The sequence below is a fragment of the Lactuca sativa genome, chromosome 4 (genome assembly GCF_002870075.4).
Source record: "Lactuca sativa cultivar Salinas chromosome 4, Lsat_Salinas_v11, whole genome shotgun sequence".
Classification (NCBI taxonomy): domain Eukaryota; kingdom Viridiplantae; phylum Streptophyta; class Magnoliopsida; order Asterales; family Asteraceae; genus Lactuca; species Lactuca sativa.
The window spans coordinates 405,188,674-405,246,151 of NC_056626.2; the positions used below are offsets into that span (position 1 = coordinate 405,188,674).

Sequence of the window (57,478 nt, forward strand, 5' to 3'; positions counted from 1 at the left end):
GTAAATAGTAAAAAAATATAAAGTGGTAAAAAAAATCAAGGGAAGGTAGGATCGGATCGGATCCTGATCCTACGATCCTACCCTAAATACGATTCGTTTATGATCCGATTCGTTTTTCACACCTAGGATCGTACGATACTACGACCAGGATCGTGATTTTGACAACCATGATTTCATCCGACATCGGGGCTATATGCATGAAACATACAAAAATTGCATTGGTTATTCAGGGGCTATATGTATGAAATATACACAAATTGCACATATTTGGAAACATTTAAAAAGTATGAGGGTTTGATATGTAATTTCCCTCGGCCTATTTTCTATATCCACATCATGCCTTTCCTGCGTCCTAGGGAGAGAAAGTGCAGAACATAAGAGAGGTTACAACGAGAGAAAGCGATATATACATACATGTAAAACACACAACTAAAACGTGTGCTCCGCCATTTTTGAGACGAAAAGGAGCTCGAATGAAAAATATATGATATCTAGAAACGCAGAAGCGCAACCCTAATTGCGGAATTCTATTGACCGAGGTTATTTTCTTCCATCGTCTAGTAATCTCCTGTGTTTTTTGTCGTGTTGTGTAATTATTGATTGATGTTTCATGTTGAACTATGTGCGGTCTATTAATTGGTCCAATTTAATGCTATTTTCAAAATTGCTGCATGTGAGACTTTTGTTGTTCGATAATGTCTTTGTGGTTTAGGTTTGGAGGTTTATAATATGAAAATTTCAAAGTTTTTAGAGGGGTGGTTTACATTTGACTTGCTTAATTAAGACTGAATTCGTTTGTCTATGATCATTCGACATCTCCGTTTGAGATGTATAATGTCTGCTAAACCTTGGGGCATGTGAAATGCATTCGATTATGCAGTTCAATTTCAAGTTCTATGACAATCGATTAGTAGACTCCATTTTACGTTTAGTTTTTGAAAAATAATTAAGATCCCTTTTGTGAACTTTTGTTTGAGGTTAATGATCAGCCTTTTGCATCTGAACATTGATTGGAGGATAAGAAACCCTTTTAAGGACAAGTAATATGATAGAAATTTTCAAGTCAAGCTGTAAAGTTGAAGTTGTCTCTAAAGTTCCTTGTGAAGATGCTAAGAGTATCTACAATGATTCACATACTTTCCCGAAGTAGTTCTGATAGGTTACTTGATGTTCACTATAGTATTGTAATAGGTTTATTCACGTGTAAATTATATGAAGATATTTACAATCCGATTCTTGAAGTTGTCTCTAAAGTTCCTTGTGAAGATGCTAAGAGTATCTACAATGATTCACATACTTTCCCGAAGTAGTTCTGATAGGTTACTTGATGTTCACTATAGTATTGTAATAGGTTTATTCACGTGTAAATTATATGAAGATATTTACAATCCGATTCTTGAAGCGAACAATATTGAATTGTTGATGAATCAGGGTCAGTAAATTTGATCATATGGTCTATGGCACAGTTTTTTGAGACTGGGAAGATTATGTACTATATCAAGATTTGCTACCATATTTGTGTGATAATGACTCTATTTTGGGCTTCTCAATGCAATAGATATACAATCTATTCTTCTCTCTTGACTTTATGTACTCTTTTCCTTTTTGATTTTGTGTTTCTTCTAAACTTAGAAATTTGCATTACTCGCTTTAATGATTTAAAACATTTCAAAGAAGAATCAAGTTCGGATCTCTTTTATCGACGATATTTTTGCTTTCCTCAACCTTTATATCTTTCTGCAGTATTTCAGGTTGATCCAGTGGCCTTATTTATCTTGTACAAACCTCTGGAACTTGTAAGGTGTGTAAAAGTCTTATCGGTTGTCTTTATTCAGAATCAATCAATGGAGCTTAGGGTTTCAGCTCAAGATAAAGAAATCAGTGATGATGATGATGATCGAAACCATAAGCATCGTAGAAGAGATGATACAAGGTTACATTCATTAGATGATGATGATGATGATGATGATGATGATGTATTTACAAAGCCATACAAAAGAGGAAGTAAACATTCTCAAAATGGTTCTCACTCCAATGAAACATGGAAAAAGTACAGTTATAACCCTTTGGAGAAAGATAAAGGCTTTTCTCATTTTTCGCGAGGACCTTCAGATTTGAACCAGAAACTTAGGGTAAACCAACAATTTTGTGTTGACCATGGTAGTGTTTGGAGTCAAAGTCAACCATTTTCTGTAGACCCTCATGGTCTTTTTGCAGGGAGGGGTTCAAATTCATGGGGTCCATTTGGATTGGATATGAATATGAATATGATCCATCATCCTGTTGGATTACAAGCAACATTCAGACCACCTTCTTTAAACATGGGACTTACAAGACAACGATGTAGGGACTTTGAGGAACAAGGTTTTTGTCTACGAGGTGACATGTGTCCAATGGAACATGGCATGAATCGTATTGTTGTAGAAGATGTTCAGGTATTGTTTTACCTTTTGGAAATCCAGTTTACTTTACATGGGTTGTTGATGTATGTTAGAAACATTTAATAATGAGTTGGATTATTTTTCTTCATACAGAGCCTCTCACAGTTCAATCTCTCTGTATCACTTCCTAGTGCAAATCTATCTATAGCGCCAGCTGGCATAGGACCTTCACCTCCAACTATCACCACAACAAACAGCAAAAGTTCACATGGTAAAAATATCAAACATGTTGTTGACTTTTCTGGTGCTGCTGCTGCTGCTGACTTTTATGATCCTGATCAGCCTCTATGGGGTAATGCTTCTCATATGCCAGCTGGACCTCAACCAAATGATTCTTTGTTGTTGGATGCTAGTCCATCTGATAACCCTGATCATGAACTCTTTGTAAGCACGGGTACAAGATCTTATGCACAGGGTACAAGTAGAATCAAAACGGAAGAGAATATGCAAAAAAACGAGAGTGGAAATGGGCGTAAGCCTTCACAAAAGGCACAACGGACATTATTTTTGAGTGGCATTCCACATCAAAGTAACAAAAGGGAAACCCTAATTTCCCATTTTAAAAGATTTGGGGAAGTTATTGATATTTATGTTCCGTTAAATAGCGAACGAGCTTTTGTTCAGTTTTCCAAAAGAGAAGAAGCAGAAGCTGCTTTAATGTCTCCTGATGCTGTAATGGGAAATCGCTTTATTAAGCTATGGTGGGCTAATCGTGACAACATACCATTCAAAAGAAAAGATGATTCCCTGCATAATGACGTAAATGCCCCTGTCCCTGTCTCTGTGTCTGATTCTGATCATCCTCCAAAGCCTGTGGCTGTGGTTGCTAATGGCACTAAAGAACCTTCTCCACCTTTGCAAAAGAAGCTGGAGAATTTAGAGGTTTTGAAGGAGGAATTAAGGAAAAAACAAGAAATGCTTGATCAGAAAAGGAATGACTTCAGGCGCAAGCTTGATAAACTTGCGAAACAAGTATGTGCTCATTTCCTCTCGTTTTGGTCTCTCTGCTTTATTTATTTATTTATTTTTTAATTATGTGTAATATTTCTTCAAATAGGTGTATAATATTTCTATAAATGAACGGTGTAGTATTTATTTAACTGTGTTATAAACGTAATTATTTTATTTGATTAAAACGTTTTTTTATGATGTAACAATTAATTCGAATTGATTGCATACAAGTTATTAATTTTTGGTTATATTTGTTTGATAATATAATTTATTTAGTAATTGTAACAAAATTTTTTTTTAGGGTTGGAGAAGGTCTTAATAAAATGATTTTATATATATAAGAATTTCCATCTTGTGGATTTCTTAAACCATATTATGATCTGATATTTACGAGCGTATATTCGTCTTTTTCTGCAGACTACATTTCTAAAAGGTGAAGTGGCACCTGAACAGGCTGCTAAAAAACAAAAATCGGGAGGTTTAGCTGAGTCTACAAAGGCTGCAAGCAGTGATCGTGATACCATTCTACCATCACCTCCTGATGACGTGGCAGCTAATACTAATAGCAGCAAATCTGTGGGTCCCACTCAGCCACAAAATTACAAAACAACCCCTCTTGGATTATCAGCATTGAAAGAATCTCCAAAGTTGAACTTGAAATTACAATCATCTGTTGCTGTGACTGTGAGAAATCATCGGTTTAAGCTGGACAATCGTCCAACCGCATTTAAGATCATTCCACCTCTGCCAGATGGCCTTGCTCATGTAAGCGCTTCTATTCTATTCCCAATTCCTTTACTTTGAAAAATGCTTTAAGGTCATACAGTATTTCTTTTCTTTTAAAGCTTATATATACATGACCTCTTTAGAAGCATTTTTGCAAATACTTGAAGAATCCATGGTAATATACAAAGTTACCTCATATTTTATAAGACAAAACCTCATAAATGGTCCCTGTGGTTTCCCGAAATCTGGGAGATAGTCCCTAAGTTTAAAAAACGTCATGGATAGTCCCTGTGGTTTCAATTTTGTTTTGTTACAAATTTGATCTAAAATTACAATTTTACCCTTTCTTTTTTCTTTTCCATTTTCTTTATTAAAAGCCTTAATAACCCTCTCCCTTACAAACCTCACCATAACCGTTTTTTAATGTAACCACCACTGTAACTGTTCACCAAATTCCTCCTTTCAAGCCACGATAAAATAAAACAACAATCACAAACTGAGTATCTATGATTCAAAACCTAACCTTCATCTTGGCTTCAGCAACATTGATCTTAGTTTGATTTGGGATTGTAGATCAACAATCCAAACTGATTAAGTTCCAATTGAACCTTATCAAACACCTTCTTAAAATCCCAACTGAAAGCACGTCCAAAGCTAATCATAGATTCAATTATTTATTATGAATAAAGCTATTTAGACCTTGATAAAAGTTACTCCATCTTTCATGTTCAAGTAAATGACTTATATGAATCAACAAACTTTTTAGTAGAAACATGTGATGTGATGTGATTTTCTTTTTTTAATCATAGTATTTGGGGTGTGCATACAGGTTTCTGTTTTGAAGGAACATTTTTCAGCATACGGTGATTTTTCAAAGGTGCAGTTAGATTTAGATGATGACATAATCAAAACTTGTGCCACAATATATTTCACAAGCCGACATGCAGCCGAAAAGGCGTTTTTAAATGGTAAAAAATGGAAAGCTCACAACCTACACTTCACATGGCTAATAAATTCCAATTCCAATTCCACCACTTGTAAACACCACAACTCAGATTCTTCTTCTAACCAACCAACATCTGTGGTGCTTGAAATTCCAAAAACTGATTATCCCCAAAAACCTTTGTTGTCATCATCATCTGGAGATGGAGAATTGGATAAAAGGGAAATTGTCAAGGAACCAGAACAACAACAACAAGAAGAAAGTAATCAATCAGTCTAATTTCAGTAAAGTAAACCCTAGTCTGGTTTGGTTGGGTTAGGTGTACAGTCAGTCAGTCAGGTAAATGGTATACCAAAGTAGTACTTTTTTAGTGTTAAGTTTTAGACTTAGCAATTAATTGCTCAATTTTGTAGCGTCTCCTCTCTCCACTCGTCTGTCTCGTGCTCGCAGTTAAGTTTAGTTTGTAAAGGGAATTCTTAACTGCTCTCTCTCTCTCTCTCTCTCTCTGCTGGTTTGGGAAAAACTTGTCCAGTTGGTACCAAGGATTATAATTAAGATTCATTTTAATAAATAATTCGGACATAACTTTGATATGCTGTCATTAACATCTCTATAGTCTGCTAAGGCTAATGGATGTATCCTCTCACTTTTTCCCTGCCACTGATAGGAAATAGTCACCTCTCACTCCCCTCAAAATATACAGTATAATAATGTCAAGCATGGAAAAAGAGTGTGCAGTGCTGGGGAACTAACCACACTTGATGATATTTTTCATAACTGTTATTTTTCAAAAAATTGGTGATATGTTTGTTTTTAGAAAATGAGCGAGATCATATGTTCAGTCTAGTTTTAAGAAAATGAGAATATAAATATGAAAATGACTGTCTTATAATGACGCATCAACCAAACCCAAATCCCAAATGAATTAGATAAGGGGCCTCATAAATTACAATGTAGAGAGTTAAGGCCAGGGTGAACAAAATGCTTCCGTAAATGAGCATCATATGAGACAAGGAAGAATAAATAGAGGTATTGGAAAAGAATATTATATATATATATATATATATATATATATATATATATATATATATATATATATATATATACACACACACACACACACACAAGCAATAAAGAAAAAGATGGAGAAGGTAATAAGATAAATATTCTATCAATTCTTTTATCCAAAGGCAATGGGTTAATCATTAAAATATAGACTTGATTTTAGTAATTTGTCAGACTCCACTATCTATATATTCAATGCAGCACATCAGATTGAAGTAGATTTTACATTTACCCTATCGTAAAATTAACAGAGAGAAACAGAAACAGGGGCAAATTAGGGAACAGTCATGTTAGCAAGCAAAAGCTGTTTATCCGGAGGCAGATGGTGTTTCAAAGCAACACAAGTATGATGCGTCAGTTTCAACAGAAACACATCATTAGTATTAGCATTTGCATTTGTAACCCAAGAATCATAAATACGGTTGGTCAAAGTCCACATCAGCAAAACCAGGGGTTCAGCCACTACCCCCCAGTTACCACCATCATCGTCATCATGTAAGAGTAGAGAAGTGAGGGTTAAGGGTAGGTCACTCAATACAGTGTGAGGGTTCACTATAAGAAGAGGCATATACTTGGACACACTACCACACAGCAAACCCATAAACTGCATACCCTGCATATCAAATACCCAACTTTTCAATATGTAATTTTTTTTTTTTTTTTTTTTTTTTGTGTAATCGAAGTAGGGAATTTGTAAGTTACAGTTATAGGGTAATCTGTGACACAGCTAATTTCTGCTGCATCAACAAGCCACTGTCGTTTCACACTTCCTTCAGCATGTTGCAAAGCCATTACAACTTCCATTAGAACATCCCATATCCCTGACCAAATTTATACAAATCTTATTTTTGTCAACACACATTGTAAATTTTAAATATTGAGAAACTAACCATCAGATCTGGTGTTGAATATATAAGGTTTGAGTTTTGAAAGTTCAATCAATGGAATACAACCAATCTTCACTAGCCTTGCTTTAGCTATCATCTTTTTCTTTGCTTCAAGAAATCCAATGTTTTCTTTTTGACTCAAACTCAAACTCAAACTCATCTCTGCAGGAATCTGTTGTACATGGTTAAACTTAGGGGGGTGTTTGGGAATAAGCACTCTAGTCTCTATATAAGCAAATCGCAGACACCCCCTTAATCTGGTAAAACTTATAGTATATAATATGGGTGTTTCTTTTTGACTTAATATAGAAAGTCATGGAAATGAAGCTTTCCCTATTACGTCCTAACTTTGTATAAAACTTACCCTCGTTTATTTTTGGGTTAATATCATAAAAGACCCTATATTTTGGTTTTGTTTTTTTTTTTTTCTAGATTAAACCTCAATTTTTTTTGTTTCTTAAAAAAGACCTTGCATTTTTTCCAATTATTCTGATTTGGCCCTTTTAGCAGGCCTACAGTGTTCTTCCGATTTTAGACATTTTTTTCCGGAAAAACCCTCACATTTGACAAATTTTCGGATAAAAAATTGGAGAGTTTTTTGGGGAAAACGTGATGAAAACCGAAAGATTACCTAGCTCGTAAACCTGCTAAAAAAGGCCAAATCGGAATAAATGGAAAAATGCAAGGTCTTTTTAAGAAACAAATAAAGTTGAGGTTTTATGATATTAACCTTTTATTTTTCCTTTTACTTTCTCAAATAATAATTACTAGTATTAATTATTACCTCCAAACAATGTGACAACCACTCCCCACGAGCCTTCCCCAAACATTTTACTGCCTCAGACCACTCCTCCCATTCATAAGTCAACACCGAGCTTTGTGGCAACAAAGAAAACAAGACCTCCATGCAATCCTCAAACTCAACCATGAGTTTTTCAGAATCAAGAGAAGCTTCTTCAAAACACACACGAATTCCCTTCCAGAAGGATTTTCTCAACAGGCTTTTCTGTTCTGGATTATTATTACTATTATAACTTTGATCAGAGGAAAATGGTGATTGTATGAAGTTGGTGAGATCATTGAGTAGCTTTTCAAGCCGAGATCCTGAGAATATTTTTAGTGTATGTGGGAGGTGAGAAAGGATACACATCTGAAGGTTCATTTCAAGCATTTTGAACCTTGAAAAGTCACACAGTTCATCAAGGAAGGTGAGTAAAGCATTGAAGTTGCTTCCATGAAACAAAGAGAATACTAAACATTCTTCCCTTAGTTTTTCTTTATAGTCAACAGAATCTGATTCGTATCTCATGCATCTTCTGATGAGTGGGCCCCAATCGAGCTGTGGTAGTCTTGGTGCGTGTGTGAGACATCGCAAAACAGTTGCAATTGTGTTAAGAGGTAGACTTGTGGTGGTCTGATGTGATGATATGATGCAAACAAAAAAGTGAAATGTTGATTAGAAGGTGTTAATTTATCTGTTTTTACATGGTTAATGCAACAAATAGCAATGTACTTTCGTTTATTTGTGTGTGTGTGTGTGTGTTGTAGCATATCCTACTTTAATTTCTGTCTGTTACAAACAGCATAGTAATAGTATTTGACAATTTTCAATCTTTTTTCTTTCTTATTAAGGGATTATACTTTTGAAAAATATATGCAATCATATAGCATTCTACCTAAGTTTTTTCATAGTAAGACTTTATACTTTGAAAAGCTACACAATTATAGGAGTAAAAAATATTTTTTATTTACTTTGGTAGATCTTTCTACTATTTTCAATCTTTTACTTATTAAGGCATTATACTTTGAAAAATATACCCAACAATAGCCCTGTAATTTTTTTCTTATCTAGACACTATACTTTGAAATATCTACCAATTATAGTAGTAAAAACTGAAATTTACTTTGTATTTGAATGGGATTGTTATAATTGGGTATATTTTTTAAAGAAAAATGTTGTATTAGGAAAAAAAAAAATGAAAGTACATTGCTATTTCTTGTGTTTAACCCAATCCTTAAAAAAGGACAATGAGCAAGGTAACATGATAATGGATAATTAATGAAAGGAAAAGTAAAATGTCAATCAGTCAATCAGAAGGCGTTAGTTAACTGTTGAAACTAATGTTATCAGCATAGGTATATTATATGCCAAGTAACTAGCAGATCCTTTTAGGGCTAAATGCAAGAAATAGCAATGTACCTTTATTTATTTGTATATTATAGCATCCTACTTTAATTTCTTTTCGTTACAGCATCATACTTACAGTAATTTTTCTTATTAAGATATTGTACTTTGAAAGAATACACCAGTTATAGTATTGCAGTCTTTTATTTTATTTTTCTAATTATTCCATTATACTTTGAAAAATCTACCCTATTATAGTAGTGAAAAATGAACATTAATTTGTATTTAGATGACATTGCTATAATCGGGTAGCTTTTTTAAGTAGAATGAAAGTAATATATACTATAATAAACAAATCAACAAAAGTATGTTGCTAGTTCTTGCACTTAACATGATTCTTAAATAGGTAGACAGTGAGAATAATGTTGATAAAGGTAATTAATTCACTAACATCAGTATTCATTAATAGCAGTCATGATAATTAATATAAAAGTAGGTTATGGTTATGCACCTGAGAGTAGTTTAGATTCATCAGCCACAGGCTGAGTTTCAAGACTATGCTATCATCTGGGAAGCTTTGGGATGCGGATGCAGAAGCAGAATTAGGTTTTGCATTGTGAAGATCACTGGACCATATGTAATGTCTAACAAATGAAACTGACCAAGCTGCATACTGCTGCAGTTGTTGGTCATCGGAATTTTGACCAACAAGAAATATATCTTGTATTAATGATGTCAAATGGAGCTCCATAACAGTGTTTGACAACAGAGGACCACTCATATAACAAGATTCCTGTTGCGATTCATTGGGAAACAAGTTAAAAAAAAATATAATTCAATTATAACTATAAGGCTGGCATTTGTCACACGCTACTGGAAAAACCTTCTAAGGCTATTTTTTTAGAGTTGATGAGAAGGGCATTTCGTCTTTTGCACAGACAAGAGATCTAGAGCGAGTCCTTGTCCCACCTTTTAGCTGGGATAAAATTTTCTTGCAATTTTTGTCTGATTTACATCAGTCGGAGTCTCAGTCTAACACATGCCAAACACAGTGTTCATCCTATCGTGTCCTATCCTGCGTAACAAACATTACATGACAAGATGGCATTGTACTGTGTTTGGCATGCATTTGACTCGGACCGATGTCAATCAGACAAAAATTGCAATTTTTTTTATCCCGCCTAAAAAGGTGTGACAAGGACTCACTCTAGATCTCTTGTCTGTGCAAAAGACGAAAATGCCCTTCTCATCATCTCTAAAAAAATAGCCCTAGAAATCTTCTCCAGTCATCCTATGTAACAAAAGAAGCCAAACGAAACTAGAAAAATCAACTCATACACTAACCAATGTAAGTACTGAATTAATTACCTTGTGTTCAGAAACAGATGGCGAAAACGGTAAGGGGCAGTTTAGGAAAAGTGTCCCAGCCCCTGCTCCTAACGCATTCACAACCCCAAGCATTGCACCCAAATGCATAAGAGGAGGTTGGCGATTAGAGTAGATTTTTTTAAACATATCTAGTAAATCCTTAACACATTTAGCATCCAACGAATGAATCCCTTCATTCAAAACACAGCCAACAAAATTTCCTGCTCCAACACACGCTGCCATCAACAAACTCTGGCGAAAAGCCTCGGAATTTTTTGTAGAAAGCAGTTCATTGATAAGATCTCTATACCCACTCGCAAAATATTCAATTTCAGCACCCTCAATCAGTTCTACTTTCTGTGAAAAAGATACTACAAATGGAAGTGCAAGACAAGCCCCCATGGATAAAACTAGTTCCAAATTCTCACTCATACTCATGTTGTGAAGAGGAATCCATGATATAATTAAATCTTTTATCTTTTTAACCACATCAATACGCCCGGATCTGTATATTGCAGGAATAGAACCTCCTAAACCAATCACAAGTCCTGAAACACCCCATATATCTTCCTCTAAGTAATCAGAAGTTTTTTCAGAAAAGGTTTGAGCAATATCTGGATCTATGGTATTTGATGGGAAGTATTCAGATAGGGTTTGGAGATCTCTACTTGAAGATTGAGCATATTGATTTATCAATCCACATAAAGTTCTAACTATTTTTCCAAGTAAATCGGATTCTTGCAACTCCTTATCCAAATGGGAGTCGGATTCTACTTGAATACGTGTAAGAAGATCTTGACATGAATAACCTAAAGCAGCCCCACAAGCCCCTCTTACAAGAGTGCTTTTGCTCGTACTTGCAGCCTTTTAAAAAATGGGTCAGAAATGTAGTCAATAACATTTTATCCTTCAAAATTATTTTATACAATTTCTTATAAATATAAATGGATGTGAGTATTTGTACCTCAACAAGTGCATTGATGTTTTGGAATTTTTGTTTGTGATCAGTGACATGCAAGCAACTTGAAATGACTCCAAGAGAAATAGCAGCTGACCATTGGCGATATTCATGTTCATGTTGAAATAACCAACTCAGCAGAAATTTTGAGGCACTTGCTTTTGTAGCATGAGCAGAAGGGGGAAGGATCTGGAAAGTCATAATACTGAATATGACTAGCAGTAACCCTAACCCAACCTATTTAACTAAACGGGTCGATTGGGTTGACCCGTTTAATTAAACGGGCTGAAAGTTTGAAAAAGAAAAAAAGACAAAAGCGGCATCTCCATTTTTGAGCAAAGGATGATAATATTTACCAAACAAAGTGCACCCATAGCTAGCCCAATATTCTCAGCAGACCTAGGGATAGATTTCTCAGCCATTTGTCTCATACACTGCATAAAGAATTGTCACAACTGGAATTATTAATACCATTTAAAATTAGGGCAAAATCAAATGAAACACAAACATAGAAGAGACACCAAACCTTCAGAATATCATCAGCTGCTTTTGAAGCTGTATCCAACACATTGGAGGGCTTCTTAACATCCAGTAACATTACACAAGCCCGCATCCAATGTTGCAAGAAGGGTTTCCAGGATTGAAGTGAAACAAGTGCAACAATAATATTCCTTGAGAGCTGTAGTGATGCAGCTATCTCCATTAATGCATTCTCATATCTGGAATGTAAATCGTGCATAACCTGAAAATTAAATATTGGATATGTTATATCTTATAGTATATAACAGCTTTGTAAAGCTCTAACGGTTGACCATACTACATGTTTTACCTTTGACCCTCTTTGGGTATTTTCGTCTTTTGTGCCGAAGGAAAGATGAAAGAGGGCTGCACCTGGCAGTTCTCGTGCTTTATTATTAGTTCCTGAAAATGGAATGATAATAAGTTCGAGCATAAAAGCTGCATGCATACACACCTAAACAGTATGTCTTTTATTTAGCACATACTAACAAAAAAAAATGTAAATAAATACTGGACAAAATTACAGATATGGTCCCTATGCTTTCTAAGCAAAATTGTACCAATTTTTAGTGTATGTCCTTATTTCAAGGTTTCGTATCAATTTTGGTCCCTGGTAGAGATTTTCTGATTTTGGTCCTATTTTCAAGGTTTCATATTGATTTTTAGTCCAAGGTTTCATATCAATTTAGTCCTTATTTTGAGGTTTCATTTTCATATAAATTTTGTTCCTTATTTCAAGGACGTTTTAGGGACCAAAATCAAAAAGAAACCTTGAAGGAAGAACCAAACTGTAATAGGTTTCAACTTTGGGCTGAACATGGTAAAAATTAGAAAGCACAAGGACCAATTGTGTAATTAACTCTATCATTTATATTCTTTCGGATATTTCACAAGTAAACAACATATTAATAGTGAATCTTGTCTTATGGACTCTCCAAGATGCATGAACACATGAAACTTGGACAGTGTAAGGAATATAGACCAAATATTTACATCAATAGTAAACTACATTTTTGGTATAGCTAACTTTTTCAATTATGGTCCTAATTTAGTCCTTATTTGAGTCTTGAGATTCTTGTAACATCTTTAGTCCCTGTTTCAAGTAACATTACTTTTTTGGTTCCCGACTTTGTGCAATCTTGGTTCCAAAACTACAGTCATTTTACTTGGAACAGGACCAAAAACAAATAAGGACCAAAATTGCAAAAGAAAACTTTTTAGGACTAAAACTGAAAAAATCAGCTATACCGAGGGACCAAAAATGTAATTACTCTTTACTTGGAACAGTCATTTTGCTTGATTGTACCTGAAATGCCAATAACCCGAGGAAAGACATCTAGTAATTTCTCAATCTTGTTGGCAGGTAATCTTTTCTCCTTCACTACTCTTCGCCTTGTGCTGAAAATAAATCATAAACATGACATATAGTCAGTCACAAACACTCAAATTTAAAAAAGAGAAGCTAAAATGAAAACGTTTCTTAACATGTGTTGGTGTGTTATGATCTTCGCTTCAAATCTCTCCATGGCTCCAAGAACTTTGGGGTCAATCTCAGAAACAAGCACTTGTATGTTCTTTTCCCTGAAATCTGGAATGAATTGTTGGAGATGATGTACCTAAAAAAAGATCCCACATGACATGGTTCAGAGAAAAAGAAGAATCTAGAATATTAAATTAATAAGATTGAATAAAAATTATAACCTCATACTGAGTTAATGCCTCAAAAGCAGATTCTCTGGCATTGGCCCATAGAGACCCATGAGAAGGATTTCTTGATGTGGCTATTTCCCATAAAATCTGCAAAACACTTGTTGCATTTTCTGGATATGCTTCTGCATCCATTGCACCCCATCTTAAAAGCAGGCATATGCTGCCCAAGATTAATATTGACAAAGATTAGAGAAGTTTTTATTAGAGCAAAATAAATATGTTCACCCTTTTATCAATCTAGCCACTTAACTATTTTTCTGTAGTGATTAAATCATTATACTCTTTTTGGCTGTTTAAAACAAGTTTTTTTCCAGTTTCCTGGTTTTGACAGAAAAGCACAATGTAATTTTACCATTTTATTGATTTAGCCACTGAACTATTATTCTATAACAGGTAACCAAAAAAATGATTTTTTAAATGGACAAAAAAGTATAGTGGTTTGTTAAATCACCACAGAAAACAGTTTAAGTGGTAAATCTACAAAGTGATGATAGTACAAGTGCTTTTCTATATTTGCCTATAATATTACAAGGGTAGTTGTACTATAAATTTCTGTGACAGGTGAAAAAAAAAAACAGATAACTTTATGAATCGTTATAGTTGCCTCAGCTCATGCCATAATCAACCAAAAAAGAGCAATTTGGTAATGTCCCTTATAACAGGAATGCATGTTTTTTAACATATTTTGTAATACATGTTTATGAGAGGAACAACTATGACTAATCAACTTTTCCATACCCAAAAATAAAATTTTCTAGCACTTTTGAAGATGTTATTACAAAGCCAATAATTGGAAAAAAAAAAAAAAAAAAAAAAGTTTCTAGAACACGCGTATACAAACAAAGTTAATTGGACTTACCTATTTGCAACAACCGGGTCATTCAAGTAGCTCACGACATACTTTTTTATAACACCCCAAGCAGTATAAAAATCTGGACAACGTTTCAACATAATTTTCAACAAATCAATTGAGTAATAATAATCATATATCTACAAATCAATAACACATGCGATTTGATTAATGAATCAAGTAGGTCTTACCAATCACATCAGCTTCACAAAGAAGGGCAAGGCTCTGGATACCAAGAGCTTGAATCATAGCATCTGTGCTCTCAATGCATGCCTGAAGGTTATTAAATGATAAGATATTCTTTTTGGAAAAAAAAAATCAGGAGAAATTAGTTACAAACAATCCCTACCTCAACAGACAAGATAATGTCTACACCCCTGTCAGGATTCTTTTTGCAAACATCCCGAACAGTAACAGCCATGCTTATACAAATACTTCTCTCGTGTTTGAACTGTGTGAATGCTTCTGGAAGTAATAAACCCTTACAAGAAGACATAAATAAGTAAAACCCACATCATAAATAAGTAAAAGTTACAAGAAAATTCTTACCTGTAAACTTCCAAAAATACGATCATTGATCTCCCAAGTCTTACAAAGTAGACGCAAAGCAGTAGCGTATAGCACTCTAGAACACAGTAAACACTTATTAAAACAGGAAACAATCATAAATGATGTCATGAGAATAGATTATAGTAAAGACAACATACGGATTTGCATCCTTCTGAAGCATTGGTAAGATTGACTGGACTACAAGTGGTATCATAGCAGGATGTGACACAAGCGAAGGGAGCATTCTTAAAATTTTTAGCTGCAGAAATTTGGCATTTATAAAAGCAACCTTTGGCTTTGAGGTAAAGTAAAAAAAGGGTAAAAATTAGTGGCTTACCAAAATGTCATGGAGGTCCATTTCTTCAGATTTACCAGAAAATATATTTTGGTAAAATAAAATTACTAGAAATAACGGAACACCAAGTTTCGGATCCATATTGCCAGTAACTGCCAGCAGATCTACTGCAGAGTTCCCGAGTGTAGGATGCACAATAACAACACTGGCAATTGCACCAAGTAAAGCTGGAATTTCTACAGTTGATGAAACCTAATTGTTACTTGGTAGAAGCAACAGCAACAGCAACAACAACAACAACAACAACAATTGCTTACCACGTGGAAGTATCTCCTGAGACTGAGACTTAGGAAGGGATGATTTTTGTATTTCAACCATATTTTGACAATACTCAGTTATTGAAGCTGTCCAACTCCAACTTTTAAACAGATTCTGCTTTTCTTCAACAAATTTTTCGCTATCTAATACCAAATTTAGATAAAAGGAACCAGAAGAAGAGGTTTGATCCTGAAAAAATACAAGTCTATGGTCACATACTCGCATGATAGTATGGCAAATTAAGTTGACATGATTGAAGAAAGAAAAATGACCACATGACCCCTAAAAAGTATGACTGGAAAGAGGGAATAATTTTCACCTGAAACCACAAATGACGGAATACCCTAAATATGATGTCTTCCAATCTGCTGATACGTGGAAATTTATCTTCTTCCATAAGCACTTCATTTATGGGAGCAACCAGGAAGTTCACAGAGAGCTCTTTTAAGATAATAAGCAACTCAGATGCTGCTTCTTTAATATATCTGGAAGGAGATGACATGAGGTTGATGGCAGGAAAAACAAATAAAATCTCTTCATGCGTATCATTAATGGTATCTGCAGGTGTACAAGGAGGAGGTATGGAAATTACAATATGATGCAAGGGTGGGTGAAAACTAAAAGTAAAAAAAGAGAGTTGACCAGATTTACCATTTCCGCTTTTCCACTTTATAAGATCCAGAACCAGTTTTAATATTGATAGCTGTATGTGTTCAATCTCTGAGTGAATGAGGTTAACAAACAATGATAACATCACAGATGATGCTTCAGGTATGAATTTCAAACCAAGCTCTGCCTGCACACCTATTAACCTCCTTGACATGTCAAAGATGCCTTCTTCTCCACCAGAATATTTGAGAATATCTGTATACAGTGAAAACACCATCTCTAAAAGTTCTGCTCCGCATAATTGTGCATCATGAATCAGCTGGTGATCAAAGATTAAGTCAAACAAAAAATAACTATAGCTTTTCCATGGACATTCATATTCAATAATCTCTCTTGTGTAATAACGCCACTGTAACTTATTCCAATCAAACGTCATTGACATACCACACCATTAGCAGCCAAGTGGCTCAAAACACCAACAAAAGCATCCACAATAGCCTCCATGAGATAAGAAACATTGGTGACATCCTAGAAAAAATATTATTATTGGAGAAGTAAGTATGTGCAACAATGTTGGTATAAATAGGCTGAAAAAAAAGGAATTTTTCTATAGAGCTTCCATGTTCACTCACTTCTGTGTTGTTGCACTGCACATATTTACAGCATCCCATCAACAGCTTGAAAACAGGAATTGCATCTTGAGGAAATGAACAGCATAGTGATGCAATGGAGGATAAAAGGTTCCTTGCTAATGAAGACATTGTTGCTGAAGATGACATTTGTATGACCAGAAGGTTTAAGAATGGTTTTAAGAATTCACAAACTCCCTCCATTCCCAGATGCCTATTCTGACTAATAAACATAAGCACCTGTCGCACTAGCTCAGATTGAACCTCTATTCGGCAAGAAATAATCTAGCAACCATCAACATCGACACATAATGAGTTTACAACTTATAAGCAATTGTGTTTAGAATCAGCTTATCATAATGTATTCAAAAGTCACCTTAACGAAAGGATGAGCTTCCGAAGACTGGAATCGAAAGCAAAGATGATCATTTCTGAACCCTAACTGTACGAGAAAACCTATAGCTTTGACAAACACGTTAACAAAGCGCGAATCAGAGCCGTCGAGTGCTGACTGGAGTTCCATTAACCCCCGAGAAAGTTTCAATTTGGAGTCCTTTACAAGAAGACATAGCTCTCGGACTGATTGATCAACAACAGCCGGAGAATTTGAGTTCAGGCATTGAGTAACGGCGTGTATTCCAGGGTCGGACTCGGGTCCAGTGAGTGTACTGGGTGATCGGAGCTTCTCGAATATGGAGATAACCGCGAGTTTTTGGAGTGAGGGTTGAGGTAGCCGAGTTCTCTCAAGGAGAGGATAAAAGGAGTCCATTTTTCTCGAGGGAGAGTCGCCGGCGAAACGTGTGCGTCGTTACCGGAAGACGATGGTACACATTTTGGGTTTATGAGGAAAGGCTCAAAACCAGTAAATTTCATTATTCGTCCACAAAGGTACAGTCATGAATATTTTTCGTCCTTTTACTATTTTATCTTTTATTATGTATCTAGAATGCAAAGGATACAAAGTGTACATTTAATATAGAGTGGAGGGCAAATTTGAAATTTTCACAAAATGGTGTAATGTTCGAACTGGCCCCACCAACTCTAAGATAATGTACCTGCAAATTTGTATTTTGCAAACCCAAATCATTCCAATAAAGTGAATATTGAAATTGAACGGCAAAATGAATTTATGTTACATTAGGCCGTCTGATATGCCCAAGACCAACCGGCTCGTGGTCTACATGACCATGATCATTATTTCGGCCATTTGTTGTTGGGCGTTTTCATTGTGGATCGTTGTGTCGAACACGAGAGACAACGCCTAATCATGGCTTCTTCTTCTCTTAATTTTTCTTCTTCTCTCTTCATTCTTCGTTCTTTGTTCGTTGTCGTGACCGGTACACCAACAATGGTTTGTGGTTAGTGATGGCACTCGTGGTTTGTTGTCCGTCATCGATATTACGGATGGTCTTAGGACACCAAAATACTCACAATATCTTCTTTCCAAGCGCCACTTGGATTCTTATTCTCAATATGGTCCATACAACCTTGTAACTTGGAAACTGTTATAGAGATGATCTTCATACGAGGTATCTAACAATCTTATCGGTCCTAATGGGTTTATAAGGTTCGGTTTCATGATATTGGGTTTCAACTCTTGACCAAATTTATTTTTATATTGGTTTATTTCAACGATATGATTTTGACATGTGTTGAAATATACATGACATAAATGTTGATCTTCATAGCGTAATTATGATATAGTGATCGAATGGAAGATATTTTCTCAAATAAATGATGAAAATGATAATGAACTCACAAAAGCTTGAATGATGCTTTTTATGTATATGCAATGTCTCTATTTGTATATAGTTATAAAATAATAATAATAACAATAAAATGAAAGCTTGAATATGATAGATTGGACAAGACAATGAGATAAAATAACATAAAATTCTTGAAAATTTTAACAAGAATCTTAAAAGTTGTAAGAACTTTATACAAAATTGACAAAAAGTTGAAAAGTTTTATCATTGGACAAGATAATGCAATGACCAATATTTTGTTTATAATTTTGACGGTTCAAATCAGTTCAACCAAAATAAATAAAAAATCTTGAAAATTAACGTGATGAAATCAATCTCCACTATAAACTTGGTCAAAACATGTAATTAACCATTCAACTACTCAAACACTCTTGACTATAAAACATGGGTGATAATTCATGAACAAATTATGAGTCTTTTGATAAATTATGCATGCATGCAACACTACAAGTCATTTCCCGGAACAATTATCTCCTTCGTTAAATCTAAGATGATCGTAAATCAAAAACCTAGACATATTGTTATTAGTCATGATCGAGAAAATGTCCTTAGAAAACCTATTGAGGAGATTTTCAACGGTGATTTCAAAATGAGTTGTAGTTATTTAAATGTATTGTTGATATTGTAGTAATGCATGAAAACTATCTCCTTCCTTAACACGAGGATAGAGCAGGCAAACTTGGGTAATATACTTTAGTAGAATTTTTACTAAACTTTGAATAAGCATATCTCATTCATATCAAGTTTAATTAGTTAGATTCTTTTTGCTATGTGTTCTTTGTTGTATTGGCTACAAATCAGGACAACGAATCAACTAATTTATACATAAAGAATATGTAGCATTACCAAATATTAGATTCAATAGTTTCCTAAAATAGTTTCCTAACATAATAATGACTTGAAGGCTAAGCTATGTACAATTGAGTGTATCACCTAACACAAATTAATTGTTTGTCTTGCGCTTTATTGTAACGATCAGCTTTCGTGGTATTGATTAACTAATTCTCATTAATTTATGGTTGGGCCAAGTATAGACAAAAAGGAATTTTGGATTGGACTAAAGCATTTGGTCCAAGGATTTGGCTGCCCATAAGACGTACGTTGGGCGTAGCCTGGGTGTACGCGGGGCGTAGTGGCCTGCACCGGATTCGGGGGATGCGCACACGTACGCGCAGCGTACCAGGAGTACGCGCAGCATACGTGAGCAGATAGAAAACCCTAATTTTTAGGGTTTAAGTCATATAAATACCCCATTATAGCCACACCCTTGGCTTCTTACCAGTCCTCACACCCTCAGAAAACCCTAATTGTGCCCCATACTCCATTGTTGTGTGTGTTTGACCTTTGTGAGCTCATTTTGGTGAAGGAAGCTTTGGAGAAGAAAATGAGAGGTTGGAGGAGAAGCCTTTGAGTGCCTTAAGCTCAAAGATATGGATTAAGCTCATCTTTTGGCATTTATAGAAGGTATAAAGCTCTTAACTTTCTTCCTCAAAGTCTAGATCTATAGTTTGGAAGATTTGGACCTTTTAGGTCCAAATTTTGGATCTTGATCATGCAACTTCGAATTTGAGCTTAGGGTTGCCACTCTTGAAGCTCAATGAGTCCCTTTGGAAGTAAAGTTACAAGCTTTGAGACTCTTATGAAGCCATGCAAGAGATCTAGCCTTTTCTTTGGAAGTTCATTGTCATTTTTAGTGTTGGGCTCATTTGATGGATTGCAAGCCACCAAGTGACCAACTTTATGGGCTAGGACGAAGTATTGGACCCATATCTATAGTATGGACATAGTGTCTTAAGGATTTAAGTCATTTTGGAAGATATGGCTTAACAGGAGCGTACGTTGGGCGTACACGCCAGTACGCGCAGCGTACAAACCATTCAAGTAGTACGCACAGCGTACAAATGGGTACGCTCAGCGTACGCCCAGTCAGTGGGTTCTAAGTTATTGGGCCTTGGTTTGGGCCTACCTTTGGCCATAGCAGAAGTTAGGCCGTATTGGGCCTTCAAAAGTCAGTAAAGGGCCCAATAATTGGTTTGGGCTTGGGAGGAAAGCCCATTTAGAGAGTTGGTCCCAATATAGAAAATTGGGCCATTTGGGGACTTATTGGGCCTTAGTGAGGATGAGAGAGGAGTGGGCCTAGGTCATGGCCCAAATTAAAACAAAAGGGTAAAATAGTCATTTTACCCATAGAAGAGCCATCAGTTTCTGACTAAATATTTATTTGGTCATTATAGTCGCGGAGTAGTGAAGCAGTCGACGGTGTCACCTTTGCACGAGCTATTCTGCGGTCAGTTGAGAGGGGAGTTTTCCTCTAGTAGGAATGGGTCTACGGCCACAATGGCGGCCTGTTTAGATGACAGTAGTTTCGGACTTCGGTCCGATGCCGAGGTTAGCCCGATGCAGTCTACATGTTTCCGGACTTCGGTCCGATGTCGGGGCGATCCCGAGAAGTAGTTATGTATGCTTGATGTCTTTGTGATTCATGCATGTTTATGTGTTATGTGTTATGTGTTCCGGGGAAAGCCCGATGTCGGGGTAAGCCCGATGTATGCTATGCTAGTCCTGTGTAATATGTGATATGTTCCGGACTTCGGTCCGATGTCGGGGCAAGCCCGATGCAATTTATGTGTTTATGTTATGTGTTTATGATATATGATATGTTATGTATGTGGCGGGGTGAGCCCGATGTCGGGGCGAGCCCAATGCGATCGGATGCCGGGGTGAGCCCGATGTCGGACAGGAGTTTGATGTCGGGATTCGTCCCGATGCAATGGGAGTAGTCCCAAAGTTATATTTATCTATGTTATGTTTGTGTATGGTATGTGGTAGTTTGGGGAAACTCACTAAGTTTCGCTTACAATTTCAGTTTTGGTTTCAGGTGTTTCCGGTTGCAAGGGGAAGAGCTCGGGATGATCGCATGGCACACACCACCGTCATTAGCCTGGGATTTTCACTCTTATATTTTAGTACATGTTTTATCTAGTGAATTTTATTATGATGATTGAGATACATGATACATGATTTTCTATTTTTCACTCTGTTTAGATATGGGTTTTATAACAATATAAACAAAAAATTTTGGGTTGTGTTTTATGGATGTTACATTTATTGATTGTCATCGCGAAACATAATCAAATTGGAAATTGTTTTCTCTTCAGCTTGAATGAGAACATATTATCTTCAGACGGAAGAGTGGATAGTTTTCTTTCGATGAATGACGAATAGTTTCCTTTTAGAGAATAGTTCCCTTCTGGAAACATGTTATATTCTAAAGATATAATTACGCTCTCTTTTGGATTAAAAATAAAAGTATATATGATTTATGGTTTATAAGGTTTATGCATTACAGTTTTAGGCATACAGTCATTTGTTATTTTTTATTTTTTATTTATAAAAGAAGTGGATAGACAATTATATAACCCATTTTAGTATTTAACAAATAAGTGTTAAGACCATTTTAAGAACCAAAATGTTTTCGGTTTACCTTTAAGCATGATGGTTAAGCAAAAATAAAAATAAAAAAAAAAAAGAAAGAAAGAAAGAAAAACATGACAAGTTAAAATGTCAATCACTTGAGTCTGAATGTTGTCCTAATTAACACATACCTCAATAACGGATGGTGAGGTTGGTAGAAGTGGGTGTGGTAAGCAGTAAGCACTAAGGTTTGCAACGATGGTTGTGACATACACTGCCCCAAATGAGTGACGTACACCATCCCAAGTGAGTAGCGAGTACCAAGACAAAAAAAATTCGATCATCTCTCCTCTATCGTCTGTTAATCTACATTTCTCCCTCTCATCCAACGTTCCAAACGGCTTGTTTCCTTTTTTATATATAAATACCAATTAACTTTATCATTTAATACTACACTAATACTTTTACTTTCGCTCAAATACACTTAAAATGTTTTCATCCTCTTCGTCTTCATCGGCATTTCAAAGTTGTGATGCAAGTGGTGATTGCTAAAACGTTGAAGACAATGTTCAATATTTTAAGCAATGACGAAGTTGAAAGTTCACGTCTGAAATCACGAAAATATATACAGAGAAATTGTGAAGCAGGCACCAATGATTTAATTATTTATTTTTTGTATTTTTAAGTTTTTATGTTTTTAATTTCTTACTATTTATTTTTTATTTCAATTAATGAAATTTAAGTTTTTATTTAAATTATGTATTTTTAAAAAATTAAAGAAATAAATGTGACATGTGATGGTGACCATTATGGATATGGTATAAGAAATAATAAAATGTTGTAAAAGTGATATGACAGTGAGATGGTGTTGATGTGGCAGACAAAATAAATAGCAACCATGACACCACTTTTTCCAACCTAAACAATAGATATGTTCTCTCGTTAAGTATCATATGCTAAATCGTAATAAAAATAAAATCTCACTCGGCTTGGACTCAAATGGTAAATAATGAAATAATCTGTGAACTTCTCTTTGAATTTTTTTTATCCAAACTCTAACCTAATGGATAGTGATTATCAAAAATATTGTATATTTTATAATTTAATAGTTAATAGGCATCACATCCATCATCTTTTACTCATCATATTATATTAGTTTTCTAATACAATAAAAAATAAATTGTGTATTATATATGTAAAGTACAATTTAAGTTTAAATCTTCTAATATATTGTTCTTGTTTGTCTGTAGAAAAGTTCTAAGATTTCATAACCTTTATTATACAAAATAAATATGTCAAGATGTAACATCTCGAATTTCAGGTGCGTCTCTTAAACCCTTATCTTTTTCCAAGATTGTCAAGTTAAGCCCTTAAGTGATATATTAAGGCAAATGAGTACGTTGGGCGTACTGAATAGTATGCTGCGTGTACTCATGCGCTTAAGTTGGATGCGGACTCGCCTAGGTACGCTGGGCGTAGCAGATCCAGATGCAAACCCTAATTTGTTGCTTGTGCACTATAAAAGGAATGCTAAGGCCTTGTCCTCAACCACCATTTCAAAGAGTGAAACCCTAGGAGAGCATTTCCTTTATCCTAAAGCTTGTGTGTGAGTGTTTTGAGCTAAAAGTGCCTTTATGTGTGTTAGTGAGGAAGAAGGGAGGTGCTTGTGGAGGCTAAGGTTTGGAGTTCAAGCTTGGATCTGAGTTCTTCAAAGGGAGGAACTTCACTTAGAGGTAAAAAGCTCAGAACTTTCCTCTTCATTTTGATTTGGTGTTTTATGGTCCATTTCTAGGGTTTAAGTCCCAAAGGTGGAGACTTTTATGAGCAAAAGGGGCTCCATGGACCTAGATTTGTCCCATTTAAGTGTTATGTGTGCTGCTGATCCATAAAAATCTCAGCTTGGTCGTCGTTATGAAGTCATGTTTGATTTATAGGCTTTAAAGTGTTGGAAGTGGAATGATTTGGGTGTTGGTGACTCTCATAGCCATGCAAAGGCTTAAAGTCACCAACTTTATGGATTAAGATGCTTAGGGGTAGTAAGATCTAGGAGTTGGACGGGTGTCTTAACCGTTTAAGACCCCAAAAGCAAAGAAGCATGAAACTGGGATTTACGCGGGGGCGTAATCCCAGTACGCGCAACGTAGGGGGTTGCGTTCCCCGATTCTGTGAGGTTGCCAGGTACGCCCAGCGTACAGGTTTGGTACGCGCAGCGTAACCCGGAGAGTTGACTTTTGTTGACTTTTAGGGTTTGGTCAATGTTTGGGTCTTTGAGCCATGAGAGGGTTAAAATGGTCTTTTACCCTTCTGAGAGTGTTAAGAGAGGGATTTACTCTAGCCTTGAGTAACATCCCAAATTCAAGCCCAAAAATTTCATTTTTTTGATTAATTAATTCATCAAACATTCATTGGAAAGTATTGTATAAACATGACATCTCAAAACCAAGTATCATATTCGAACCCACAACCATGAACAAACGTCATATCAGAGTACAATCCCAGAAAACACCATGCGGAAAAATCATATGTGTGTGATGCCATGCTACGCCGCCGGCTCTTTCCCCTTAGACGAAGAGGTACCTGAAACCAAAAACTGAAACCGTAAGCACAAAGCTTAGTGATTTCCCCCATCATACCACATACCATACAACACCATCGGTATCTTTCAACCGGTAATCGTCATCGGTATCTTTCAACCGGTAATCGTCATCGGTATCTTTCAACCGGTAATCGTCATCGGTATCTTTCAACCGGTAACTGGGGACTATTACACCCCCTACCACTAGCATACAATAGCAGATATAAGCACACATTCAGACACATCCGAGTACTGACCTACCCCTTGGTCCTACGGACCACTATCAGGGAATCTATCCCCATCATGCAACATATCATACAAATATAACACATAACCAAACGCATACCAGCCCAAGATAAATTATCACAAATACAATTATCTTCTAAATACTCCTCAATGGTGGGCCGGCATTGTGGCCTTAGACCCACCCCTACTGGAAGGTAACTCACCTCGTAGCTGCTGAACTGTGCGGGAATCCTCTGACTGCTGCCACTGTTGCTTTGGATATCCTCCGGCTAAAATTCCCACAAAACACTTAGTCAGAAACTAACATCTACCCTTAGGGTAAAATGACAATTTTACCCCTTTACCAAGTCAAAGTCAAAGTCAACTTCCAGTTGACCTGACTCGCCGAGTTGACTCGTCAACTCGCCGAGTCCCTATCCTTCCATTAGACCTCATAACTGTCTCTACTCGTCGAGTTAGGCGATGACTCGACGAGTTTTCCTTCCAAAAGAACACTGACTTAATCCTCATCCGACTCGCCGAGTTGTATGAACAACTCGTCGAGTTCATCATCAACTGATACTCGTGTCCTGCCCTGACTCGCCGAGTTGTATGAACAACTCGTCAAGTTACTCTTCATCCTATGAACACGTTCTGTCCTCGACTCGCCGAGTTCCATGAAGATTGCCTTGGACTCGCCGAGTTCGTTCATGCACTCGCTGAGTACCATGAATTCCCGGAACACTTTGCTTAGTCCAGAACATTGGGTCACTCCCTGGGACTCCCTAAAACCCTTCCACACTCAACTGGTCCTTACGACCCTCACTGATATGGGACCAAAACCCTTGGACTCATCGAGTCCAGGAATGGACTCGCCGAGTCTAACACATTCCTTACTAAGAACTTTGATTTCTGATGTACAACACTTAACCAAATGATAGATCTAGGCCCCTAAACTCGATCTAGCACGTCAAGTTACAAACTTTACGTGCATGCATGGGACATTAGAGCTTAAAAGGCTCTAGAATGGTTGTTTTGTTGCATGGGGCCTTCCTTGGTGCAAAAAGCAACCTATATCTGACTTGTGGCTCATAAAATGACATACTACAGAAGCCCAAACCCCCAACCATGTTTGCAAACATGGTTGGCCACCAAAAATGGCTTATAAAAGCCCTAAATCACCCCAAAGAGGGATCTAACAAAAGAATGAGCAAGGTTCAGACTTTATACCTTCCAAAGACTGCAAATGATGAACCAAACTCGAATCATTCAGTCCCCTCTTGATCCTTCTATGCTCTTCCTTCTTCCTTGAGACCAAAACTCACAAGAGTCACTCAAAAAGCCTTAGATCTTCACAAAAACGGCTAGGGTTTGCTATGAGGAGTGTTTGGGAGCATAAAGGGAAAAGGAGGCTGCATAAGGTCGTTTAAATAGGGTGAAAACCCCTGGATTAGGGTTTTTGTCCAAACAGTGGCTACTTGCCAAGTCCGGGACTCGACTCGCCGAGTCCGCAACTTAAACCCCGCGCCTCATCCCGCTTCTACTCGGCGAGTCAGTCCTTCGAGTCGCTGAGTCCAAGGCCAAAAATGCAAAAATAAGGAAGATTTAATAACGGAGAGTTGACTTTTGTTGACTTTTAGGTTTTGGTCAATGTTTGGGTCTTTGAGCCATGAGAGGGGTAAAATGGTATTTTACCCTTCCGAGAGTGCTAAGAGAGGGATTTAGTCTAGCCTTGAGAGTTGTATTGATTAGAGTACTTATTCCGTGTGATTAGGCGGAGGCTAAACCAGATTTTTACCGAGTTCGAGATTTACCGAGTTACCCGAGGTGAGTCTTCTCACTATACTATACCTAGAGTGGTAATTAGAGTTATATGACAGAGTATCTTGTATGCTATTTATGTGATTGTGACACACTGCATTATTTCTATGTGATTCATGTCGTGTATATTCCAGAGTTTACAGAGTTAGAACCGCAAGGTTCACAGAGTTAGAACCAGAAGGTTCACAGAGTTAGGACCAGAGGCTTCACAAAGTTATAGCCTCGAGTGGCTAATATGTGTTATATGTGGTATTTTGGGGAACTCACTAAGCCTTTGTGCTTACAATGTTTGTGTTATGTGTTTTCAGGTACCAGTGAGGATCGTGGGAAGGCGCCGACATGATCAGTACACATTATTGGAGTTTCATACATTTGATCTTGGGATGTGATTTTATGGATTTGTTATGTGATACATTGAGAATTGAGAATCTTTATGAATGAAATTACATTTTTTTTAAAATGAAAAATTGTTTCGAAATTTACATTGTTACAAGTTGGTATCAGTGCCTTGGTTTGAGGGATTCGAGTGCACCTTCAGGCGTATCTGAACTCAAACTAAGGATTTGAGAGATTTTCAAAATAAAACCACAAAATTTTCTAAAGGAGTAAAAGGTTTTGAAAAGAGCAGAGCAGAGTAGTGTGTACGATCAGTCAGTGCCCGAACGGTGATTTCCCAAAATACCCTTATATTATGTGTTATGAGATATGATATGATATGTTGTGCATGTTAGAGTAGGCTAGGTATTCTTATTAGGACTAGAGTGGTCTGATTTGTGATGCCTTAGCCTAGGGATTTTGCTGCTAGGAGACGCTCGAGAGTGAGTAGGTAGCAGCGAGGAACTTATGAGAGGTCTGCTAGGGAATAACTTATGCATAATAAGAGTAGAGTACTCGGGATTTGGGATCCTAAGAGGAGGACTTGGGGTAAATACTGATGTAGTGTGGACGGTAGTATTGGGCCCATACTACTGAAGATAGGGACGAGCATAGGCGGGTACCCGCCTCATTTGGCGAGAACCGGAACCGGAACCAGCGGTTCCTAGAAAGTTAGAATCGGAACTGAAACCGCTATAGGAGGTTCTTAAATTTTCGGAACTGCCGGTTCCGGGAGCGGGTAACCTGGTTACATTAACTTTGTTAGTTTTTGTCGATAAAACCACAACTTAGTTCGATCCAAATCGAATAAATTCGGATCAAAGAGGGATAGAATCAGACCAATATATTCTAAACCGGTCTAAGTAACACACACATATTTATATGAAATACTAATATATATATAAACCGGTTTCGGCGGGTACCTAGCGGGCAGCGGTTCCGAAAAAATGAGAATTGGAACCGGAACCGCTTAAGGTTGTTCCATAACTTTAGGAACCGGAACCGGAACCGCTTAAGGCAGTTCCAGTTCCAGAACCGGCAGTTCCGAGACGGTTCCGGTTCCAAAAGCGGGTACCTGCTTCCGATGCTCATCCCCAACTGAAGACACCGGATCAGTGCGCAACTCAAGTAAGAATCCTTAGGGTACCAGGGATCGAGTAGGAATGGGATATCGAATGTGTGCATACTCGAGCGAGTCTCTGATATTTTGTGTTGTATTTCAGAGACATCATGGTTGGGACACGCCACAAACCTGAGACCAACGGAGTGAGTGATGAGGAGCTCCGCCAGATAATCCACGAGGAGTTGGCTGCGGTGATCCGCGCAGAGATACCAGAGATGTTTGGGTCTATTAAGACCACCCTGATTGAGACTTTCGATGAGAAATACGCAACGGTTACTGAGGCTGCAGCTGTTGCTGCTGCTAGACCTTAGGGTGGCGATTCGTTGCTGTTCCGGGAGTTCAGCAACACGAAGCCACCAAAGCTTGATGGAACGCAGGATCCGATTACTGCGATGAGATGGGTTTCTGACATCGAGGGATGCTTTTATACGTGTTCTTGTCTGAAGCATCTGAGAGTTCGGTTCGCGCTGAACCAGCTTCGTCTGGGAGCGAAGGACTGGTGGAAGTTTGTGACAACGCACTATTCTTCTGCAGAGCTTGCCGCGGTGACCCGGGAGAGGTTCACCGCTATGTTTCATGATGAGTACATCCCCCCGGTGGAAAGGTAATGTTTGGCCCACGAGTTCTTGACCCTCAAGCAAGGTACCGAGTCTGTTACAGTGATCACTAGGATGCTCCATGAGAGGGCGATTTTCTGCCCTGAGCACGTGTCTTCCGAGCAGACACGCATGAGTCGGTATTTGAGCATTTTGAGGAGAGACATCCGTGAGTTCATGGAGAACTCATCATACTGGACATTTGTCGAGCTTCAGGCAAATCCCGGAAGAGGGAGATTGAGCTCGAGACTCAGGCCAGGGAGGAGGCAGAGTCTCAGGGGAGGGATCGGCGACCGACATAGTCCCAGCCGGCAGCCAAGCGGGCCAAGCCCGCCTATTCGAGATCAGGGAACCAGAAGGGCCGCATTTGTGGCAAGTGTGACAAGGGTCACGAGGGGATTTGCAGAGCAGGGTCTTGCTACAAGTGTGGCAAGGAGGGGCACATGGCCAAGGATTCCCCCAAGGGGTTTGCAGTCTGTTTTCACTGCAACCAGACCGGACACCGGAAGGCCGAGTGTCCGCAGTTGCGAGGGTCAGTACAGGGAGCATCACAGGGATCTGCCCCTGCTACTGTACGAGCTACCGAGAGTCGGCCGGTGAATGCCGAGGCGCCAAAGGCTCGCGGGAGAGCCTTCCAGTTGACAGCGGAGGAGGTCCGCGCAGCGCCCGATGTTGTGACTGGTATGTATTCTTTCATCTAATTATTTTGAGTTTGAGGTATTTTGCTTATATTATGATATGTGTAGGTACATTTCTTGTGAGTTCTGTACCTGCTTTGGTGTTATTTGACTCGGGTGCGAGTCGGTCTTTTGTGTCGTTAGCCTTTAGTCAGCACATCAGTATCTGTCGGGAGGCGTTGAGTCGGCCTTTACGAGTTTCCATAGCTAACGAGAGAGCGGTGTATGCTACAGATGTGATTCGAGGAGGTACACTCGAGATCTTTGGTGTTGAGTTTCCGATTGATTTGGTCCCGATTGCGATGGGAGATGTCTGTGTCATCGTGGGCATGGACTGGTTGAGCAGGTTTGGAGCGGTTATCGACTGCGAGCGACAACTGGTGACCATACGAGACCCTAGTAGGGGAGTTCTTACGGTTTATGGCGAGGGTACTCGTTCCGGGTTAGCATTTTGTTCGACCGCTAGAGCGAGGCAGAGCCTACAGCAGGGTTGTAGTGGGTTTGTGGCCTATGTGGTGGATACGAGAGTAGATGTAGAGAGGCCAAGGTCGATCGATGAGGTTCCGATAGTGCGTGAGTTCCTGGACGTTTTCCCCGAGGAGTTGCCGGGAGTGCCTCCCGAGAGGCAAGTAGAGTTTTCGTATCAATTTGGTTCTGGGGGCAATGCCTATCGCTAAGGCGCCCTATCGCCTTGCACCACCAGAGATGCAAGAGTTATCCTCACAGCTGTAGGAGCTGCTGGGGAAGGGGTTTATTCGGCCGAGTAGTTCGTCGTGGGGAGCATCGATCCTTTTTGTGAAGAAAAAGGACGGTTCACACCGGATGTGCATAGATTACCGGGAGTTGAACAAGCTAACGGTCAAGAACCATTACCCCTTACCGAGGATCGAAGATTTGTTCGATCAGTTGCAGGGAGCGTCTTGGTTCTCCAAGATTGATCTGAGGTCTGGATATCATCAGATGAGAGTGCGTGATGAGGATATCCAGAAGACAGCGTTCAGGACTCGTTATGAGCATTACGAGTTCGTGGTGATGCCTTTCGGGTTCACCAATGCATCGGCAGCATTCATGGATCTCATGAACAGGGTGTGCAGGCCGATGTTGGATCATTCGGTGATCATGTTCATTGATGATATATTGGTGTATTCGAGATCCAAAGAGCAGCATGAGGAGCATTTGAGGGAGATCCTCGGAGTTCTAAGATCGGAGAGGCTTTACGCCAAATTCTCCAAGTGTGATTTCTGGTTACGGGAGGTCCAGTTCCTAGGACACCTCGTCAACTAGAATGGGATATTGGTCGATCTGGCTGTGACATCCCCATTTTTCACGGCCATAAAAGACTGATTTTCTTTATGCTTTGTAAAGATCAGAGTACTTATTTTCATAAAAATGTTGTGGAACTTGTTCCCAGAAAAACACGATAAATACGTTATCAAAATATTTTCGAAGAAACGTATTTGATTCATTTTAAAATGTTTGGGATGTCATCGTCAATACAAAAACATAAGCATAAATGGAACTTACATTTATTTACACTAGTGATCTACATCTCTTTAATCTCTCAGTGTAATGTGACTTCATATCAACACCTGTGATATAAATAAACTGAGTGGGTCAGGTTGGGAAACCTGGTGAGTACATAGGGTTTTCAACCCACAATAATATAATTATTATGTTCAAATAATCAAACAATCAACCCAATTACCCATCCCCATTATCTTCTTTACTCTTAAGGATCTACCCTAAGAATCAACCATTCCTCATTCATACATTCCTAAGGATCATCCTAAGGAATTGGCACGAAGTCCATCGTTACTGGGGTTTAGGCACTAAGTCTGCATAGTCGCCAGAATTTATACAACATGCACTAAGTCTACATAGTCGCCAGGGTTTTGGCACCAAGTATGCATGATCACGAGGGTTTAGGCATCAAGTCTGCATGATAACCAGGGTTTAGAGTACACCGGGTGAACACAACGTTCACAACACCGACAGGTTGCGAGCCTACTAGTGTTCCACTGGACTGTCTAGAATAGTTTGTGGTTGTCATCCATACTCTGCTGAATGACGGGGCCATCGTTTGGGAAAAGGCTTCTCACATCGTTCACCTCTCACCCTCACCTCGTGGTCTATAACACCTCTCAACTCATCGTCCAACTTATATTCCATCTATTACATCTACCCATGTTTTACCCCAAAATTTGCGTACATATAAAATACATATATCGTTTAAATCATTTAAGACATGTATGAAATCGTTCATCTAGCATAGACAACAAGTATTCAGATAATATGCACACATAGCACGTAATTTATATAAAATACTTCATATCTATTTGTAAGATGAAAGTAACTATGCATTCACCTGATAAGGTGATGACTCGGTACTCGGACAACACTTCGTTACTGTTAAAACAATTTCCCTCGGAGAAAACCTAGTATCATTACCACTAGAGTTTAGTCTAACGTTAAACGTGACTAATTAATAGTCTAAATATTATTACTATTACATAAGCGCTAAGAAACACTCTTATATAACTAATAATAATAGCCCAAATACTCATTATAAGTTCCTAATAATGTTACTATATTAAAACATAAGCTATACTAAAGATAGGGTAGGTATAGCTCACTTACAGCGGGTTTCCTTGGAAATCGGGCTCTGCTGGAGCAGAGTTTATGAGCCGAAGGCTATTCCTTTCGGAGTCGTCAGGCGCTCCGGGGCTTCCGCCTCGTGCTAGGGGGTTCCTTAGGCTTTTTGGGGGGTTTTAGGGCTTAGAGAGAGAGTATAGAGAGAGAAATAAGTGGGGAAAGGTGTGAGAAAAAGAGGCAGCCTCGAGCCTCTATTTATAGACCTCCAGGGGCATCACCACATCGTGGTGGCCCTCACCACGTCGTGGTGTTGCGTAGGCTCCAAGTTTTCACCTGGTGCTCACACGTGGCATCACACATAGGGTGGAAATCAGCCAATTTTCAAAAATTCATAACTTCACATACGAAATTTGTTTTTGACGTTCTTTATATCCACGCGTAGGTAAAAATAAGATCTACAACTCTCATTTAGACTTCGTCGGCTAATTCTCGACCGATCTTAAATTTAACAGTAGGAGGAGATTATACTGTTAAATGTCTGCGTAAAATTCATAACTTCTTCATACGGACTCCGTTTTCGTCTATGTTTTTACCGTTGAGTTCCTATTAATGAGATCTTCAACTCTCATTAAGGCTGCGTTAGCCAAAAACTGCTCGAACTAAAATTCGAGTTTCGGGTTGTACACTGCTAAGCCGAATCTTAGAAAAATCATAACTTCCTCATACGAAGTCAGATTTGGGCGTTCTTTTGTATACTACAACTTTGTTTTAGATCACAAAGGCTAAAAATTCATTCATCGTAAATTCACTATTTACATCTCCCGGTGTTGTGCCGGTTTTGCCGTAAAACTTCGACGGGCCATAACTTCTTTGTTATAACTCGGATTTCGGCGTTCTTTATATGTACGGAACCCTTGATACATATTATACAACTTGGTTAAGATTATTTATTCTAATTAATATTTTGTCGAAAAGTCGTTTTCGACACTTATTGCCTCTAATTTGACTATCCCGGATCTACGGGCGTTACATTGGCCAAGATTGAGGCTGTGATGAGTTGGGAGGTGTTGAGATCCCCTTTAGAGATCAGGAGTTTTTTGGGGTTGGCCGGTTATTATCGGATATTTATCAAGGATTTCTCCAGGATTGTTGTTCCTCTCACCAGGTTGACCCGGAATGGCGTGGCTTTTAGTTAGGGCCCGGAGCAGCATGCCTCATTCGAGACACTTCGCCAAAGATTATGCGAAGCCCCATCGTTTGCTCTTTCGGAGGGGATGGAGGATTTTGTGGTATATTGTGACGCGTCAATATCGGGATTGGGTGCGGTGCTGATGCAGAGAGGGCACGTGATAACATACGCATCGAGGCAGCTGAAGCCTCATGAGACGAGGTATCCTACTCACGATTTGGAGTTGGGGGGATGTGGTGTTTGCCCTCAAGATCTAGCGTCACTATTTGTATGGGGTTCGGAGTACCATATACACCGACCACAAGAGTTTGAAGTATCTGATGGATCAGCCCAACCTGAACATGTGCCAGAGGAGATGGTTGGATGTGGTAAAGGATTATGAGTGCGAGATCCTGTACCACCCGAGAAAGGCTGATGTTGTAGTTGATTCCTTGAGTCGTAGGACGGAGAGTGCCCTGATACGGGATGTTTGTATAAGGTTGACGGTGATGACTCCGGTGTTGGACACCATTCGGGAGGCCCAGTTTGAGGCAATGAGACCGGAGAACCGCAAAAGAGAACGGGTGATCGGGCAAGTATATGAGTTCATTACCGATAGTCGAGGGCTTATAACCTTCCAGGGTCGGATTTGGGTGCCATTTGAGGGTGGGGCACGCACCATTTTGATAGAGGAGGCGCACAGATCGAGGTTTTCGATCCATCCCGGGGACACTAATATGTATTTGGACCTGAAGAGAGACTATTGGTGGCCCTGTATGAAGAGGGATGTGGCATGGTTTGTAGAGAGGTGCTTGACCTGTCGTAGGGTTAAGGTCGAGCACCAGTGACCGCATGGCAAGTTGCAGCCACTTGAGATTCCCCAGTGGAAGTGGGAACATATTTCCATGGATTTTATCACCAAATTGTCGAGGACTGTAAGAGGTGTCGATGCAATTTGGGTGATCATTGACCGGATGACGAAGAGCGCTCATTTTCTTGCTATCAATGAGAGCTCTTATGTGGAGAGGCTGTCAGAGTTGTATGTGAGAGAGGTGGTATCGCGACATGGAGTACCGATCTTGATCGTGTCGGACCGAGATGTTCATTTCACTTCCAGGTTCTGGAAGCAATTCCACGAGGAGTTGGGTACGAGGCTGCATTTTAGTACCGCATACCACCCACAGACGGACGGTCAGAGCGAGCGGACGATTCAGATGCTTGAGGACATGCTTAGGGCATGTGTGTTGGACTTCGGAGGAAGTTGGGACATGTATCTGCCATTGGCTGAGTTTTCTTATAACAACAACCACCATTCGAGTATCGGTATGCCTCCCTTTGAGTTGTTGTATGGGAGGAGGTGTCGGACTCCCATCTGCTGGGGAGAGGACGGGAAGCGAGTGTTGGGTAGCACTGGTTTAGTGCTCCAGACGACAGAGCAGATACAACAAGTCAGACAGAGGTTGTTAAGAGCTCAGTGTCGCCAGAAGAGTTATGCGGATAGGCGACGGTCCGAACTTGAGTTTCAGGTGGCAGACTTCGTACTCCTGAAGGTATCTCCTTAGAAAGGAGTGATCCGATTCAGGAAGAGGGGCAAGCTGGGGCCCCGGTACATTGGTCCGTTCAGGGTGACCGCGAGGGTGGGCAGGGTAGCATATCGTTTGGAGCTACCTGCGGAGTTGATCCAGATTCATTATACCTTCCACGTGTCTCAGCTGAGGAAGTGTATTGCCGACGAGTCGACAGTGGTGTCGTTGGAGGATATTCAGGTGGACGCGGGTCTGAATTATGTTGAGAGACCGATCGCGATCTTGGACCGGAAGATCAAGGTTCTGAGGAACAAGGAGGTGCCTCTGGTTCAGGTCCAGTGGCAACATCGGAGAGGGTCCGAGCTGACTTGGGAGCCAGAGTCAAAGATGCGGGAGCAGCATCCAGAGTTGTTTGTGGCATGAGACTTCGAGGGCAAAGTCTGGTTCTAGTGGGGGAGAATTGTAACATCCCAAATTCCAGGTGCGTCTCTTAAACCTTTTTATTTTTCCAAGATTGTCAAGTTAAGCCCTTAAGTGATATATTAAGGCAAATGAGTACGTTGGGCGTACTGAATAGTATGTTGCGTGTACTCATGCGCTTAAGTTGGATGCGGACTCGCCTAGGTACGCTGGGCGTAGCGGGTCCAGATGCAAACCCTAATTTGTTTCTTATGCACTATAAAAGGAATGCTAAGGCCTTGTCCTCAGCCACCATTTCAAAGAGTGAAACCCTAAGAGAGCATTTCCTTTATCCTAAAGCTTGTGTGTGAGTGTTTTGAGCTAGAAGTGCCTTTATGTGTGTTAGTGAGGAAGAAGGGAGGTGCTTGTGGAGGCTACGGTTTGGAGTTCAAGCTTGGATCTGAGTTCTTCAAAGGGAGGAACTTCACTTAGAGGTAACAAGCTCAGAACTTTCCTCTTCATTTTGGTTTGGTGTTTTATGGTCCATTTCTAGGGTTTATGTCACAAAGGTGGAGACTTTTATGAGCAAAATGGGCTCCATGGACCTAGATCTGTCCCATTTAAGTGTTATGTGTGTTGTTGATCCATAAAAATCTCAGCTTGGTCGTCATTATGAAGTCATGTTTGATTTATGGGCTTTAAAGTGTTGGAAGTGGAATGATTTGGGTGTTGGTCACTCTCATAGCCATGCAAAGGCTTAAAGTCACCAACTTTATGGATTAAGATGCTTAGGGGTAGTAAGATCTGGGAGTTGGACGTGTGTCTTAACCGTTTAAGACCCCAAAAGCAAAGGAGCATGAAACTGGGATTTCCGCGGGGCATAATCCCAGTACGCGCAACGTAGGGGGTCGTGTTCCCCGATTCTGTGAGGTTGCCGGGTACGCCCAGCGTACAGGTTTGGTACGCACAACGTAACCCGGATAGTTGACTTTTGTTGACTTTTAGGGTTTGGTCAATGTTTGGGTCTTTGAGCCATGAGAGGGGTAAAATGGTCTTTTACCCTTCTGAGAGTGCTAAGAGAGGGGTTTAGTCTAGCCTTGAGAGTTGTATTGATTAGAGTACTTATTCCATGTGATTAGGCGGAGGCTAGACCAGATTTTTACCGAGTTCGAGATTTACCGAGTTACCCGAGGTGAGTCTTCTCACTATACTATACCTAGAGTGGTAATTAGAGTTATATGACAGAGTATCTTGTATGCTATTTATGTGATTGTGATACACTACATTATTTCTATGTGATTCATGTCGTGTATGTTCCAGAGTTTATAGAGTTAGAACCGGAAGGTTCATAGAGTTAGGACCAGAGGCTCCACAAAGTTATAGCCTCGAGTGGCTAATATATGTTATATGTGGTATTTTTGGGAACTCACTAAGCTTTTGTGTTTACAGTGTTTGTGTTATGTGTTTCAGGTACCAACGAGGATCGCGGGAAGGCGCCAGCATGATTAGTACACACTATTGGAGTTTCATACATTTGATCTTGGGATGTGATTTTATGGATTTATCATGTGATACGTTAAGAATTGAGAATCTTTATGAATGAAATTACATTTAAAAAAAATAAAAATTGTTTTGAAATTTACGTTGTTACATAAGAGTCGAATATAATGTAACAACCTACATAATAATGTACTATAACACCCAATTTGGACATAATTCCTTTGATTTCTTAGTAATTTACAAAATGTATCTTTTACATTGCTAAGTATTATTGATATACAAATATTACATTAAAAAATCGTCAACACCACCCACAAACAACAACAAACCACTCTAATCCAAAAGGATTCAATACTCTATATGTAACACTCAGATCCAGATTTGCTTCTTTATTTGGGGTTGGGGCCCAATCTTCAGTGTTCATGGGGCTTGGGGCCTTGAGAAAGAAAGGATTTGGCTCTTCTTGGCGTGGGTGTTATGGTTTAAGTGATCCAAGCGTTCGATTATGACTTCAGAGGTCAAGGGTATAGTCGTGATTTGATCATTCGGTCTTTTAAGGATTTTGGGTTTTGTTCAGGAGTTTTAAGGCTTGGGTGTGTTGTTAGAAGCGTAGGGCTTCTTGCCACCTATCCATTGATACAAGGTTCGTTGGAAACGGATCTAAAATGAGGAAGTTAGGGCATTTTGAAGATTTTGGCAGAATTGACCCTTGATGGAAAAAGCTTACATTCCGGTCCCATTCATGCAAGGATAGCATGCACGTGTTGGGCTGAGTACGCCCAATGTAATATTGGAAAGTGAAACACGGGTTTTTGGAGTTGTATGCACAACATACAGATAGTACACCCAACATACGTGCTGGATCCCAAAACCCTAAATCTTAGGGTTGGCTCACTATTTAAACACCTTAACTCTCAGGTGTTAGCCTCTCTTTCATCCTCCATTGTCCTCCAACCCTAATCTCGAACCCTAACCTCATCCAAGAGTGTTGTGAGCCTTTTATATGCATCTTTGGTGGGTTTTAGTGTATATTCAAGAGTGGATGCTTTGTGCAAGGTGGTGAATCAATGGAAGGCTTGTAGATCTCGACTCTTTGCTCCATTTTCGGCTCATTAGAAGTATAAAGCTCTAACCTTGCTCATTTGAAGCTTAGATCTAGCATTATGTGAGTTTTGGTCCCATCATGGTGTCATAGGTGAGACCTAGTTATTTGACAACACTCTGGGAGCTTGGAGTGATAAATATTGCCTATTCTGATGTTTTTAGTTCATAAAAATGTTTGCTTTATGTGTAAGAATGGTCCATGCATATTCTGGTTGGAGTTTATTAAGTCCTTATGGATTAAGAAGGTTATTGGGTCCCATTGAGACATGCAAACTGATAAATTTGGCAACTTTATCAGTTAAGAGCTTATTATGAAGGTTACATGATGTTTTGGGGCTAAGTGCTTAAGGTATTAAGTCACATGTCATTTTTGGGAGAAATCGAGGTTACGCCCAGCGTAACTGATCCTACGCCCCGCGTACTGTGGACTTTAGGAGTACGCTCAGTGTACCAGTGTGTGTACGCCCAACATAAATGGCCTAGTGCCATTTTTGGGCTTGTTTGACATCTTTGGACTTTGGGCCTTGGATTGGGTCTTCGGCTTTGATAGTTGGACTTCTGGACTGATGAATTGTTTTTGGAATTGGACTGGGTTATGGGATTCCTTTGTTGGGCCTTGTGGGCTCAATGGATTTGGGCCTTTGTGGGCCAAATGGGCTTAAGCCTCGTGGTGTCTTTGGGCTTTCTGAGATTTGTTATCAACTAAAGAATTATTGGGCTTTAGGATAAGGCTCATATGGGGTTGGGCCTAATTTGGAAAATTGGGCCATTAGTAAGCTTTTTATGGATCTAGCATTTTTGGGCCTTTTTTATTTTGGGTTTGGACCTCATTTTGGTTCATGATGGGTCAAGGGTAAAATGGTCATTTTACCCTAGCTTCTGTATTCGAAGTGAGTCTCCTCACTGTTCTATGGTTCGAAGGCACTAAAGTTGGTCCATTTATTTCATGTATTGTAGGAAGACCCGGGGGTAACCCTTGGCAGTGGTATGAAAGACCAGGAGGCAGTTCCTGACAAATTGTATGAGAGACCATAGTCTGAACTCTAACAATTGATTAATTAAGTAGAGTAGATTGTATGCTAGTTGTTTGTGTGATGTTTGCATGGAAGATCCGGAGGTGGCTCTTGGCACTTGTCTGTAAGACGCAGGGGTTTGGCCCACGACCTGGCAAGGAAGACCACGAGGCGAATCGTGCATAATGACAAGACTATGGATGCCACATAGCACTTTTATTGATTGGTTGGATATATTTCATATATATATATATATATATATATATATATATATATATATATATATATATATATATATATATATATATCGTTTGATATGTTTGGTATGTGGTATTTGCGGAACTCACTAAGCTTTGATCTTACAGTTTGTGGTTTATGGTTTCAGGTACATCCGGTTCGAAAGGGAAAAGCCTGGCTTGATCGCAGCGCATACACCCGTGTTTTCCGCAATATGTGATCTTTGGGAATGAACTATGATAATTGTTTTATTTTGAAATGCTTTTAAATGTTTGGATAAAGTTACAATGGTGTTTTGATTGTAATAAAAATGAAAATTTTACCCTTAATTTTCGGGATGTTACACTATACTTATCTTGAATCTGTAGCAAAACAAATGTAAAATATGTAAATACAATATAATTACATGATAGGCCTATGGTGCTAGAAATTCCATCACTTTGAGTGTTTAGTTATATAAAATGATGCATGCCATCAATCAAGGTCATTATAAAAATTAGTAGTTAGAGGAAAACAAAAAATTAATGGGTTTAGCGGATGATGGGTTGAAACTGATTGAAATCGAAGCTTTGGTTGCCTAAAAATGATCAAAAAGTATACAGACCATCATATATTTGACCTTTGACCGTTCAAATTGATAAACGCACTGCATATAATGCCTCTTATATGCTTTGGTGTTTCTCTTTGATATTTGAACAATTGGCTTGATTTATGACATCAACAGACTTCAAAGGGTACACCTATAAATTGACGTACACTACCCCTTTGCCAACACCAAAAGCTCCATCAATTTCATCATTTACCAACATAAAAATTATTCCAACAAATTATACAATACATAAAATCATAATAGTTTGGTTCATGTAAATGTAACTTACCAATCATCATTGCCTTGAATCACTTGTGATAACATTCATCTTAACCACATGAATAAGTTTGGTTGCAATTATTAAGATGAGTTTTCACCATTGCCATTGACATTCACTACACAATAAATGCAATGCCGAACAGCCAAATCTGCAAGGTTTGTCCATAAAACATCAAAAAGATTCTTTCATTCGGAGGTTGAGAAAAATAGACTAATTCCAAGTATATGTATGAGTCCATGATAATCACAATACGATCACATAATGTTCCTAAAATAAGATTATAAATGATAGGCATGATTATTTAAATGTGATTAAACTAAATACAATCTAGCTAATGCCTTTCCTTACGTTACACATAAAATTTAAACATTACCCTCATTAGATTCCATGGTTAAAAATCCAATAGGTCAAAATGAGTTAATCATACCCAAGATTTTGTTCTTATGTTGCTAGTCGTCAAATCACTTCCATCATTTACCATCCCACATGGCAAGCTATCAAGTTACGATGGTGACTAGCATATCATGATAATTGAAAATTATAATTTTGAAAAAATATATAATTGTTTCCTTATGGTAGGTTTGCATTTTAAATATAAAATGATTTTCATAATATTATTAACATCGTGTATTTGTTATATACAACAATAAGTATGCTTCTGATAACCTAATGTTAGGGTACCGGAAAAGAGTTTTCCATAAGTGTAACAAACACTCCAGTTTTGTCTGGTAACCTGCAACAAACACAATGAAGAATTATCAGAAGCCATATAATGATCTTTCTACAAAAGACTAAAATAAGATATGCAACAACTCATAGAGATCAATTTGTGTGCATTTACCCTTCATTTGTAGATCCAAATTTGAAAACATGAAATGTAACCCACTAGAGATCCAAATCTGAAGGATCAAAGAAATACACACACATACAGATTTATCGATACAAACAAACATATAGTGGTGATCCGTTTGGGTTTTCTTGCGATACATTTTTTAGAAAGGAGGCAACAATAAATGTGGGTTACATGTTCCTTGCCAAAATCAGATCAAAGAGGTGTCATCCCAACCCTAAATCAAGCCTAGACGGAGTCCCACCTCTAGTAGCAAGTCTGCAACGATGAACAAATTTCATTTGTCCTTCAATTTAGCAAATTGAACAACATCGAACTATCTTTTCTTCAGCCTTTATCATAAATTCACATAAATGTTAGAACTTTGGCTTCAATCTCCTTCAACTGAAGTAAATATGGTGCTAGTCACTTCTTGGTCTGAACATAATTTTTATTTGGACCTAAAAATCACAACCATGTTATACGAAAAAAATCACAACCATGTATTTTATAAACAACAGTAACAAAATATCAATTTAAAACTTTTTCCTTCACTTTGACTGCCTGTATGGTATACTGAACGAAAAGAACATATAGTAACACCTTAGGTTCCCCTGTTATAAAAAAGAAGACATGAGTTTGAGATTTATAGAGAAAAAACAACAATAGAGGTGTCCAAGTCCATCTTCAACGATTTAGCACCCTGAAAATAGTCGATAAAGAAATGCACCATTAAAATACTTACCACATAAGATGTAACGTGTGTAATTTAAACCAGAATAAATGAGACCTGCAAATCATTTTCTTCTTCAAATTTGATCCCAGTGACGGTGAAGTGTAGGGTTTTGGAGAAAAATGTAGTGAGAGAGAGAACAAGAGAGGAGCGATCAAATGCCATTTCACATTTTGAAGGAATCATTATTCGCCAATTTTGAATGTTCTAAACTTCACCCAACCTCTGATCGATTTAGTAAACTTTGATAATTTAATATAAATCGAGATTTCTCTATCTAAATCAGTTACATGAATCGATTAAGAGGAAGATAGAGGGATGAAGAATAGTGCCGAGGAGATGGGAAGAAAAAGTGTAGTAGATTTGTACGCGAGATATGAAAGAAAACATACGTGTGATAGGGGATTGTCTAGGGTTTCAATTTTAGATAGGAAGGAAACGATTGGGGTGATTTGCTATGATTTTGTGGGATCGATTAAAGTTTCCATTTGAATGAAACCGAATTCAAAGGACAGTGTATGGGTGCAATGAATTTGAAGTAGGGGAATGGTATGTGATCACAAACTAAAAGGATAAAAAGAGAGATACCTCTTGCAAGTTTATGTGTGATCGCAAGCAGGATAAGAAGAGAAGCCTAGAAGTGAACCAACCAATAGATGTAGTGCATTGTAGGTTACGAAGGGTCGACATGTGTGATAACACGACATGATTGAGTGGTAGTGGCGGTGGAAGATATATGGGTGGGTTGGGTCAATTGTTGACCGATTCATTTGGGATGACGTGACTTTAAGATTCATAATTTATTTAACGACTAAAGTTGTTGTATATGATGTTTTAAGGGTTGCACCTCTTAAAATCGATCGATGTCTTCATTCTTATGAAGGTTTCAAAGAATTTGAAAGAGGTTTCAATGGCGGCTTGTGATTTCCAGATAATTAGGCTTTAATTTTGGATTGCTAGGTTACACTTCAACTTGATTGTAATTATCTGGCCCCTAATTTACCAATGAACTGGTTGCTGATTACAAATATCTAACAATTTGATTGTAAGTATTTCACCCCATTTTTTAGGAATTTGTTGCGTTATTTAAACCACCCCTACTTGCTCTCTTCACATGGATTTGTGGTTTCTCCTATGAAGGATGTGACAAGAGATATGGAGGTCGTCTCCTTCTATCAGTCTCTGTATCACTTTGTTTAAGTTTGTGTATCTATGTGTGTGTGTGTCTATATATGTATGTGTTTCTATATGTGTATCTGTATCATTGTGTGTAAGTCTATGTATATATGTGTGTATCTTTGTATGTAGATGTTTTCTATCTATGTATGTTTTTTGTATGCGAGTGTTTGTATCTGTGTAGGTGTATATATTTGTCAAAAAAATTTTGGATTTATTTGTAAATCTGGATCTTTGTGTATTTCTGTGACTGTATGTGTCTGGACTTTTGTTTGTATTTGTATATGTGTACATATGTATGTATCTGTGTATTTATTTGTCTAGAAATATGTATTAATGTGTATTTATATGTTATTTTTTCTCTTTCTAACAGCCAGTAAAGAAGAATCATAAACAAAGAAGTATCCTCATAACGATGCAAATGGAAACCGATTTAAGCAAAGGTTAAAAAGCTTAAAGCTTGTCAATTCTTTTATCAATATAGATTTTTTTCATAATGCGCTTTTGATTCACTAATTTTTCTTTAATCGAAGCTCACCACACCACATTTTTCTTGCATTGAGAGCATAATATTTTCATTCATGCTTCCCCATTTGGTTATACAAAAGGTACCAATATTTTCCATAACTTTATCTTATTTTCTTTTTTTAATTATAAGCTGAATATTTTAGTTACTTGTAACATCCTTAAAACATGACCCAAAAATTTCAATTTTTATTTAAGTAAAAACATCATTCCAAAAACATTGTTCATACATCCTAATCAAATAAGTATGTCAAACATCATGAAAATTAGAGTATGTCCCATAAACAGAATCCCTATGGTGTGTGCGATGCAGTCAGCCCGAGTTATTCCCCATGGAACTGGAAGTACCTGAAATATAAACTAAAACCGTAAGCACAAAGCTTAGTGAGCTATCCAAGATATCGCATATCAAACATATCATATAACGGGCCCCGCTCAATGAGATACGGGCCCCACCCACACTCGCATAACCGACCCCGCCTAATAAGATACAGGCCCCGCCCACACTCGTATAACGGGCCCCACCCACACTCGCATAACGGGCCCCGCCCAATAAACATACATATACAAGAACATACAAGTATCACACAGACAACTAGTATATCAACATAACCAATCAAGGGTTGGCTTTGGTGCCTTAGACCCGCTAAACCTAGTGAGGAAGCTTACCTCGAATGCTGAGTCTCACTAAAATAAATCCCTAGTTGCTACCCTGATGACTCCTCGAGCTAACAGAACATAATAACAATAAATCAACACTTGGGTTCCATTATATATTCAAATATCCATTCTCATGGTAAAATGACCATTTTACCCCTGACCTAATATTATCCAAGACCAAGGCCCAAAACCACTTGCTCCTCCAAGGCCCATTTATGGCCTAATTTTACAAATTGGGCCCAAACCCCAATATGGGCCTTACCCCTAGGCCCAATAAACTTCCTCAGTCCAAAGGCTCAATTTCAGATGACCCATAAGGCCTAAAACAACAATGTCAAAAGAGGTAGCCCAACCGAGTACGTGGGGCGTACTCGACTGTACGCTAAGCTGTAACGACCCAATTTTCACGTCCAAAAATTTTATTTTTAAATAAATACTTTGGAAAGAATTTGTGAATAAACATCGTTTGATCATATCAGTTCATAAACATATTTCTTGTCTGAAAACCAAAACATAAAAACAACCATTGTGTCAGAGTACAAAATCCCAGAATAACTCATGGTGCGGAAAACAATGTGCGTGTATGATGTGCAGCTACCGTGCCAGCTCCTTCCCCTTCGATGAAGAGGTACCTGAAAACAAAACTGTAAACTGTAAGCACGAAGCTTAGTGAGTTCCCCCATCGTACCACATACCATAAATCCACATAACATACAAATACTGTCAGGCAACTCACCTTGAAGGTAACTCACCACTACTGGAAGACAACTCACCTCGAAGTAGTTGCTGATCTGTGCGGGAATCCTCTGACTGCTGCCGCTGCTGCTTCGGAAATCCTCCGGTTATAATTCCCACAAAACACTTAGTCATACACTACTAACTGTACTTAGGGTAAAATGACCATTTTACTCCTGACCAAGTCCAAGTCAAAGTCAACTTCTAGTTGACCTGACTCGCCGAGTTGGTTCGCCTACTCATCGAGTCCGGGACCCGACTCGTCGAGTCCACAGCTTAAACCCCGCGTCTCATCCCACTTCTACTCGGCGAGTTGGTCCTTCGACTCGTCGAGTCCAAGGCCAAAATGCAAAAATATTAAGAAAAGAATACGTACCAAGAACCAAGTGCTATAAATGTCCCCTACTTATTTTAGACTTCGTCCTTGAAGTCTGCTGTTCGATCCTGAAACAGCTCGGGGTAATGCTCTGTCATCTCGTCCGCCGGCTCCCAAGTCCATTTCGACCCCTTCCAGTGCTGCCATTGCACCTTTACAAGCTCCACTCTTTTGTTCCTCAAATCCTTCGACTTCCGATCGAGGATTGCCACCGTTCGCTCAATGTAGTTTAGGCTGCCATCAACCTGAATGTCCTCCAAGGGTACCACTGCTGAGGCGTCCACCAGGCACTTCCGTAGCTGAGAAACATGGAAAGTGTTGTGTATCTGACTGAGTTCGGCTGGCAATTCCAGCCTATAAGCCACCTTGCCCACCCGGGCTATAACCTTGAACGGTCCAATGTACCTGGGGCCCAACTTGCCCTGTTTCCTGAATCGGGTTACGCCTTTCCATGGCGACACCTTCAGGAGAACCATATCCCCGACCTGGAACTCCAGGTCTGATCGGCACTTATCGGAATAGCTTTTCTGCCGACACTGAGCAGTCTGAAGCCTGCTCTGGACCTGCTGAATCTTCTCTGTCGTCTTGAGCACTACCTCAGTGCTCCCCATCACCCTCTGGCCAACCTCGCCCCAACATATCGGGGTCCTGCACTTCCTCCCATATAGCATCTCGAAGGGAGGATGGTCAATGCTCGCATGATAACTATTGCTATAGGAGAACTATGCCAATGGGAGGTAGGTATCCCAACTACCCCCGAAGTCTAACACGCATGCTCGCAGCATATCCTCCAAGGTCTGGATGGTCCGCTCACTCTGACCATCCGTCTGCAAGTGAAAGGCGGTACTAAAATGCAGACGAGTACCCATCTCGTCATGAAACTTCTTCCAAAATCTGGAAGTGAATCGCACATCCCTGTCCGAAATCATAGAAACTGGCACACCGTGCCGTGCCACCACCTCCAGGATATAGATGTCGGCCAACTTCTCGGCCGAGATGCTCTACTGAATCGGGATAAAATGGGCGCTCTTAGTCAATCGATCAACGATGACCCAAATCGAATCCACTCCCCACGTGGTCGTGGGAAGCTTTGTGATAAAATCCATCGTGATGTCTTCCCATTTCCACAACGGAATATCCAAAGGCTGCATTTTGCCGTGAGGTCTCTGATGCTCAACCTTGACCTTCCTGCAGGTCAAGCACCTCTCCACGAAGCATTCCACATCCCGCTTCATGCAGGGTCACCAATAATCCAGAAGAAGATCCCTATACATCTTTGTCGCCCCAGGATGAATGGAGAACCGAGATTTGTGCACCTCCTCCATCAGAACCTAGCGCACACACTACTAGAAAAATAGCCTTTTACGACGCGCAATTTATGAGACACATTGATTCACGATATGCAAACGAGTGTGATCTAAAAATAATGTCATCTCTCTATAAATTTTAAGGATTTAGGGCGCGCATTTTTGCGTACCCTTAAATTAGTGTCTAAAAAAAACACGGAGGGTGCCTATAATAAAACGTGTGTCGTCTGAGGATGTCGCTTTATAAATTTTAATGGAAATGCGCCTTCCATCCTTTAGTAGCTGAGGGGGAAAATGAAATCCTAAAAAATTAAAATCCCCGCCTTCCTTTTTGTTCCTTTCCCTCTTGCCCTAATTATCGACGCTCCTTCCTTCCCCCTGCCGACATTGACTGCCACCTACTTCTTCCTTCACACTTCGACCATCGTTACTTGCCATTCCCGGTCGTCGACGTTGATCAAGGAAAGCACGCCACCAGCCGACAACCTTCAATCTCTCCTTCTCATTTTCTCTGTAAACCCTAATCCGTATATGGTTTCCAGTCGTTTCCCCAAAGGAAACATATTTGATCTAATCGTTTCCCCAGAGGAAACATATTTGAACCCTCTTGATGACTATCAAGAATTCTTTGATGATCGATTGGTTCAAGACTTTGACTATTGAATGAAAAATGCATAATGGACACAGACCTTCTTGTTCAACTATGGTTTCCAGTAATTAGACAAGGCAAACATGGGGCCCATGTGAAGGAAGATCCGGGCCCATTTATGTGATTGAATTCGCTTCGTATGTGTTCGATCCAGAGATTTTAGGGTTCTTTGAGGCGACCTCAACCCAGCAGCTCGTATCGGGAGAAGGTATTGCTGGTAAAGCGTTGGGTACAAACCAGCAGCTCGTACTAGCAGCTCGCAGGTTGTCCATCATCAGCCACACACCGTGTTTTATAGGCCACAAAGACTTGGAGTAGATGAAATTGAAAACGAAATTGGTATTATCTAGCTGAATCGATATCGATTTGACTCCAAATTGCAGTCAATCGAAGGATGATTTGGTAAGGTGCACTCCTCTGTATTGTAAAAATTGCTCTTCTTTCTCCTTTATTCATGCATCTGATTTCGATTTTGATTCTTCTTGTATTCTCCTCTATAAAACCCTAACTGGAAAAGCGATATCTAAATTTCCCATTCTTTCTCGTTCCTATATCCCTTTGGCACTTACCGATTCTTCTCCCTTCCTCGAGACAAACGTCGTTCACCTAAACTCAAATCCTCTAAGGATACCTGCTCTGATTCATTCCCAAAAATCAAAAAATCTCGTTGTCTATCCCACAGTTTATCAATTCAGAGTTTTGGGAGACAGAATTGTGCCTCATTTGTGGTTCGTGGCCTACACTACTGCTTCACCGCCCTGCTCCACTCTTATCTGCCCTAGCTTGTCCGCCCTCTACCACATCCTTCATATGGTTATGTTTATGAATGTATGTTATTCTTGATTCAACACATTCTATGGCAGCTAAATGCAATTTTGACCTATATAGTTTTGAAGGAATACAATTTTGGAGGTTATTGAAATATTTACGTTTTTTTGTAAAATTTTACATTTTCTGATAGGGATTTTTATGTGGGTTTGGTTTCTTGAAGGTTTTCATGGTTCCATGGCTCCCATTATTTATGTTATTCGATCATTACAACTTGTTTAAAAAGATCAAGATTATAACAGGTGCTATTTCTTTTTGACTTAAGGGCCGTTTCTTTTGGGACTGTTTACAAGGGCTATATTGATGAGAATGTTCGGTTGGTCTCAAATTTCTGCCTGTTGCTGTTAAGGTTCTCAACAAGGAGAGTCTTTAAGGCCACAAATAATGGCTTGTAAGCTCCTCTAGTTCTCTGTCAATGCAGCAACTAATTCTTTGTTTTGTTTTATCTTCCTTATACCATTAATCCATATCTGTAATGGCGTTTTGTGTTGTAGACTGAAGTTAATTTCCTTGTTCAACTCAGACATCCCAATTTGGTGAAATTGATTGGGTATTGTTGTGAAGATGACCACATATTGCTTGTTTATGAGTTCATATTTCGAGGAAGCCTTGAAAATCACCTCTTTCGAAGTATGCAGCTTCCTACCATATATATATATATATATATATATATATATATATATATATATATATATATATATATATATATATATATATATATATATATATATATCTTTTTTTTCTTTATGTCAAACATCTCAAACCCCCCTTTTTCCTAACTTCAATACTCTACATAACAAATAGTATATGACATCTTCAGCCATGATAGTTGTAATACCAACTTAAATACCAACAATGATCATAAAAAGCCTTTCTTGATAACTTTATTAGAACTATTAGTGATTTAGTGGTAATTGCAAGAGGGAGATGAAGGGTGACAATCCCTTCATTATGTTTTAGCATCTAGGTCAAAATTGTTTATTATATCTGAATTGTTCTCTCTTTCTTGCCCTTTTAACAGTTTAATTGTGCTTCATCATTTTGTCATGTTTGTACTTTGATCACAAATATGTCAAAGCTAATACTGATCTAGCATTGTTTCATTATTGTAAATATTTCTAAGGACATATGGTTGTTGATAGCTTAGTATGTGGGAAACATGCTTATATATTTCTGTTAATACAAATAAGATTACCAAAGAGTAAAGACATTAAAAATTTATAAATAACTATTTTAGCCTTCCTAACATTCTAAATGACTAAAAAACTTGTTAAACAACACCATATTTTGTGTAGTGTTAACTTATTTTTGAAATTGAAACGACCCAAAATTTCACGTCCAAAAATTTCGTTTATCAAACATTACATAGAAAACGTTAACAATTAAAACATTGTTTAGTTGAACCACTTCACATCGAAAACCAAATTAAAAACCACAACATTCAATCGATCAAAATATCAGAGTATCAATCCCAGAATAAACTCGTAACTGCGGAACCAAGAGAGTGTGTGTGACATGCTGCTACCGCGCCGACTCCTTTTCCCTAGCTGAGGAGGTACCTGAAACCAAAACTGAAAACCGTAAGCACGAAGCTTAGTGAGTCCCCCCATAATACCTCATACCATGCAAGCATATAACAAACAACGTTCAGCTAGGAGTTACGGGCCCCGCCCACACTCGGGAAGATACGGGCCCTGCCCACACTTCGCTATTCGGGAGATACGGGACTTGCCCACACTTGTGAAGATACGGGCCCTGCCCATACTTCGCTAGCTGGGAGATACGGGCCTCGCCCACACTCTACTATCTGGGAGATACAGGCCTAGCCCACACTCCAACCTCGGAGAGATACGGGCCCTGCCCACACTCAACCGCTAACCCATAATACACAAGTATCACACAGACAACAAGTATAAGCAACTCTATCATATTGACACATATATCATACTCGACTAAACCCAGAGATACGGGCTCGGACCACACTCTCGTACTAACATCTCGTCTACACGGGTCGGCCTTGGTGCCTTAGACCCGTTTCTACTGAAAAGGAAACTCACCTCGAAATAGCTGCTAATCTGGTCGAGAACTGACTGCCTACTGTTGCTCCGAAAATCCTTCGGCTGCAAATCCCACAACATACTCAGTCAATCACTGCTAACTGCCCATTGGGTAAAATGACCATTTTACCCCTGATCATGTCATAAGTCAAAGTCAGAGTCAACTTTCAGTTGACCCGACTCGCCGAGTTGGCTCTCCAACTCGCCGAGTCCCTAACCAAACGACTGTCCTGGATCCCGACCCTACTCGTCGAGTTAGGCGTTGCCTCAACGAGTTCTTCTTCTTAACTGAGGTTCAAGTCCTTCATCCTACTCGCCGAGTTGTATGAACAACTCGCCGAGTTCATCTTCATCCGAAGAACACTTTATGTTGTGACTCGCCGAGTTGTATGAACAATTCGCCGAGTCTGTTCTTGATCTAAGGAGATTGCCTTGAACTCGCCGAGTCAGGGAATGGACTCGCCGAGTTCCTCCATGGATGAGTTTGGCTTCCAACTCACTAAGTCACACCCCGTGACTCACTACACCCACTCGGCACAACGAAAAGGGGACAACTCGGAGACTTTCGAGCAGACTCGCCGAGTCGTCACCATGTATTCACTATATATGCGATTTTGCTCGATTCCAGTCCATGCCATTTACAGATATGGGTTCCTAAAGCATGAATGACACGTAAAGTTTCCAACTTTACTTGTAGATAATCACCAATGAGGGATTTAGGGCTCAAAATGCCTCAAAAGGGTAGATCTAGGGTGAACAAGCAACATGGGTCCATAAAGGTAACAAATCTGAGCTCTTGGAGCTCAATCTTGCCTAAATCTAAAGGCCAATCAACTTATTACGACTTATATTGCACATACAAGCTTGGGGATTGGCTCAAGAATGACTTAAATGAAGTAATAAGCATAGAAACAGGGTGAAAACAGGTTATACCTCAAAGGAACTGCTGAGAGAGCACAAAGATGCTTGGATTCCTTCCCTTCCTCTTGATCTACTCCCATTTTACTTCAAAACCTTCAAGAACACACAACAATTTCTTCAAACTCTTAATGAACAAGCTTAGAACGAGGGTTGGGAGCTTTGAGGGTGGATGGGGGCTTGCCTGGGGCGGATAAGACGTTTAAATAGGGTGCAAACCCCTAAAACTTAGGGTTTCATCCAACAGCGGTGACTCGCCGAGTCCAGGATATGGACTCGCCGAGTCGCCAACTTAAACGTGTCTCGGGTCCCGTATCTACTCGGCGAGTCGGACCTATGACTCGCCGAGTCCAAGGCTACAAAAAAATGAATACTCAAATAAGATTTACGTACCAGGAACCAGGTGCTACAGAAATCCTCATAAACAAGTGCGCCATTATCATGGCCAACAAGACTAATGATTGCTTTTGGGGCAGCAAAAGGCTTAGCCTTCCTTCACAATGCTGAATGACCAGTAATCTATCGAGACTTAAAGACTTCCAACAATTGCAAATGAACAAAAGAAAACTGGTATGTTACTGTTTTATGAATTATTGAAGGTTATTATTGTTTGTTTTAGATGATTAATCAGGTTAAACTTGTGTGTGTTTGATTTCAGGAGGTAGAAATACAATGCATGGGCATAAAAGTGGTACAGATGTTCTGCTGGATGTATTGTCAAGCGGGTCACCACCTGCTCCTGCTCCTGCTACTCAAAAAAGGTCATGTAAATCTAATCTCTTATCCTTGACTCAACTTAATAATAATAATAATAATAATAATAATAATAATAATAATAATAATAATAATAATAATAATAATAATAATAATAATAATAATAATAAACCCTCAACCTCACCTTTTAGTGCTTTGGATACTCTTTCATCACCTATACCTACACCTGGTGCTTCCCCTATGATGGATCTATTAGAAGGATTTGGTCCAAATCCTACACCACCGCCACCACCTAGTAAGTATATTATTATTATTTTATTATTTTTTCGATCCGGGTAAATGATGCTTACCACTTGGGGAACTGCTAGGAAAAAATAAATTAAGTTTACATGACTCGATCTTGTTCATTTTACCCTTCCATTCCAAAAAACAAATTTCACAATACCCATCAATTTTAAGCCAATGGGAGGGGAAAAAGGTAAAAGGGTATAAGATTTTATTTTGATGCATGAACATTGAATAGAAGAAGAGGAGAATGGGCAGACATATCCACCAATTGTTGCATTTGAGGGTGGTGCATTGAGCCTAATGTTCAACCTGTCTAACTAACCTGGAAGTCCAAACACGTCTTCCCAGGTCTATACAGATTTCATCTTCCATGCAGCAGTGCCCAAGGTAAAAACTATATCTGCTCCCTCCCTCCCTATATCTATAATATATATATATATATATATATATATATATATATATATATATATATATATATATATACACATACATATGGTTTGGTTTCTTGCAAATTTTGTCCTTATTTGAGACTTTTTATAACGTTTTTGTTCCTTTGTCCAAGTAGAATGGCTTTTGGGACCAAAATTGCAAAATTCAGCTAAGGTCCCAAATTGAAATTTTATTTTCTAACTTATCGTCTCATTTACAATCCACACACACAGACACAGTTCCTACAGCTGCATTTAGAGCCTGCTAGCAGTAATACTCTTCCTGGAAAGGCCAGTGGTTCTATAACACAAAAATTACGAGTCACCAAAAATCAACATGGCAAGGTATTTTTTTATTTATTTATTTTTAATATTCAATATAGAATACTACTCTCTTGTTTTATCACCCAACTGACTCATGAATGTTGTTTTGAGCAGAAATCAGTTGTGATGCACATATGAATAAGCTACAAGTTGAACAAAAAAGATATGTTGGAGGAAGGGCAAATTATGCTTCACAAAAAAGATATGTTGGACCAAAATTTTATTTTATAACTTAGTTATTGGATACAAGGAAGATGACCAGGGGGTGTACTTCACATGAAACATAATTATGCTTCAAAACTTACCGAAGCTCATGAGTTTGTTGCTGAGTTATCATGTCATGTGAATCAGAGGAATCAAAGACAAACTGTTGCAGGGGGCATTAATTTATCGGTAAACACTTTTGGCTCTGTTTGATTGATAGCTATTTATATAGTAAATGTTAACCTTGGTCTTTGCGTTTTTTGTTCATAGATTACAAACACCAATTTCTTTCAAACAACAGAAGATCTAGAGTTTAATTGGGTGATTGAAGGTGATGGATGTAATCTTGATTCTGGAACTCTCAGTCTACCAACATTAGAGTTTAATTGGGTGATTGAAGGTGATTTTGGTTCTTGAAACGAGACTCAAGATATCATATTTTGGCATGGCTAGAAGCTTTGGAGGAAACGAGACTCAAGCAAAAGTAAACACACAAAGAGTTGTTGGCACATAGTAAGCTAGATGATGCAATTGTATATAAATGAGTTCCTTTTTTTATAACATTTACTCACTTTTGGAATAATTATTTGTATTTAACATATTAGTGAAATGAATTATCTTTGTTATTTATGGTATTTTATTTTGTATTATGAGATTTTTAATGTATTATTTAATTTGAAAATTAGTAAATCTATAAATAATATTTTTTTTAAAACATTTAAAATTATGATACGCAAAAATGTGTGTCATCTTCATTTATGACATGGCCTTTCTTGACAGGGGCTTTCTTGATACGCATTGCGTATCATTAACACGCGCGTCGTAAGGTAACGACACGCGAATGCGTGTCGTCTTCCTTTATGACAGAGCCTTCCTTGATACAGATTGCGTGTCGTAAACGCGCATCGTAATTGCACGTCGTAAATGAGCGTCGTAAATGCGCGTCGTCTCTCTTTATGACAGGGCCTTCCTTGACGCGCATTTGCGCGTCGTCTGAGCCTTTTACGACGCGCAATGAGCATCGTAAAAGGCTGTTTTTCTAGTAGTGACACCCCCGTGGTATGGCACCCGCACCCTACGGTGTAGTTTCAGCAATCCTCGGTTGTCATAGTCGAAGGAGAAAACCTGCCCCACGATCTGCTCGCTCTTCCGATGTTCCTCCTTCATGGCCTCCGGCTGGGCCTCCCGAATCTGCTCCAACAACAGAGTCACCACTATCATCCTCAGGCATATGTCCCTGATCGGCGTTGCCTTGCGGCTAAGCGCATCGGCCACCACATTGGCCTTCCCCGGGTGATAAAGGATCTCACAGTCGTAATCGTTTACCACGTCTATCCACCGACGCTGTCTCATGTTTAGATTTGGCTGATCCATGAGGTACCTCAAACTTTTATGGTCCATGTAGATGGTACAACGAACCCCATAGAGGTAATGACGCCAAATCTTGAGGGCGAATACAACAACCCCCATCTCCAAATCATGTGTCGGGTAGTTCGCCTCGTGAGGCTTTAGCTGCCTCGACGCGTAGGCGATGACATGCCCTCTCTGCATCAATATTGCGCCCAAACCTGAGATGGACGCATCGCAGTACACAACAAAATCCTCTATGTCCACTGGCAGGGCTAAGATTGGCGCCTCGCACAATCTCTGTCTCAGTGTCTTGAACGCGGCCTGCTGCTCAGGCCCCCAACGAAAGACCACGGCCTTCCTTGTTAGCCTGGTCAGGGGTATGACTATCTTGGAGAAATCCTGGATGAATCCTTGATAGTAGCCAACTAATCCTAGGAAACTTCGAATATCAGATGGAGACTTCGAAACCTCCTATCTCATCATGGCCTCCACTTTGGCCGGGTCCACTGACATCCCGTTCTGGTTGACGAGATGCCCAAGGAACTGCACCTCGCGCAACCAGAACTCACACTTGGAGAACTTAGCATACAAGTTCTCCCTCCTCAAAATCTCTAGAACCTCTCACAGATGTTCCCCGTGCTCCTCCTGCGTCTTGGAGTAAACCAAGATATCATAAATAAACACTATCACACACCGTTCTAACATCGGTCTACACACGCGGTTCATGAGGTCCATGAACGCGGCAGGAGCATTGGTGAGCCCGAAGGGCATCACCACAACCTCGTAGTGGCCATAGCGTGTCCGAAACGCAGTCTTCTGCACATCCTCCTCTCTGACCCTCGTCTGATGGTATCCTGAACACATATCAATATTGGAGAACCAAAATGCTCCCTGCAGCTGGTCAAAGAGGTCATCAATCCTTGGGTGTGGGTAACGGTTCTTCACTGTTACCTTGTTCAGCTCTCGGTAATCTATACACATCCGATGCGACCCGTCCTTCTTCCTCACAAACAGAATCGGGGCTCCCTAGGGAGAACTACTCGGTCTAATGAATCCTTTGTCTAACAGCTCTTGCAGCTGTGTAGACAACTTCTGCATCTCAGGAGGAGCCAGCCGATACGGTGCCTTGGCTATCGCAGCCGCACCAGGGACTAGGTCGATCCTGAACTCCACCTGCCTCTCCGGAGGTGTCCCTGGCAACTCCTCGGGGAATACATCTGTAAACTCTTGCACCACGGGCACATCGCCCACTGTCGCCTTACCCGCTACCCGGGTGTCCATGACATAAGCGACATATCATGGGCAACCCTGCTGAAGGTAACGCCTAGCCCTCGCTGCTGAACATACCATTGGTCCCTGTTGTGGCCTCTCACCCTGAACTACCAGCTCTCCCCCACTTAGGGTCCTGATCTGAACCAGCTGCAGTGTGCAATCTATCACTGCCCCATTGGGGCTCAACCAATCCATGCCTATAATCACCTTGTTACCTCTCAACGGAATAGGGACCAGGTCTACCAGATAACGCTCCTCAAATAATCTCAGCACGCAGTCTCGGAATACCGTTGATGCTCGCACCGATCAGTCATCTGCAATCTCTACCTCTAAAGGGCAATCCAACACGCCCGAAGACTCAGGAAACTTCTTGCTAAGTGCAAGAGAGACAAATGATCAGGTAGCCCCCGAATCAAATAATACCTTAACTGGGATACCGTTCACGTGGAACGATCCTAAACAGAGCACATACATAACATATCAAAATCACAGCAGCGCATCATAAAAGCATAAAGATAAGAAATCATACCCGTCACCACATCAGGTGCAGCGCGTGCCTCATCGGTAGTCAACTGGAATGTTTGACTCCTCACCATTGGAGCCTCTGCCTTGCCCTGCCGGCCATCGGTGATCCGCAGGGTCATTGGAGCTGGCGTCTTCACTGGTGCGGCTGCTGTCAACTGGGGGCGGCTGGCCTTCTTGTGGCCCCTTTGGTTGCAGTGGAAACATAGCAACTTAGACGTCTGAATAACCGGTGCAGGGGCAGTACAGTCCCTACTAAATTGCCCCGTCCTGCCGCACTTGTAGCATCCCCGATGATCCCAATCTACACGCCCCCTCATGTGCCTTGCCGCATTTCCTACAGTGGCCTCGGCTCTGTTGGCCTTTCAGCCCAACATTTGATCCCTTGGGCTTCTTCCTTGAAGCCCCTGTAACCTGCCCCTCCTCTACCTTCCTCTTCCGGATATGCTCCAGATCGATCTCCCTCTCTCTAGCCCTGACAATCATGGATTCCAGGGTAGGGCAATCCGGAAAACTAACATGCTCCCGAATGTCGGCTCGTAGCATGTCATGATAGCGGGTCCTCTTCATATCCTCATCCCCCGCATACTGGGGCACCAGCAATGCCCTCTCCCGGAACGTGGCGGTGATCTCCGCCACAGTCTCTGTGGTCTATCTCATGTTCAAAAACTCCCTGGCTAACTGCTGGAGCTCCACTGCAGGTGCGAACTCCGCTCTGAACTGGATCACAAAGTTTTACCATGACATATCCTCAACAGCCGAGGCTCCCAGAGAGTCACCAATCGACTCCCACCAATCCCTAGCCCGGTCCCTCAGACAACCTGCTGCAAATCGTACCTTCGACCCCTCAGGGCAGAATCTGGTCAGCTGTGCAGACTCAATGTCTGCAATCCATCGCCTGGCAGCAATGGGGTCCTTCGCCCCATGGAAATCTGGTGCACCACTGCCCCCGAAGTCCTTAAAGTACAGTGTGCGAGATCCTGACTGGCCAGATGTCATGTCACTCCTGAACGCCCTGAGGCGGTTCTCCATCAGCTCAACTATCCCTTCCTTGATCGACCAGAAAATGATAGGGGTCGACTCAAGGATGCCTCTGGTGATCTCTGACGCGATGAACTCGCATAGCCTCTCATCTACTGGCTCGGAACCTGATCCCGAACTCGATCCCTCTCCTGAACTACCAATTGTTGGCCTCAAACATAGTAGCACCATTCTGTTATACATACATGCAACCATTAGTGATATTGATACATCTAAAGGGATCACATCCACTACAAGTTCCTTGGTCTTTCCTCAACCTTCCTTAATTCGCTACGAATCCTTTGCTTTCAGTAGTATGGGCCCATACTACCTTGCACATCTGTCCGTACCTTCCTCAAGGACAACTTTGACTCCACCAGATCCCTATTACCACTGCTGATCACTGCTATTCTCATCCTAGGCTTACCCTAGGGAACCTCTGACCCTACCAAAAATAGTCCTTAGCTGCTGAAAGCATCTTTGTAATGCCAATTAGCCATTACCTGAATACAATCACGTGCAGCGAGGCTCGGATAATCCTCCGGGTAAGGGACTCATCCCTAAACGGTTAGGACTCAGACAAGAGCTACGCAATAGGATCAAATCCAACACTCTGAGATTATTCAACCCTGATCACATG

General features: G+C 39.6%; 3 protein-coding genes across 7 annotated transcripts; 1 reads left to right on the forward strand and 2 right to left on the reverse strand.

Annotated features, from left to right (window-relative positions):
• Positions 1-349: 349 nt before the first annotated feature.
• Positions 350-5,659, forward strand: LOC111883088 (zinc finger CCCH domain-containing protein 41). 4 transcript variants are annotated; one of them, XM_023879456.3, is made up of 5 exons: positions 350-539; positions 1,744-2,435; positions 2,535-3,413; positions 3,810-4,157; positions 4,948-5,659. In XM_023879456.3, exons 2-5 carry the CDS (start codon positions 1,845-1,847, stop codon positions 5,338-5,340), a joined length of 2,211 nt encoding a protein of 736 aa, XP_023735224.1. In that variant the 5' UTR covers positions 350-539; positions 1,744-1,844; the 3' UTR covers positions 5,341-5,659. The 4 variants fall into 4 exon arrangements, with proteins under 4 accessions (XP_023735224.1, XP_052626685.1, XP_023735226.1 ...); XM_052770725.1 differs by having other exon boundaries at positions 1,752-2,435; XM_023879458.3 differs by having other exon boundaries at positions 1,836-2,435.
• A 557-nt stretch (positions 5,660-6,216) lies between these two features.
• LOC111883041 (protein RST1) lies at positions 6,217-17,837 on the reverse strand. Of its 2 annotated transcripts, XM_023879398.3 has the most exons (25): positions 17,320-17,837; positions 16,947-17,228; positions 16,759-16,842; positions 16,357-16,633; positions 16,025-16,263; positions 15,705-15,894; positions 15,430-15,623; positions 15,251-15,351; positions 15,093-15,168; positions 14,893-15,024; positions 14,735-14,816; positions 14,553-14,625; positions 13,685-13,853; positions 13,469-13,599; positions 13,290-13,381; positions 12,294-12,385; positions 11,991-12,206; positions 11,821-11,898; positions 11,471-11,653; positions 10,507-11,370; positions 9,650-9,931; positions 7,798-8,427; positions 7,017-7,185; positions 6,829-6,947; positions 6,217-6,739 (listed from the first exon to the last, which is right to left on the reverse strand). In XM_023879398.3, exons 1-25 carry the CDS (start codon positions 17,710-17,712, stop codon positions 6,401-6,403), a joined length of 5,487 nt encoding a protein of 1,828 aa, XP_023735166.1. In that variant the 5' UTR covers positions 17,713-17,837; the 3' UTR covers positions 6,217-6,400. The 2 variants fall into 2 exon arrangements, with proteins under 2 accessions (XP_023735166.1, XP_042757480.1); XM_042901546.2 differs by lacking the exons at positions 16,947-17,228; positions 17,320-17,837 and having other exon boundaries at positions 16,357-16,569; positions 16,759-16,841.
• Positions 17,838-27,968: 10,131 nt separating this feature from the next.
• On the reverse strand, positions 27,969-42,214 carry LOC111883046 (uncharacterized). The gene is made up of 5 exons (XM_052771298.1): positions 41,543-42,214; positions 40,765-41,455; positions 40,605-40,656; positions 39,933-40,071; positions 27,969-31,104 (listed from the first exon to the last, which is right to left on the reverse strand). The coding sequence occupies exon 5, from the start codon at positions 28,920-28,922 to the stop codon at positions 27,969-27,971; it is 954 nt and encodes a 317-aa protein (XP_052627258.1). The 5' UTR covers positions 28,923-31,104; positions 39,933-40,071; positions 40,605-40,656; positions 40,765-41,455; positions 41,543-42,214.
• Between the last annotated feature and the right edge of the window lie 15,264 nt (positions 42,215-57,478).

Coding starts and splice junctions, on each gene's coding strand:
- LOC111883088 (XM_023879456.3), top strand. CDS start 1,845: ATGGAGCTTAGGGTTTCAGCTCAAGATAAAGAAATCAGTGATGATGAT. Junction 2,436..2,534: donor TTGTTGTAGAAGATGTTCAG/GTATTGTTTTAC, acceptor TTCTTCATACAG/AGCCTCTCACAGTTCAATCT. Junction 4,158..4,947: donor TGCCAGATGGCCTTGCTCAT/GTAAGCGCTTCT, acceptor GTGTGCATACAG/GTTTCTGTTTTGAAGGAACA.
- LOC111883041 (XM_023879398.3), bottom strand. CDS start 17,712: ATGGACTCCTTTTATCCTCTCCTTGAGAGAACTCGGCTACCTCAACCC. Junction 16,264..16,356: donor AAAGTGGAAAAGCGGAAATG/GTAAATCTGGTC, acceptor GTACACCTGCAG/ATACCATTAATGATACGCAT. Junction 11,899..11,990: donor CAGCTGATGATATTCTGAAG/GTTTGGTGTCTC, acceptor TTCTTTATGCAG/TGTATGAGACAAATGGCTGA.
- LOC111883046 (XM_052771298.1), bottom strand. CDS start 28,922: ATGGAGCATCCTAGTGATCACTGTAACAGACTCGGTACCTTGCTTGAG.